General features: G+C 49.2%; 2 protein-coding genes across 4 annotated transcripts; both read right to left on the bottom strand.

Moving 5' to 3' along the window:
- Positions 1–6,959: 6,959 nt before the first annotated feature.
- On the bottom strand, positions 6,960–25,037 carry LOC135263653 (PWWP domain-containing protein 2A-like). Its single transcript, XM_064351943.1, has 2 exons — positions 23,645–25,037; positions 6,960–10,795 (listed from the first exon to the last, which is right to left on the bottom strand). Exons 1-2 carry the CDS (start codon positions 24,775–24,777, stop codon positions 8,929–8,931), a joined length of 3,000 nt encoding a protein of 999 aa, XP_064208013.1. The 5' UTR covers positions 24,778–25,037; the 3' UTR covers positions 6,960–8,928.
- An 8,471-nt stretch (positions 25,038–33,508) lies between these two features.
- Positions 33,509–60,777, bottom strand: LOC135263652 (cyclin-J-like). 3 transcript variants are annotated; one of them, XM_064351941.1, is made up of 6 exons: positions 60,543–60,777; positions 59,494–59,599; positions 54,148–54,358; positions 38,494–38,793; positions 37,293–37,452; positions 33,509–36,817 (listed from the first exon to the last, which is right to left on the bottom strand). In XM_064351941.1, the coding sequence occupies exons 2-6, from the start codon at positions 59,569–59,571 to the stop codon at positions 36,340–36,342; spliced, it is 1,227 nt and encodes a 408-aa protein (XP_064208011.1). In that variant the 5' UTR covers positions 59,572–59,599; positions 60,543–60,777; the 3' UTR covers positions 33,509–36,339. The 3 variants fall into 3 exon arrangements, with proteins under 3 accessions (XP_064208011.1, XP_064208012.1, XP_064208010.1); XM_064351942.1 differs by having other exon boundaries at positions 60,404–60,544; XM_064351940.1 differs by lacking the exon at positions 60,543–60,777 and adding an exon at positions 59,906–60,395.
- Positions 60,778–71,865: the final 11,088 nt, after the last annotated feature.

The following is a 71,865-nucleotide window of genomic DNA, read 5'->3' as shown; positions in this document are numbered from 1 at the left end:
AGTGAGTGAGTGTGTGTGTGTGTGTGTGTGTGAGTGAGTGTGTGTGTGTGTGTAGTGAGTGTGTGAGTGTGCGCAACGGTGCGTGTGAGATGGACGGTATGAGTCACGCTCGGCGGATTTGTTTCGGTCGGGGGGAGTCCCGGCCGGAGCAGCCGTAGGAACACTCGAGAGGCAGAAGCGGAGCCACATTAAGGCCGTGTGAAGCTCAGAGGGCATCCCTCTCCGTCCACAGGGAGCGCACAGGGGCACGGGCGGCATGGCAACCCTCACAACAAAAGCCCCGCCCCTTTTCCCCCTCGCCACTGCACTGTTATAGCATAGCACATGCAATGTTTATTGCATTTTTTTTCTTTTTTTTTTTACATCGAGTATTCCTTTTTTTGTATTTCTTGATATCTTCATTTTTTTTTTTTTTTTTTTTATCTTTGCATTTCAAGATCATAGGAGATAAAACATACATAATTTAAAAAAACACCCTGTAATAACAACGTGTTATCCTCACCACCACCGCCGACGGTCCGGCCTCTCCTGTGCTTTTCAGTATTGCAGGAGCCCCTTGGCATCAGAGTGCCTCAGGTAAGACACCTGTGCAAAACTGACTCAGTTAAATGGTTCTCAGCATGAACAGAGGACGGGAGCTAATCTGCAAGTCTCCATTATAAATATATATATATATATATCTCATTTTCTTCTTCCACATCTTAAATAAAAAAAATGCATTATTTTCACAACTTCGACGCCCTCAGTGGACTGGCCCCTCCCCTTCGGGTGGCTCTCCACCAATGGCAGTGCGGGGGGGAGAAGCGGTGGGCCAATCAGCAGCCCTTCAGGGTTGCAGTGCTGGAAGAGAAACAAAGAAGAGGAGGAGTTAGGTTGTGCTGCGCAATGACAGATTATCAAGGGGCTCTTTTTCAATCACTTGTTTTACCACCTTGCATCCATTCCTCGCGTCCTTTCACCTACTGGAGGACGCAAGGAAAGGACACGAGGATGGAGGAATCGAGGAAACGTTTATTAGGCAAATGGAATGGCCTTGTTCAGTCAAGCGTCAGTTTGAATTACAGACGTGGCAGATGGAAGGAGAGGTGGATCCACAGTTCGATCTTTTACACCTCACGAATTACAAAAAAATACTTTTGCAAAGGATGCGCTCGTGATTCCTTGCTAAAGCATCCTTTGGGAGCCTCCTAGCTCCTCACTCCTAGCTCCTTCAAAGAGCATTTAGCGGATAGGAATGCCCTTGAAGATGGCGGACCTCAATCGATTTCCGGGCCTGGAGAATACCGAGGAGACAAGGACGGATAGAATAAGCAACTGGAATGACCCGAGGTGCTAGAATTCTATTCCCTTGGACACATGACCAAGGTCACAAGTCACATGACCTGAATTTGTTCATACTCCATGCAGAGGGCGTTTGTTCTCCCTTTTGATCAATACCATGCAGATGTGGAAGGAGTTCTTCATCACGCCACTGTGTCAGCCAGACCACAGAATACAAACTAGGGAACCCCAAACCCCTACTGTAGGGCCCCCAAAAAATGAGCCCCCTGTGGCTGAGGACTCCCAGTTCATTAAAATAACTTCTGACGCATTTAAGAGGCATCCGTTACCGTCTGCCATGATGCTTTACTGTATCTGACCAGAATACTGAAATTTATCAAATATTTCTAAAATATTCTTAAAAAGGGAAGTTATTTTCCCCCCATTTTGCTGATGGCCTTCGCTCACAGGACCCCAGGGATCCCCGAACACCAGTCTGAGCACCACAGCCAAAATTTGGGCAGATCTGTGCAGAACTGACCCCACTGTCAGCAAAGCCTCCCCCCCCCCCCGGCCGACATTCCTGCTGAATCCTGGAGCCCTTGATTCTAATCAGCACGGCCACGGGATGTGACATCATCGCACAGGAATATCCGCAGGCTGCTGCCCCCCTCCCCTTTCTCCTGAACCGCGAATCACGGCAACGCAGCTCGGGGCACTGCCCACATGCGCTCAGTAAACCCTCAGACGGGACGGATTTCGGCCGGGGTGTTACTGACCGGCGAGGGCGACCCGTGGCAGATTACACCCCCCCCCCGCTCCACACTCGCTTCAGTTTGGTCAATAATGCTGATGTCACCACACCAGGGCAGAAGCACTGAGGAAAATTCCCTTTCTTCTTTAACACGCAACCTTACATGCTGACCTGTTGGTGGACAGGACGTACTGATCTGACACACTTCAGAGCTACTCCTCCCCTGGCCAAAAAGCACACATCTTTTTTTAATGTTTGTCTGTTTGAGGCACATCTTTACAGCAAGCAGAATTTTGACTGTCATGGTTTGGCTTTCCTGACATTTAACACAGAGTATAGCTCCAGGACCTTATATTTCAAAATAGCGGTAACTTCACATTAACATCATTTGGCAGGCAAGCACAGTGCTCATTGATTACATGCCGTGGTGTTCAGAACAATGGCGGTAACGCGTAAACGCCAAACTGCACTGCGGACAGCACTGTGGGCCCAGGGGGGTCTGTCTGGACCCTTCCCAGGTTTCCAAAAACCAACAGGTCCCATTGCGGAGGGAAGGCAGGAGAAACAGCGTTTCGTAAAAGCCCATGAAGACTCCAGCTTAACTCCAAATTAACACGCATCTCATTCCCAGCACACTCTCTCCCAACACATTACCATTTTATATTAACAGTGCATTTTAAATGCAACCAGTACCAGCTGACTAAGTACCACACTGTCACCAATTAATCTTCAGGAAGATGCACATCTCATTACACTTACATTTTTTTAAACTTAATTTGAGAAATGATTAAAATTCAGTCTTGCCTTGACTAAATTCACACTACATCATACATATTTAACTTCTAAGAGGGTAAATAATCCCAATACACTACAAACATAATACATTTGTAACCTACAAGTAACCTACAAATGTGTATGAAGTGCTGACTTGCAAGTATAAAAAAGTGTATGGTTCAGAACATAACTTCAAAAGCCTAAAGGTAGGCAACACAAAAAAATTCACATCTGTTTGCAGGTAAGAGAATCATCTTAACTTTTTATAGCATGCATGATTAGGTTTTCATTTTGACCTTACTGGTTCTTGGTGGTGGTGGGGGGGCATTTTGGCTAAAAATCGGAGTTTCTAAAACATGACTGGCAGCAGATAGGTTTCGTTACATGAAGGTCTGCAATGAACTCCAGAACAGTCCCATCCTAAAAATCATGTTTTACTTTCCAACAAAAATCTAACCCATATGTCAAATACTAACAACAACTAGCCTATACATTAAACTCAAACTGATCGTTAACTCTAACCTTTAACCATAGAAGTTGTTAGGTCACAAATATGCGAAAAGAATGTTCTTAACTGAACATTTTAATGATGATGTCACAATCACTACTGGTAACTGAAAACAATGGAGTTCTAGAACACTGACTTATAATTTTGGTGAAAAAAAAAACATTCTAAAAATCCTAGCTACTCTTCAAATTTATAAAAATGAGAACTAGTTTAGTTAATTTATGGTAAACCACAAGCCAGTGTCTACAGCTGGATTAAACTTCTAGGGAACATGCACAGTCAGTTAGAGTGGGAGTTAAGGGGAGGCAAATGACGACAACTAGGTCTGATGCTTGCAATTAACATTTTATTTACAATAATGCCAGAAAACATTTACACAAATTACGTCAACTGCTTCTTTTTCAATGTTTTAATTTTCTCTGTGTTTAAATTCCACCACACATCATTCTCTGATCTGCAAACAGATAGTAGAAGTAGAAAAACAAATTCAATAAATGAAAAGAAACAACAAACCCAACCACCATGAAAAAGTCGTTTAGTCACTGCGGGCTGACAGAATGCTTGTTGTGTTCCATCGGGAAACCTGCCGCGTTTGGCCAGTTTTCCTGATACTTTTAAATCAAAAACTGCAAGAGTGCGTGCAAGTGTGTGTGGCTGTGGCTGTGTGTGTGGGTGTGTGTGTCTGTGTGCGTGGGTGTAAGACACAGCCGGTGCGTTTATGCTTTCTAAAGATTTTTATCACACTTGTAAACAAAGATTGATGACAAAAGGCGACAAAAGCACAAACACTAAAATCTGGTGGCGTGGTGCTCCCAACGCCCCAGAAGTGAGGTGGTAAGAGGATAAATAATGAACCTCTGCAGTTCTCCACTGATACTTCCTGCACAGACCTGAGTGAGTTCCTGTCCTTCTATAACCGTCACAGCTGAACTTCTGAACCGAGACGGTACCGTAACACAGGTGGCTGACATGCGGCCTGTGAGAACTGGGACAGAGGATGCTTTAGATGAGTGAGCAAATTTTAAACACATCCTTCTGTGTACGGGCAGAGCAGGGGGTTATGGGATCTGAGAAGGAAATAATAAAAAACCGAATCTAACTGAAGTCCCTTTGAGATGCGATGCCCTGATAGACTAACTGTGAGCAAAGCAGATGTCCGCCATCTTTGGGGGGGGGAGAGAGAGAGAGAAAACACACAAGACCAGTACTGCAGGGAAAGGCCTTGCTCTGACTGACAGACAGACAGCTGGTGTGATATCTCATCTGCCCCTCCTGTCTGACCCCTGTCCACCACACACTCCCAGCAGCATCCTGTGAATGACCCGCCCTGAACGAGCCACATGGGGGCGCCACGCTTTACAACGGAAATACGCACTAAATATTTACGATCAGGAAAGCAGCAGACGCACCCTTACCGCTCAGTGGAAGAACCCCCCCCCCAAACCCACTGTCTGGGCCCTACACACTTCCCCAGCTCAACTTTCAATCAATCATGGCCATCAGGAAACACAGAAATCTGCGCAGTGACCATCGGTATAAACCCCAAAACGGGCCAGGGGCGTCCAGAGGAGAAATCCCGCCATTTAAGGCCGGGGGTCTGAGCTGCAGCCATCCTGGAGTACAGGCTTCTCACGTCAGAGCACGGTAAGTTTGGGAGGGAAAACCCAGCCGCCACCGTCCGTCAGTAACACACACGCTCAGCAGCCGGCTAAGAAACAAAGAAGAGCATAACCGTCACTCGCGAGTGTCAGCAGCCCAAGCATCACCCGGATAACCGCACGGTGAGACTGCCCGGGCTATTCACCCGGATACCCGCACGGTGAGAGTGCCGGGCTATTCACCCGGATACCCGCAGGGTGAGCGTGCTGGGCTATTCACCCGGATAACCGCATGGTGAGAGTGCCGGGCTATTCACCCTGATAACCGCACGGTGAGAGTGCCGGGCTATTCACCCTGATAACCGCACGGTGAGAGTGCGGGCTATTCACCCGGATAACCGCATGGTGAGAGCGCCGGGCTATTCACCCGGATAACCGCATGGTGAGAGTGCGGGCTATTCACCCTGATAACCGCACGGTGAGAGTGCCGGGCTATTCACCCGATAACCGCAGGTGAGAGTGCCGGGCTATTCACCCGGATAACCGCAGGTGAGAGCCGGGCTATTCACCCGGATAACCGCACGGTGAGAGTGCCGGGCTATTCACCTGATAACCGCACGGTGAGAGTGCCGGGCTATTCACCCAGAAAACCGCAGGTGAGAGTGCCGGGCTATTCACCCTGATAACCGCACGGTGAGAGTGCCGGGCTATTCACCCGGATAACCGCACGGTGAGAGTGCCGGCTATTCACCCGATAACCGCACGTGAGGTGCCGGGTTATCACCCGGAAACCGCACGGTGAGAGTGCCGGGCTATTCACCCAGATAACCGCATGGTGAAGCGCCGGCTATCACCCGGTACCGCATGGTGAGAGTGCCGGGCTATTCACCCGATACCGCACGGTGAGAGTGCCGGGCTATTCACCCGGATAACCGCACGGTGAGAGTGCCGGGCTATTCACCCGGATAACCGCACGGTGAGAGTGCCGGACTATTCACCCGGATAACCGCACGGTGAGAGTGCCGGGCTATTCACCCGGATAACCGCACGGTGAGAGTGCCGGGCTATTCACCCGGATAACCGCACGGTGAGAGTGCCGGCTATTCACCCGGATAACCGCACGGTGAGAGTGCCGGCTATTCACCCGGATAACCGCACGGTGAGAGTGCCGGGCTATTCACCCGGATAACCGCACGGTGAGATGCCGGGCTATTCACCCGGATAACCGCACGGTGAGAGTGCCGGGCTATTCACCCGGATAACCGCACGGTGAGGGTGCCGGGCTATTCACCCGGATAACCGCACGGTGAGAGTGCGGGCTATTCACCCGGATAACCGCACGGTGAGAGTGCGGGCTATTCACCCGGATAACCGCACGGTGAGAGTGCCGGGCTATTCACCCGGATAACCGCACGGTGAGAGTGCCGGGCTATTCACCCGGATAACCGCACGGTGAGAGTGCCGGGCTATTCACCCGATAACCGCACGGTGAGAGTGCCGGGCTATTCACCCGGATAACCGCACGGTGAGATGCCGGGCTATTCACCCGGATAACCGCACGGTGAGAGGCCGGGCTATTCACCCGGATAACCGCACGGTGAGAGTGCCGGGCTATTCACCCGGATAACCGCACGGTGAGAGTGCCGGGCTATTCACCCGGATAACCGCACGGTGAGAGTGCCGGGCTATTCACCCGGATAACCGCACGGTGAGAGTGCCGGGCTATTCACCCGGATAACCGCACGGTGAGAGTGCCGGGCTATTCACCCGGATAACCGCACGGTGAGAGTGCCGGGCTATTCACCCTGATAACCGCACGGTGAGAGTGCCGGGCTATTCACCCGGAAAACCGCACGGTGAGAGTGCCGGGCTATTCACCCGGATAACCGCACGGTGAGAGTGCCGGGCTATTCACCCGGATAACCGCACGGTGAGAGCGCCGGGCTATTCACCCGGATAACCGCAGGGTGAGAGTGCCGGGCTATTCACCCGGATAACCGCACGGTGAGAGTGCCGGGCTATTCACCCGGATAACCGCACGGTGAGAGCGCCGGGCTATTCACCCGGATAACCGCACGGTGAGAGTGCCGGGCTATTCACCCGGATAACCGCACGGTGAGAGTGCCGGGTGAGAGTGCTTGCAGAAGACACCTGAAGGCCAATCAAGTCACAGCAGAGTTGCCAGGTGAGGCAGGGAGTGTTAGGGGGAGCGTAGCCACATCGCTACAAAATAAAGATAATCTAGATGGTCGAGGTTGCCTAAGGACATAACTCCATCTGCGCAGAAGCCGTACCGCCATCGTACCGCTCCTGCGTTCAGTGCGTTATATTCCCAACGCTCGCCATGAGAGCCTACACCTGTGAGCCGCTGTACCAAAACCTGACCGCACAAGCCTCACTCTCACACAGTAACAAACGGCTGGCTCCATTTCCCTCTACTGCCATTTCAGCAGACGCTCTTTCACAGAGACACTTACAGAGACGCAAACACAAGCCCAAAGATCAGAGATCACAGAGCAGAACTTCCCCAGAGGGAGAGGAGAACAGCCCCAGGAGGGAGAGGTGGAACTGCAGGTATGCTGATATGCAGCAGGTAATACGGAAGTAATCGTCTCTGTGAAAGGCAGGAACTCACAAGCTTCTGGCCCCAGCGGAAGGTTACGTCGCTAGTTTGAGCTTCAGCGTGTCGTTAAAAACAGGAAGTGGCCTGGTTCTCTGTTGGTTGAGATTTTGAGCTTCGAACTACACCTGCAAGAAAGCAGAACACTAAAACCCGAATATTTTGGTTTTCATCAATTACTTGAATACATTTTCCTCCAGAGAGCGCCAGTTGAATTCTCAGGAGGGGCACTGTGATTGTACCACTGAGTAAGGTACTTGAACTGAATCCAAAATGCTTCAGTAAATATCCAGATGCATAAATGGCCTGCGTGTAAAAATAATGTTTCCAGCATCAGCAAACACCTTCACTTAAATGTAAAATGAATGAAAAACACAGCAGACCTACAAGACAGGCTCTGAGTGGCACAGAGCTTTATTTTTAGCTAAATCAGGGAACAGACGCAACACTGATCCGATTGTCAGTTTGCTTTCCTGTTGGGTAGGGAGGCGGAGGGGGGGGGAGCTTAGGAACTGAGAAGTACGAAGATTATGTGGCAGAAATATTCAGCAGAATTCAATTCAAGCTCATTGTCAACGCCTTGCTGCCAAACCGCCACACTGAATAAAGGGAAGCAGAGGGAGGCCGTGACTGACAGGTGAGGGATCCAATCGAGCTGTGCCCCTGACACCATCCCCGCCCCCTCCCAACGCTCTTAACAGACCACACTGTTATCAAGCATTGCCAAGGCAACCAGACATCAGATCTCTATGTACTGTTCTGGGAGCGGCTGTACTGCATCACCGGACGACCAGGTCAGCCAATCAGAGGCCAGTTCAGCAGAGGACAGACGAGATCAAGGTCAAGGCCGAGGACTGGAGACATCCTGGTCTCTGACAGATGAGGAGAGTGTCAAATAAGGCCATGCCAGCCAAAAGGCCATATAAATGGCTCTCGGACAACACTGCAGCAAGAGATCGGCTGGGAGGGCCATGAGCTCAGCCTGCCCACAGACACCAGCGTCTGACCGCTCGTGTTCAGCTGAACACTGTTTTAAGAGGGCATAAAAAATAACCAAATGAAAAAACCAGCAGACCAAACTGTGATGTGCATCCATCCTATTCCCCCAAAACACATCACCCTTTTCAATCCACTCCCTGACTGTATCCTGGAGACCCCACCACTGAGCTCCCCAACCTGACAAACCCCATCAAGGGGCTCAAGGCCAGAGGTAGTTTAGAAACTGAAGGCGAAAATCAAAGTCCCAAAGGGTTTGCTGTATCGCAATGTCTCCATTGGGCGGGGGGTATCGACCGTCCTGATTAGTCAATGGAGGGCAGTGTGACGAGAGGGAGGGTGGGGGGTTAACCCTTCCCTTACCTTTCTTTCCCCTCCCCGCCCCGCCCCGCCCCGCCCCTCCTCGCCCCGCCCCGCCTCACGTCTGGAGCAGCGCGCGCACCTCGGGGGGGAGCCGTCTGGCGGCTTTGGCGGCCTCGGCGACGGCTCTACGGTACGGGCCCTTCCTCTTCCTGTCGAAGCGCGACAGGAAGTTCTCCAGGAAGTGGGAGAGCTGCGAGAGGGGCAGGCAGGACGTGCTGGGGGGCGACCCGAACCAGGACACCCGCGCCTCCCGCCCCGCCCGGGGCCCACCGACGGCCTGCACGCGAGCGGGCCACCAGGGGAAGCCTCTGATTTTGGCCCAGACGATGTCCCCCACGCGCACGGTCGAGCCGTCCGGGGCTCGGGAGAAGGCCGAGGCCTCCGGGGATTTACCGCCCTTACCGCCCCGCCAGGAGGACGAGGAGGAGGAGGGCGTGGAGGCCGGGGAGGAGGTGCTGGGGAAGGGGGGAGGGGGCAGGGTACCGGGAGGTAGGCAAACAAAGGTCTCGGTGGAGCTACACTCCGAATTTGAGGACTTCACGTCGTCCGCGCTATCGACACTGCACACGGAGGCGGGGCCAACAGGGTCAAGGGTCGCGTAAACCGTCAGGCCGACCGCCCTACCTCCCCGAGTCTCCCGCCTCCCTGGTACCCCTGACTCCGCCTTCAGGCCCCCCTGCACCTCGCCTATTGTAACTTGGGGGCGAGTTTCTGCTTTGGCACAGGGCTGGGGTTGGCTCTGGGGGCTGGGCCGGGTCTCGGGTTCGAGCTCTGCAGCGCAGCCCTGCTTGTCAGCGGCAGTGGCGGGGTTGGGGTTGCCCTGAGAGCAGGAGGAGGAGGAGGAGCAGGGCGGGGCAGGTTCGGGCAGGGACCCACAGCCACCCCCCTGCACCACGGGGAGGCCCGGCGGGTTCTCTCCGGTACGGTACCTTTGGGGCTTGATGCGGATCCGGGACGGGAGGGGGGCGGAGCCGGGCAGACGAGCCACGCCCCCGGCGCTGATCCGGTGCAGCCGGCGCGTGAAGTGGACCTTCTGGTGGGCGTCCTGCAGGGCGGCGGCCCTCGTCCGGGCCTTGGCGTCGGCCACGGCGACCACCACCCCTTCCCGCTGTTGCCGGCGCTGCGCCTTGGCCAGCTTCAGCACCTCGCGGGCCTTGCAGTGGTCCACGTTCTTGCTCTGCAGCACCTTCTTGGCGTTGCCGGGCGGCGGCGGGGGGGGCGCGTTTCCCGGCGCCCCCCTGGGCACTCTGTTCCCTCCGCCTCCGCCCTTCAGCTGCCCCGCCGAGGAGGCAGAGGAGGAAGAGGAGGAGGAGGTGGAGGAGGAGGACGAGGAGTTCCGGACCGCGGGGGCCTGCCGCTTGGGCCCCTCGGCGCCGCGGGCCCTCTCCTCGGAGCGCGGCCGCTTCCCGCCGGCCGCCGCGCCCTCGCCGCCTCGCCGGCGCCGGGCCTCCTCCGCCGCCCCCCGGGCCTCCCGCCGGTCGCCCGCCGTCGCCACGGCGCCCTTGCACTTGTCGCACAGCACCTGGCGCGGGCGCAGCCGGATGGCGCTCATGATGGACGTGGGCTCCTCCCGCAGCAGCCGGCGCTTGGGCCGCTTGATCCGCCGCGGCGGGGGCTGAGGTAGCGCCAGGCTGTACGTGTCCCTGATGAACAAGGGCGGGGGGTACGGGGCGCCCTCCTGGAACAAGGGAGGGGGTTTCGAGGTCCACAAGCTCGGGGTCGGGGTCGGGGCGGGGGGCGGGGCGGGGGCCTCATGGTTCTGGGAGCACTCTTTGGGAGGGCTGTCCGGGGAGTCCCCGCCCCCCGCGCCCTCCTGCCCCACTCCGAGCGGGAACGGCTCCGTCTTCAGCTGCATAGATTCCGGCCGGTCCCGGTCCTGTCTCCGCGGAAACACCGTGACTGGGATCCCGTAGGGTCCAAATCTGCAGAGGGGCACGGACAGGAAAGAAAAACAGGAAGAAAGGCTGTGAAAAAGGAAGAAGAAAAGAAAAGCAAAACCTGAGGCTGAAAATGCAGTTTAGGAAAGTAAAAGTTCTCCCCAGTATTTTGTTCTAATAACACAGATTTGCTAATTAGTACAACTCTTCAGCCAGCAGATACAACTAATTAGAGAAATCTGGGTGGAAAAAACACATGGAAAGATTTTTACTTTCTGACTTTCTACCTCTGAGCCCAACAGACAAAACTTGCAGCACAGACCCCTCAAAATAGTTTTTTTTATATTTTTTGTGTCCCTCTCGAGGAAGAATTGCTCGTCAGAGTGGAGGGCGGTGACTGTTGTGGTTTTAAACAGTCAGAGTGGAGACTGCTGTGGTTTCGATCGCTCTTCTGATGAATGACATGGCTTGATGTGAGCAGCTCTGCTCTCTCACACATGAAAGGCCGCTGTGAAAGGCTCACGCCACAACCACAGCAAAGACTTCAGGGGGCGCAGACGCACAAAACGAACGCTCTCCCAGATCGAAGGCAGTCGCACACCCTAACCTGAACCCACCGCAGGTTACCAAACACGCACTGAAAAATAAAAATGAAAAATATGTATTTTTTTTTTAAGTTAGAACCTCCAAAATTCGGAAGAGAGGCCCCAAGGCCCCGGGATGGAATCTGTTTGCTCCTGCACAAGACCGTCCGCGGAAGAACGGCAGGGAACGGAACATTCCGGAACCCTCTTTGGATCGCCGGCATGAGAGGAGGGGGCGTGCCGCGTGTCTCCAACAGCTGGAGCCAGACGGCACACAACACCCCACCCCCCCCACACCGTGCCCCAACCCAGCCCCCATATATACATACACACACCCCTCCACCCTCCCCCCAGCCCAGCCCCATACACACACACACACACACACACACACACACACAACCCTCCACCCTTCAGAATGTGAATGTTTGTTTAAAAGAGGAATGTGTGGCATTCGTTCAGGTCGAATGCCGACTCCCCGTTTGTTCACGGCAACGGCGACGCCAAGCGCGCGTTAAGTGAGCAGGTCGCTATCCGTATGACCGTAGGTCTGTTCCGGCTGTCACCACCTAGCCTTCCATAATCCAAATTCCACTTTCCTAACGTACGGCTTTTCACTCCAAACTCCTAAGGGTCAGTCAAGGTATCCCAGCCTAAACCACAGCAGGTACAACGATACCTATACCACCAATCAGAGAGACCACACTGTGCCCAAAAATCTGACTGTCCCTTCAGCAGTTTCCACCCTGAACCCCCCAAAGCCCTCTCTGACAGGACAGTAGCACTCCTCTACTGATGCCCAAGAGGACGTCCCGGGTATTCCATGAGCAACAGTCACCCATAAAACCTCACGGTGAGGCAATTTTGCACACCTCCAATCCTCTCCACTCCTGTAAAGTCTGGACTCATTTTATTCTTGAAGACGGCACATTTGAGGCAAAGTAACACGCAGTCCTATATCACCATAGACAAGGTGAAGGCCTACATTTCAAACGAGCGTTAAAGTAAACATTGGCTTTCACTTTCACTGAGCTTTCTTCACACATACAAACATACTGGGGCCCCAGAAATGTAGGGCGGCCAGACCCCCCCCCCCCAGTGGCGCACAGGCCACAGGAATAAGCCGACGTAACGCAGCTGTGGCAGGAAGTTCCTGTGCAGAGAGCTCCGTCAGCGCGATCTGCAGCCACAGGCTGTGAGCTGCTCTCCAGGCCTCGGCCTGACTCTGACCGCATTACAACACGCTTCTGACTCCCCTCCTTCACGCCCCCCGCCACTACCACACGCTTCCAACACCCCTCCCCCCCCCCCCCACTACCACACGCTTTCAACCCCCCCCCAGCATAGCGAAAGCCACGACCACAGCAAGGGAAAGTAGCCAGAGCTCCTTTCTCCAGCACACACTCACCGCCCCCCTGCACAGCGTCCTGCTGATGCATGGGCTGTGTTTGACCCCGGGGGGGGGGCTGGCCGACTGTCTTGGGGGGGCATGTATGACTAATGATGTGTGGCACACAGGACCCCTGGAGAAACCCAGACGAGATCTGTGTCCTTTAATGCAACATTGCAAACACCCCCTCCCCCCCTCCCCCACCCCCCCCTCCCCAGCCCCCAGCCTCTCTCAGGCCCTCGTCGCCGAAGCAACATAAAAAGAGCTGTGAACATTCTACATCAAACCTCACCTTCTTCAGAAACCCAGCTCTGTCCCATTCGCTTCAAAGTCAAACCACTCTATGGCTGCTTTTCTCGGGGTTTTGAAGGCAGTAAAACGGGCCACAGAGCTCTGCTAATTTCTCTTTGCTCTTCCCCGTGACTTCGCTGCGGCACGAGGCTGCAGTCTCGCCCTGAGGTGAACCGGCGAGCGTCAGGCGCGGCTCCAGTCGTTCCCCCGCGCGGCGCGGCGGTGCCGTGAATATTCCTTTCGATTTTCGGGCCTGGAATTCACCGGCATCCCCCGTACCCGTTAGCAGACGCCTGTCAGCCGCGGCACGGCGCCGCGAAGCGCGAAAACGGCACCGCTCGGCGTGAACGCTCGCACATCACACGCTCTCACGCGCTCCGCTTACGCAGACGCGCTCCCCGCTCAAGGGGCACAGCTGCCGGATTCACGCCTGCAACCTCCCGTCTGACAATCTGGCTCCGTGACCTCTGTTCAAACTCGGCCACACAAAAGGCGAAAGGGCTTTAAAACTAGCTGCAGATAACGCGCTGTCAAGGATAAAACAAGGGGTGCAGAGAATGAAATGCCGTGGAACCAGTACACACAGAGAATGGCAGGCATGCAGCCATTGCAGAGAGATGCGGAGCTGAAGGGCACAGTGGTCAGTGAACGTGCTCTTAAAGTCTGTTAAAGGAGCGTATGGGCGTGCTGGATTTGGGGAGTCTGAGAACGAAATGTAGGGTGTTCCAGTCATGAGTTACAGGCAAAAGGCTGTTGACCAGACTGTGTGTCACAGATAACTGTCACAGGACACTACGTAGAGAGATACTCAAGAAGCACAGTCATTTCCAAGGGGTGAAATGTGTTGATCTGTACTTTTCTCTTACGTTAGAAACCTAGAAATGTCACGGTACAAACTGAGGCGGGGAGGGGAGAGTAGCTGGTTGAGAGGGGGGCAGAGGACCGCTACACAAAACAGGATAATCTCTGAAATCACTTGAAGATTTAATTCGGAACAGCAACGGGAAGGAGATCGGCTACTGGTCTATCAGGTAATCTCACAAATGAAAATGTCTCCAATCACGTTCTGGCTGGCTTAATGCAAACAGTTCTGTGGCAGTACCTGTCCCTCTCCCCCACCTGAATTCATCACGGCTTTGAAGACTGACCAATTGCTCAGCAGCCTGACAGACACAAGCTTGAAGAAAAAAGAACAAAAAAAAAATGAATTTCAAGATGACAGGATTCTCGTAGGAAGTGCAGAAGTATGATCTTCGACCTTGATGAGGTGAATTTGAGGTGATACTTTTATAAATGAATATACAAATATCTTACCTGAAAGATGCTGACAAAATGTAAAAGGAAGCCAAAACAGATAAAATGGCTTCACTTCGGTAGCTTATTCTAGCACTTTCCGTGGCACTGGCACTGATTCGGAGGCTGTTACGATGCTTTACCGTACCTGCTGAACGAGGCTTGTGGCCTGTGCCGGGGTACTTAGTGTTTTCTGGATGAGAGCAGCTGCTAAATGTGTTTAATGTACTGTAATGTAATAATGTCTCCTTTAAACGGATCCATTTTCACCTACAGCAAGCCCCAGACCGTCCCTAAGAGTTTAACTCTTTTTTTTAAATGCTCACTTCCTAGCCTGAACCATCAATGATGCACAAACAAGACCGCGCTACGAAAGCTGGGAGAGAAAGGCGTGATGATGGTCAAACGTTCGCTCTGAGTACGTGTGACGTCACAGCCTGTGCTCCAGGGGTTAACCTGTGCTGCTCGTGGTTAACCTGCGCTTTCCATGGTTAACCTGTTCCCTCCACGATTAACCGACACTCTCCACGGTTAACCTGTGCTGCCTGCGGTTAACCTGCGTTCTCCACGGTTAACCTGTGCTGCCTGCAGTTAACCTGCGTTCTCCACGGTTAACCTGTGCTGCCTGCGGTTAACCTGCGCTCTCCGCGGTTAACCTGTGCTGCCTGCAGTTAACCTGCGCTCTCCACGGTTAACCTGTGCTGCCTGCAGTTAACCTGCACTCTCCACGGTTAACCTGTGCTGCCTGCGGTTAACCTGCATTCTCCACGGTTAACCTGTGCTGCCTGCAGTTAACCTGCATTCTCCACGGTTAACCTGTGCTGCCTGCAGTTAACCTGCGTTCTCCACGGTTAACCTGTGCTGCCTGCAGTTAACCTGCACTCTCCACGGTTAACCTGTGCTGTCTGCGGTTAACTTGCATTCTCCACGGTTAACCTGTGCTGCCTGCAGTTAACCTGCATTCTCCACGGTTAACCTGTGCTGCCTGCAGTTAACCTGCGTTCTCCACGGTTAACCTGTGCTGCCTGCGGTTAACCTGCGCTCTCCACGGTTAACCTGTGCTGCCTGCAGTTAACCTGCGTTCTCCACGGTTAACCTGTGCTGCCTGCGGTTAACCTGCGCTCTCCACGGTTAACCTGTGCTGCCTGCAGTTAACCTGCATTCTCCACGGTTAACCTGTGCTGTCTGCGGTTAACCTGCATTCTCCACGGTTAACCTGTGCTGCCTGCAGTTAACCTGCGTTCTCCACGGTTAACCTGTGCTGCCTGCAGTTAACCTGTGCTGCCTGCAGTTAACCTGCACTCTCCACGGTTAACCTGTGCTGCCTGCAGTTAACCTGTGCTGATCTCTGTCAACTAGTGCTCTCCACGGTTCAGTTCAATTGAGTTTTACTTGTATTGGGCCAAAGGGCACGGTCACAAAGCAGCTGTACAGAGATCTGGGCCTGACCCTGCCAAGAGCTCACCTAGGGCTCGTCTGAGAAGCCGTCGGCCCCGGTCAAGCTCCGGTAGAATTCTTTCCCCAAGCTTCCTGTAGCACCTGCTGAGCTTAAGATCAGACAGGGCCTCGGGACTGCAGGTACATTAAATACAATGTGCTATATAACATACAGGTATGTTAAACACAATGTGCTATATAACATACATGTATGTTACCTGCAGCACATCCACGGCTGCAAAACCGATGGCCCCTGTTCTTCTGCACATTCACCGCAGTAGCCTGCTCAGCAGAGTGAAGCCAATCACACACGCACTCAGAATAACTCCTCTCGCTACAGTGAAGAGGTGTTAGCTTCCGTTTTTTCCCAGCCCTCCATAAACCAAAAAAGGGTGAACTAACGATTCTATAGGGATACATCAGTCAGTTTTTAAATGTAAGCCAGCCAATCCGTCCCAGCGTGCAGACGTCAAACTGCAGCCGGTCTGGTGCAGTGCTGCTAATATCCAATCAGGAGATTTTTGCTTCAGGAGCAGAGGGCTCGCAGACTGCCTGCCCGTGGGTGTGAGCAGAGAGAGAAAGAGACGACAGCTGGCTGGAGAGACGGAACAAAGAGAGGAGGGGGGAGGGGGCAAATAAGCCAACAGCTGGAGTTTCTTTTCAAATTCATTTGCAGATTAGCTGGGGGGGGGGGGGAATGCCGTGGCAACAATACCCACCCTACACCTGGCAGCCCACACCCTGCTAACCTCCCCCCCCCCAGCAGCTCTGCCACCAGACTGCTGCTGGACTGGGCGCAGGACGAGCTGACCTTTCAGCACTTCAATTAACACGACAACTGGACCAGCATCCCACTCAGGACTGGACCCTGCAACCTTCCGGTACTGGTCGCCAATCGCAACTCTGCACTGCCTCCCACTATGCAAATGCATACAGGCATATCTGACTCGTGTGCGCTTAAAAAAAGGCCACTAGAGATAGAGTCGCAAATGAGATAAAAAACGTTTAGGATATACACTCCACTGGGTCTTTAACAGTGGGAACGTGGGAGAGTGAAATGGGCCAGGGTTCTTAGGGTTGCAGGTTCGATTCCGCTGTAATGTATAGCCAGCGTACTCCCCAAGCATGTTAGCTAGGGGTGTCTAATCTTGTCCTAAAACGATCAATGTGGGTACAGGTTTTTGTTTTAACCCAGCACTACAACACCTGTTCAACGAATTAACGAATTATAGTCTTCAATCAAGACCTTGACAAGTTGTATTATGTGTCTTTGTGTTGGGCTGAAACAAAAGCTTGCACCCACATTGGCCGTTTTCAGATAAGACTGGACACCTCTAATATTAAGTAACCTTGATTATATCACAATATACAATAATTACTAAATTATTATCTAGAAAAATGAATCAAGTTCATTTTATTCAGACATCCGGGTGCCAGATTTTAATGAGTCCATGTCAGGATTTTGGCGACGCAGAAATAGACCAGACGCTTGTCATTACGACAGCAGGCCTCTCCAGCTCCTGGCTTTTGTAACCTATAATTCAGCTGAAGTCTGTAGAGTGTCCCTTCAGCTGGCTTAGCACATGACAAGGTAACAGGCAGTGACTAAGAGGAGATTCACCTGATGAAGTCAGACCAATCATTATCAGTGTGTGGTCCACGCCAGCCTTAACTAAAACGGGTCAGACTGACGATTATAGATGATTCTGACCATCGACAGAGACCACAGCACCAAAAATCCTTTGGTAATGCCATTAACCAAAAAACTTTGTACAAATAAAATTCTCTCTCTCCACTGTGTACTATAGAACCATGAGCAGAGTACCGAAATTTGGTTCCTCAAGAGTACCGACCAAATCGTGACGAAACAGACCAGAACCAAAAAAAACTACAGATAATTACGCTGCAGTTGATTACGAGAAACTATGAATGACAGAAAAAAGAATGATTACTGTAACCAGAAGAACACCAGAATTATGATTTTCACAGCTGTCTTAGAACATATAGAATAAGTCATTTATAACATCATTCCAACCATGTCCATAGCCTAATCACTGCCATGAATACCACTCACTCTTTCACCCTGACTTGAGAGAGAAAATTACACCAGACATTAAACATACAAAACTAAAAGGGTAGCCTAATTAATGCCCAATCACTCCCATTCACCTGGATCAGGGCTGCCCAGTCCTGTTCCTACAGATGTACAGTCCTGCAGGTTTTCACTCCACCCCTAACAAACCCCACCTCATTCAACAGCTAGAGGTGGCATTGAGCTGCTGATTCATAGAATCAGGTGTGCCAAATTAGGCTCGAAATGAAAATCTCCAGGGCGGTAGATCTCCGGGAACAGGGCTGGGCAGCCCTCCCCGAGCCAGTACAGCCCGTTCTGGACTGGGTGACAAATCACCATGGCGTCCTTCACAGAACCCGCACGTGGCAGCGCGAACGGAGGCACTATGTGCGCTCAAATCTGACCTCGTCTACGCAACGTCCCAATGCTAAACGTGCTACACGCCGTCCAGCCATTTTAGCAAGTAACGCTTAAAAAACTGCAAACTCATACTGACTCGTGAATGCGACTAAACTATAACAGAGACCATTTTGTAGAGAAATGCACGAGATCATGTTTTTCCCCTCTCGTGTTAGAAACCCATAAATGGCACAGCAATGGAGGGGGGGGCAGAGCTAATTCGGAGGATTAATAGAGAATCAATGTCCCACTCTGGGGGGGAACAGCAGTTCTAAAGACAGCGTATTAAGCTATTAAGTCCAAATCTTACAGAGGTACTCTGCAGTTCTCGGGTACACAGTCACCTGTAACAGTCGCATCGAGGGTATGTGAGAGGACCCCTCTATGCACTTCAAACATCCCAATTACTGCGGTGCTGCTTCTCGGTTCCAATGCCAAAAACCCAGCACAGGGTACGAGAGCTCCCACGAGAACCCATCTGAAAAACACTTAACACCGTAAAAATCAGCCGCTCGCTTTTTTCTCCCCTCAAACAGCGACTAAATTCAGTAGCACTCAAAACGAGTGTTCAGACTCTGAAGGCTGTTGAAAAATTCTCATTTGCAGTTACTTTCTCTGCATGTTCCCCCTTAGTTGTTTTCTTTACACTTATTTCATGCATTGCAACTGTTTCCTTTTCTCTGAATCTTGAATGCGAAATAGCCTAACTGTTAAGACAGCCCCACTGACACAACACCATCCTGTGTTTTTACAGGACTAAAGCCTTAGCGTATGCCTTCTCCTCTCTTCTCTCCAGCTCAGCTGCGCAGTCGCGGCACCAGAGCACAGCGTCACCTGCACAGCTGACGCAGTCGGACTGTAAAACGAGAAGAGGGGGAGCCCTGCGGACAGTAACCCCGCCTCCCTGGGGTGTCGCCCTACATCAGCCGCACCACGCCCCGAAAACCCGCCGGGCCACAATGGGCACTGCCCCAGTCAGAGGGCCCGTTTCCCCTGGGTTCTGAGGGCTGTTATCTTCCTACTGTTACAAACAAACCAACCTCTCCGCTACTGTGTAAGCTCCACCCACACCCACCTCTCTAACCGCATTTACATTTTATATGCAGTAGAACCCTCAAGAGATAAGAGAGTTACAGTTACTGACTGACCCGTCCGGTATTCAATGAGGTAATGTCTGTTCTCAGGTATAGAACAATAGTATATCTTACAGATATGAATTTGCCACTAAAAGGCAAGAATTAAACTGAAACAAGCCGCTAACAAAATTGAATAGGACGGAGTGTGGCACAGTGGGTAAGGAACTGGGCTTGTAACCGAAAGGTCGCCGGTTCGATTCCCGGGTAAGGACACTGCCGTTGTACCCTTGAGCAAGGTACTTAATCTGCATTGCTTCAGTATATATATCCAGCTGTATAAATGGATACAATGTAAAATGCTATGTAAAAGTTGTGTAAGTCGCTCTGGATAAGAGCGTCTGCTAAATGCCTGTAATGTAATGAATAGTAGTGCACATTTTAGTACTATTGCTAATGAATACAACATGGACAAAATCCAGTGTTTTATATTAAAAAAGGTTAGGAAAAAAAGCTAAAGCTTAGTCAAGGAGCCAAAAGATTGTAAACAAAGGTCAGTTTTATGCCCACATTTTACTTTCAGAACTGCCCATCTCTTTTTCAGTAACATGTGGCAACAAACATAGCAAAAGAAAATTCTAATAGGGCACTGATTACAGCTAGTATTTTTTTTTTTTTTTTTTTTCAAGTGTATCAGTAAAAAAAGGAATGAGGCGTATTTCTAAAAGCAATACAGCTTTGTGTATCGGCTGTATTCCACCACACCAACGGAAACCCACCTTGTCCTTCTTATACGCAGTAAAAAGAGAGCAGAAACTGAAAGTATTATCTGTAAACCACAGGGCCACAGAGTACTGAACACCTCCAGCCTGTGGCTGCCTGTTCACATATAGAGCCTAATAAAACACCTAATTCAAGAAAGAACACACCGTCCTCGCACGCTTTCTTCCTCGCCACTTAAGCTCGACGGCCTCGCCGTAAACCCGACAGTCTCCTCCAGGAGCCGCCACTCACTTCCCAGGGCAGCGTGACCGCTAAGTGGCCCGCGGCGGAGGTGTTGGCAGGAAATGAGGTCATTTGTCTCGACCCCCTCCTGCTGTGACTTTCTGCCCTCAGTTCCACAGGCTGAGAGAGGAAAAGGCCATGGCTTTATGACCCTGGGCCAGGGAACCAAATCCAGCCGATCCACTGGCCACGGAACCCCTGGCCTTACCCAGAAACGTTCCAGGACTTTAGCGATTTAGGGGGGGGGGGGGGCACATATGATTGACAGCTGGAGTCGTCATTCCGGTTAAGATGCCCCAGCTCCATTTGCCAGCTCTATACATAGTAACATTAATAGAAATGTTCTGTTTGGATAAATCCACAACGTTATCGGATCAAGTAAGCAAACCTTGGCTTGTTTCACCAAGACATCCATCCAGCTATGATGTTTCTTACTACTGAGGTAGAACAGCTGAGGTTCAGGAGAGGGACCACACCTCAACCCCACCCCCCCCTTCCGCTTATTCCCTATAAGAAACCTTCCTGCCCACTGCACCTGTTCTTTCGTTCTTGTTTATGTGCCCCACACATCTGCCCACTCCCTCTCCCACTCTCTATGTATCTCTCCATTTTTCTCCATCTCTCTCTCCCCCTCTCTTTCTACTACAGGGTCCAACGGTTTACCAGGAGCTACGGTGAATCCTTCACCGAAGCCTTCCCCAAACCGCAGACTATTTACTATTACTATATTTACTGTACTGCTTTCAGTTGTGAACACCTGCTCAGTAAACATACTGCGTGCATTTATTTGATGGTATGGTCCTTAGCACATAAACCACAAAAGTAAGAATGCAAATGAAGCACATACTAAATAAATTTAAACTGTCTAACTATTTAAACGGTACACGTGGTCACCATCCCACATCCATGTCATACAGTCATACACAAACGCTTCTCGAGTTCCCATAGGTGTTTGTGTACATTAAAAAGAGGCCAGACGTTACCTGTTTCAACTTTTCTTCTATTGCAAGCTAACATTGGCTAGCTTCTCTGGCTAATTAACAAAGTTAACGAAATCATACCTTGTAGGATTATATGCCATGGTCATGCTCCTGACCTGACCTGACCTGACCTACATCCACAGCTCTTTTCAAGCATTTGACAGCCCCTTGTTCAGACCAACATTACTGCCAGTGGCGTGTGTGAATGCTCTCAACCCGTTAAAAGAACAGACAGGCCTTGGCTGTAACAGGAGAAGCCACAAAGAATACCAGAAACTTCATATTTTAACTTTTCACAATGTTCCACATTCCACATGTGAAGGTGGCTCAGGTTTTCCCAGTAACAAATGGCTATAAAGTCATTCCTGACTACCCCTGATAGAGAGGTCTTGGTTAAGTTCAGGGCAAGCAAGATTGCAGGTGATATCTACAGCTACATTGAAGGGGATCAGCATACCACCGGCTTGCAATGCTGTGCGAGTATGTTCACACAACGCCAGGTCTTTGGAATGTTCGGATGTTACCAATCTTTTCAAGAGCAGCACACAAAGTAGGCTACATTTCTCCTCAAAATATTTCTCGAGAATAAGGGCAGTTCAGCACCATCTCGCTAATACACAAACCATTCTCGGCAAAGGTGACCTGGGTTTCGAAAGCATGAAAACGGAAGCGTCTCAAAATCTGCTTCTTGAAAACCGTATTGACGGTTAGCCTAAGCATCAACTCTAAAAAATTCAAACATGTCTTCAGAGTCCCCAAGGAAACCGGCATGTTCAATCGCATCCCTAAATAGAATGGTGACAGACAGCGCGAGAAAGCCGGAAAGTAAAATAGAAGTGTTGATAAGCGGATGAGAGCACAAACGTTGAGAGACAAATTATTTCGCATTAATGTTACTAGGACGTTATTCACAAAGATTAACCAAACGGACAGCAGTGACACTGTAAATGAATATTCATTCACGCGGCGCTCACACGTCAATTAAGACAAACTAGGCCTACTTCTAAATACAGAAACGGCGTCAAGTCCATATACATGGTACTACCATTAAAACGTTCTTATACTTTCTAATGTGGTTACAAATAACATTTCACCCAGTTAACACAGCTACATACACCGATCAGCCACAACATTAAAACCACCTGCCCAATATTGTGTAGGTCCCCCTCGTGCCGCCAACACAGCTCTGACCCATCAAGAGTTTTTAAAATCATGTGGAAATAATTCACCCTCTACCAATATCTTAGCTTTCTATAGTCCTGTAGCAATAATAATGTAACAAACTACCAATACTGTAATAACTCCCAATAATGTAATCCATTTCAAATTTTTAATGTAATAAAAACCAATAATGTAATAAGTAGTAGTAGTAGTAGTAGTACCCTAGCGTACTTTATTGATCCCCGGTGGGAATTTGCACTGTTGCAGCATCAAAGACAACAAAGTAACACTATCAGATACAAATATACAGTAGATACAAATATATACATAAATCCAAATATACCAAAGGACACTTTCAGAGGTGGAGTCCATGCCTCGACGGGCCAGAGCTGTTTTGACGCACGAGGGGGACCTCCACAATATCAGGTAGGTGGTTTTAATGTTGAGGCTGATCGGTGTGTAACTACAACATGCACACGACCGGAGCTACTGAGTTAACTGCAAAGCGCACCTTATGTTCATAGTAGAGCGCCGTTCCCTGATAACACCTGAAGAGGCTGTTAAAACGGAACTCGTTTTTTTTTTTCATTTTAAATTGCATGTCCCAGATCCAATAACAAGACTAAACGTTACACTTTTGACAGTTCCTGCTTATTTCGGGCGGGGTTCTTACGTTCGGTTTTGACCTGTTCACAAAAAAAATTAAAAACGCATGCTTCGTGCATTGTGCAATTCACCACGTTCAGGTAAACATTACAACTAAAGGTGCGTTTCTGTTCCACGCTACTCGAAGACGCTGAGACGGAGGGCGTTTTAAAATGTAAACAAAACAGCATGCGATGGACCCACACACACATAAAGGGAACTGGCATTGGCAACGCCACTTCCACACAGCCTACATACAAAGCCAATACGCCAAGCTGACTACCTGCAATATACCACTTCCTATCGTTGCATGCCAACGTTACATCATTGTATATGCTTGATGTTCTGTGATTCTTCTTCAGCGCAATTTGTGTGTCTTTCATCATTAGATAGCAAAGCTGTCACGAGGCTCTATGGAAAGAGAGACTTTATTTTATTATTTTTATTCAAACTTCCGAAATCAGGAAAGCTAATCTAGGACAAGTTTTTGTTTGAAACGAGCGACGCGGCTAAGGCTGCGACTCACTCTTACTACTGTTCACAATTTTGCGCTTAGGGTTTTTACCTTTTGGAGAGGTCCATAAGAACCCCTGAGAAGATCTTCTCGCCGAGCTGAAAGGACACCACCAGTGCATCATCGATGATGTGATCCAGCGAGACTCGAACCTCAGAACCGGGACTGAGATGGGCGATTGAGTCGGGCGGTAGCCCGGTGCTCTCTGCGTCCGTCACAGTGGACTTTGATTCGGACAGAGTTTCGCTGGAGTCGTCGCGAAACACTCGCCGAGGTGCGTGCAAGTCCTCCGATTCCAAAACCGGCGGTACCTGGTCCACTGCTGTTGCGGGAGGATCGGAAGAGTTGCAAGGGAAAAGGTCTCTGACGTTACTCATTTCGTCGGTGGTTCCGAGTACTTTCTCCTTTTCTAATACGGGCAGAGGGTCTGTGTCATCAGCGATCTCGCAACATTTCAGGACCGCATCTTTCGTCGAACCGATTTCCAACTCTGGGGAAGCGGCATCATCTGTGGGTTTGGACTGCGGTTCCGTGACCAGCAGTGGTTTGATTAAAGCTCGGACTTCACACACGATCTCGGTTGGCTCCGCTGTTGCATCCGATCCGTGGCTGGTAGCGTACTCGGTCTTAGTTTCTACCGGCTCTACTGAAGAGAGTAACGGCGCAGCAAGTCCAGACTCCATCTCCAGTGCAAGAGGTGTACAGTGCGAATGTAGAAAGACTACCGACGGCTCAGAAGTGGAGATGGGAGTGGGAGAGGGCTGTGAGCGGGTGATGGAGTCGTACGCACTGACCTCGTTTGCAACCTCCAGAAGAACTGGCGAAAACTCCGCTTTAAAGCTCTCGCACTCACCCCGGAGGTCTGCCCGCCCGGGGTCTTTCGGCGTGACCTCAGTCTCCCTTTCTCTACCCATCGGACAACCGGCATCGATTTGTTCTTCCTCGGCAAAAGCGACGTAAGCTTTTCCCGCGGCTTCTTGCTCCGGCCTGTCCCGTGTCTCGGGGTTGACCAGTCGGCATTCTGGACCTGCACCCTGATCCTTGGGTATGTGCATGAGGTCCATCACCGATGCGCACTCACTCGTAGCCTCCGTCTGGAGTTTAGCCTCCGACTCGAACTCGGTTCCGTCCCCTACCGTTGTTGATGCCGCAGCAGCTCCTGGCTCCGCAGCCACGGCCGCCATTTTCTTTCCGCTTTGCAAGCGAAGGTTAGTTCCTCTGGCTGGAAAGACATAGATCCGCCCATCGTTCACTGGCTTTACTTATGATTGGCTAGTAAACTGAAAACTCGCAGTTATGCGGTCAGTATTGTGTCACTCAAATGAGGGCACGAGGAAAGCTTGTTTCAATTGGCTCTTTTTCTTAAAAAACGGTGTTTTCAATTCTGTGGATAGTGAGACAGGGGGCGACAGTGGACAGTACCATCAAATGGATAAAAAGACGAAGTAGTTACCTGCGGTGATAACAGCGAGGTGTCAGGGGAGTTAAAACTATCTCGAACGGGATCCCGCTATTTAAATGCACATACTATTTCTGCGGCTACATAAAGCTCTGACAGCTGTAAGTAGCCTATATATTACTTAAACTTATACTTCTATAATAGATATGAAATAATAATAAAATAATGATTTATCCTCCTAAAATCAAGGTTTTGTCCTTAGTGCACATGAGTCTCTGGTCTTAATTTCAAGAACCATATATTCTACTAATCTGAAACCTACACTAGAAGGGATATTCATTGAAAATAAAATAATATTTTTGAAAATATTTTCACTGCAAAATGTTTTTGTCATCCATTGTATTGACCAACTTCACATGTTGGCCTATTTTAACCTTTGCATGCTAACTGCATTTCCATTCAACACATAGATAACCACAAGCCACAAGTTAACCTGGGGAGGTGATGTCACATATGTTTGTTAATTAACAAGTATTTCCATACTGATAAAGTAATTGTTCTACATGCTCTTGCACCTTTTCCTTGGGAGGATAGTCACACGTTTCTGCTAGGGTGTAAATATCTCAGTTAAGCTTCATTACCGTGGTGTAAACTCTGAAGGAAAAACCACCTCACAGTTTCTAAATGTCATTAAACTAAAAAATAAATAAATAAAAAAACACCCAAAGATTGCAATGTGCTTTTCCTGTGAGCATTCCTTCAGGAGGAGAATGAGAGAAGCCCCCGCCCTTGCTGTCACACATAGCTTTATAATCCCGTTAAGATGGAGAAGTCAAGGTCATACCTAGCATCCCTCAGGGTCAACAATGGCAATATACTGTACAGCAGATGGAGAGAGAAATTCACAGTGGTGTGTGCAATTAGCTGGCTCACACTGTAGTGCACATGTGTACGTAGTACTGAAAATGTGATCTGTTACTGACAAATGTATCCCTACAATTTGCAATAATGAGCAGGGTTAGATGATATGATTGAAATGCTCAGTATAGTTAAGACAACTGAATGTGTACCAAACAGTGCTAACTGGATACTATCAATGTACTGCCACATTGGTCAAAGATGCATACTCGAGGAAAAAGTCACATTGAAACTTCATGTTGCTATGTCATTTATAGATCCTATAAGCTTTTATTGCATACATGTGTCATTCGTGAATATTTTCAATTTAACCTTGACATTCCAAATTTAGGCTCAGTTTAGTATAACCACGATATTCATTGTCTTTTCACACTTAATAGGGAATTCAAGCCAGTTTAAAAAAAATTTCAGCTCCCACTCAATATAGCTATTTTAAATGAATTGCATAACTCCTGTTTTGTATGAGTTAAGAAAAATCAGTGGTTAATTGTAATTTTTCAGAACATAGAGCAATGCACGATAAACTGCAACAGTGAATACGCAAGGACTAAATCATGCATGTACAGTAATGTAGGCTATGTGCAACGCCGCGTCATTCAATGAGAAAAGGAATGCACCGCAATAAAGTGATTATGGTTCGTCCGGTGATCAGTTTTGTTGAGTTGGAGGATAAAGAGTGAGAGAAATCACGCGCCCTCTTGCGCCCCCTAGTACGCTTCTGCTCCGAGCAAGCTCGCCATCCGTTTAATTAGCGAAGGCGCGAGAGGGTCGGTAGCGCAGAAATCTGCGGTGAGACATTAACGAGACGTCCGCCTTTAAAACCCGAGGAAGCACTTTCCCACGGCATAATTCCGTCATAAATCCATCATTTATCTTTCGCAGTGCAGACATATCCTCCAGGCAGGTCCAGCCCAGCGAAGACTAATATAATCAATCATAGTGCTGAGATTAAGTAAGCTGCAGTTTCATCACTCGCTTGAGTCTAATGCCAAGAACAATAGCTTCTAACTGCTTTAACAGGCCTGACTTCATCTCTTTTAACACTGGATGAAAGACACATTCGTCCACAGAATTGCCCTGTCACTGGGGGGGGGGGGGGGGGGGGGGGGGGCACCAAGCATAATGCATTGCAACGGTCCCGTTTTGCCTCACCCGACACTAAAACACCAATTTAAGTTTTTTTTTTTTAAAGATATGTTTTCATTGTAATAATGGCTTCCGATCGTTATTGTCACTGGCATACAGGCCAGTTTTGTTCAGTGAACTTGAGGACATTTTAAGGAAATGTTTCCTATGTTTCACCATCTCAGCCAGTGAACTGCTATTTAACAGGTATAAGTTTAAGAGTTTTCCAGCATTCTACATGAACGAGGAAAGATTAGTTTAGGCATTCCCATTTTAAAATGAGTTTAGATATTCCCATTGTAAAATGAGTTTAGATATTGGTAAATGGACTGCATTTATATAGCGCTTTTATCCAAAGCGCTTTACAATTGATGCCTCTCATTCGCCAGAGCAGTTAGGGGTTAGGTGTCTTGCTCAAGGACACTTCGACACGCCCAGGCCGGGGTTTGAACCAGCAGCCCTCCGACTGCCAGACAATCGCTCTTACCTCCTGAGCCATGTCGCCCCATATTCCCATTGTAAAATAAGTTTAGGCATTCCCATTGTAAAATAAGTTTAGGCATTCCCATTGTGAGATTAGTTTAGGAATTCCCATTGTAAAATGAGTTTAGATATTCCCATTGTAAAATGAGTTTAGTCATTCCCATTGTGAGATTAGTTTAGGCATTCCCATTGTAAAATGAGTTTAGTCATTCCCATTGTGAGATTAGTTGAGGCATTCCCATTGTAAGATGAGTTTAGTTATTCCCATTGTAAAATGAGTTTAGACATTCCCATTGTACGATGAGTTTAGATATTCCCATTTTAAAATGAGTTTAGTCATTCCCATTGTAAAATGAGTTTAGTCATTCCCATTGTAAAATCAGTTTAGATATTCCCATTGTAAGATGAGTTTAGTCATTCTCATAGTAAAATGAGTTTAGTCATTCCCATTGTAAGATCAGTTTAGACATTCCCATTGTAAGATGAGTTCAGGCATTCCCATTGTAACATGAGTTCAGGCATTCCCATTGTAAAATGAGTTTAGATATTCCCATTGCAAGATGAGTTTAGTCATTCCCATTGTAAGACCAGTTTAGACATTTCCATTGTAAGATGAGTTTTGGCATTCCCATTGTAATATGAGTTCAGGTGTGTTGTGAAGAGAGGGAATTTGAGGGTGTTGCGTAGGTCAGAGGTCATGTGTGAGTGTATGATCTTATGCTAAATATGGAGCACATTCCCAGCTTTTTAATGTTGTCTGGTGCTGTTTGAATCTATGCATGCTTTTGCAAAACAGACAGGAAGGCCAAAGCAGCAAACGCCAGCAGGAAGCAAAATTTGGAGGGGAGTTTTAGGAGTGACTGTCTGGGTAGCAATGTAGATAAACTGTATCCAGAAGGTTGCAGGTTTAAATCCTCAGTTGAGACATAGTCTCTGTGAAAGTGCTGATAAAGGTTTTTAACAGGAATTGCTTCAGAAAAAGCACATGTAGTTCTATAAAAAAGATAATAGGTAACCTAGCATGCACATTTGACAATACTAGGGGTAATAATTAGGATCACCAGTTTCTCCAAAGCAGTCTTTTCACTTGTATTTGGTCATCCTTCAGCATGAGGTCAGTAGAGGCTTTTTTAATTGCATCTCCTCTAAAATGATCCCATTACATGTAGTGTGGTTTTTAGAACCGCCAATGCAGCAGAAGTACATTTTGATGGTGTCGTGCAATACTGTTGTTTTTTGTTTTTTTTAATCTGTGGGAAGTTGCCTACACACGTAAAAGGGCAGTTATATCATATTCACAAAAATGATAATTAGAAGGCTTTTCATAATAATTAAATGGTTTGCTGACAGAGTAGACTAATAAATCTCTCTCTCACTCTTTCTCTCTTTGTCTCTCTTTCTCTGTGCTGCATCAGATGTTGCCATGGTCACCAGCAGGCATTGTTGGGGGGGTGGGGGCAAGGTCCAGGTGCCTCTTTGATTTGAATTTGATAAGAAAATTAATATTTGCATTATTATCGCTGCTCTCATTCATTTTGGTAAATATATTCTATAAAATAATTAGATGTTGTAAAACTGTATTCCTAAATTGGAATGCCATTTTTTTTCAAGTTGAGCACCTGCCACTCAAAACGTCTCTGTATGGCGCTGGTCCCCAGGGTCGTGTGAGGCTGAGCGCACCGCCGCCGAAAAGCATTGCAATGAAAGAAAGTTACCACAAGAGGGCACTCCACCCTTAGATATAACTCACTGACGACGGTTTCTCCCATAGCCGTATCTCTCCGCCAACAGTTCATTACTGCATGTATCACTGTCGGAGGAACACATGGCGTTTGTTATCAGTAGTTCCATGGCCTATATTGATTCCAGCCATTTTTATCTTCATTTCCACGTTGCCCATTTTGAACAGGATGTTTGTTACTGGTAAGACATTTAATTAACATCTTATTGGCATGGAAGTGGAATTAATGGACCAGTAGGGGGCAGCCATGTCTCTGTGTAAAGTAGAAAGTAATGTAGGTTAGTTGTTATTTGCTGAGAATTAAATGTCCTGTGACACTTCTTGCAAAAAGAAGAGGGGATTGCCTTTCATCCCAGTCAAATTCTAAATCTAGCTCTCTAAAATCTGACCAACTAGCCAGGGCAGCAGTGTAGCATGGAGGGTAAGGAACTGGGCTTGTAACCGAAAGGTCATAAGTTCAATTCCTGGGTGGGGCACTGCTGTTGTACCCTTGAGCAAGGTACTTAATCTGCATTGCTTCAGTATATATCCGGCTGTATAAATGGATGCAATGTAAGTTGCTCCGGACAAGAGCGTCTGCTAAATGCCTGTAATGTAATAATATGATGTAATTAGCTAATAAATCTGACCCTTCCAGCCTTATCTAACCTTTACAGTATTCATATGAAGGGAAGATGGTCCATATCAAGAATCCAAAATGTCTATATTTGCCAATAATCTGAGTCTGCGTGATGCAGTCCATGTGCCAAGTTTGGACGTGAAAGATCATATGACTCCGCTATGAATGTTTCCAAATTATTAATCATTAATCATTTTACGTGAGGAAAGAAATGAGTCAACGTGGAACCTTTTAAACTCTTAAAGTAATTTACATGCTTCCCAAAATTAAACGCCTGGGGGAATATTCCAAGCAGTTCCAGATTGCGGAAAATAAGCTGGGTTGGGTTTGGTTCGTCTTGGGGAAGTAAAGCTGCTTTTAGAAGATACGCTGGCAGGCCAGTAACTGACCACTCTCCCTGTGACCACTGTGACATATAGACCCAATCCTCCAGAAAAGTGATGGGGACACTGCGCTGGAACAGGTGCCATCTTTCAGACATGATGCAAAACCAAGAGAGTAGGTTTATATTTTTTCAAAATTCTAAGTCAATGTTGGAGAACTCCATTGCTTTCAATTACCAGTAGTGATTGTGACATCAGCAGTAGGATCTTCAGTTGGAGAAAAGAGATTAAAGAAAACTATTTTTTGGCATCATTCTAGTATCAAAGCATTTGTCTCCTCAAGAAAATGTTTTTTTTTTTTTTTTGCAACTTAAATAAAATATAAATTGTTTCCGTACATATAATGTTGTATGATAGAATAAATTCTCATTTAAAATCCTCTCATACATTTGAACATTTACTTGCAATGTCTGAACGATTCCTGTAGGTCTGCCTATGGAATATTCACATGCACAGGCACACGCACAGGCACACGCGCACACACACACACACACAGGAGCTAAGGGTTTGGGTGCGAGCCAAACATGCAGTGTATCGGGTTACACAGAGACGGTCGCAAAACAAAGGGCAAAGCATAATGACCTATCCTGGCTGTGCATGGGGAGATGGGCCAGGATAGAGGTGGCAGTAAATAAGGACCTATGGGGCATTTCATAGTGCATATCTCAGTGGCAGCAAGAGAAGGAACCATTTAACACACAGCAGAATGCCAACTGTGTACGTGTGTTCAACAAGCACCTCGCAGTGAGGTCCATGAAAAATATTGCACAGGGGTTTGCACTTTTGACCCAATACCATATCCCCATTTGAAGCTTTTTTTTCAGTGGTCACAGTACTTGGGTTTTCTGGTTTAAGTACTTGCTGAGGTTTTACCAAGGACCCCCATGTGAATCCACCCTATTTTGAACACAGGAAATTCTACACTTCCTGTGCATTTCGGGGGTCTCCTCCCACAGCCCTGCTGGTCCCCCGGCCCTGCCATCTTACCTTTTTCCTTTCACATTCGATGCTTCGCGTTTATTTTTCAGCTTCCCCGAGCTACAGAAAGCTTACGTTCGGACTGTAAACTCAACACGGCCGACCTCTCCTCATCCCTTTCACCCCACCACCTCCACGGGGGAAAGCCCCGCCTTTCGATGCCCGTCTCCATCCCCTCAGCTTCCGTTTCTGTCAGTGGCACCCGACTGGAATGTTCTTGAACATCTCGTTTGTTTAGACGGAGGAGGAAAACACTCCGGGATAAGAATCTGAGGCATTGTCCTCCGCTTCACTGCTGGGGTGAAGGGAGGGGGGTGAGGGGGGGATAAGGGGGGGGTCATGCAAGGGTAGTTTGCGTGTTAATGTGTTCTATGAGGGGTGGGGGTTGAATGTTTAGATTGAACACCTTCATGTGTGCTTGAAACGTTCCCATTAACGTTCTCAGGTGAAATGTATGTTACGTATGAAATATTCTGACGACTCCACACGTGTTATGGCTGTGAGGGCACATACGTGTACAAACAGCAATAACTATAATTTAGCCCCAGGCAGCGCTATTTCAGTCTACATCCTTCTACTCTGCGTTCATACTATGATCAGGAGCGTGGAAGTACAGATCGTTATCTTTCCTGTAGCAGTGTCTGCAGTGGGCCTTTTAAATATTCACTTGACCTTGAGCGCCCCCCCTTTGAGGGGGATGGGTGCTGATTGGATGAGATGATGGCGGTGTGTGTGTCGTGAGCTTACAATTTGGAGGCTAATTTACTAAGCCGGGGGGGGGGGGGGGGGACTAATACCAGCAACACTCCACAAACAGCCTGTGCTCCTCGGTCACTGGGATGAGCTGATATAGTGCTGAACCAAGGAGGCCTGATCCCAATCACACCCTGACAGGAAAACGCTGATCGTGTAAAGAGGGCTGCACAACCCCGAACCTGGAGCTCCACTGTCCTGTAGGTTTCCATCTCAACCCTACCCTGGCACACCGGACTCTACTAACTAGCAGCTCAAAGAGGTCTCAAACTGTTGAATGAGGTGTGCTTTGTTAGGGTTGGAGTGAAAACCTGCAGGACGGTAGATCTCCAGGAACAGGGTTGGGTAGCCCTGCTCTAGCTGTTGAATGAGGTGTGCTTTGTTAGGGTTGGAGTGAAAACCTGCAGGACGGTAGATCTCCAGGAACAGGGTTGGGCAGCCCTGCTCTAGCTGTTGAATGAGGTGTGCTTTGTTAGGGTTGGAGTGAAAACCTGCAGGACGGTAGAGCTCCAGGAACAGGGTTGGGCAGCCCTGGTATAACTTCACCGCAAACTCCTGGTTACAGCCGTCAGCTGATGTAGTGCCAAGAATGGAGACTGTGGGGTCTGAGCTATCAGGCCCAGCCTATGCTCACAAAAACGCCTTTACAGGCTGAGCTGGTTAATACCTGAATATTATCTAGACTGAAACTTTACAAAATGCAGCTGTCATCTTATCATATCTCAGCGGGTTGATAAATCAAGGCTAAAGACATAAAAGACAATTAAAATTCCTCAAACAGAAACTGAACTTCCTGTTGTGCATGTGGGTATACTCAATTCAAATGCGAACATACTCAAAGATTCAAAATTATGTTTTTTTTTTTTTTTTTTTGAGAGTAATACTGCAGAGGACAGCATCAGGTCTTTATCATGATGAAGCCTCCAGCTCAGCACTGTGTGCAGACCTGTGTCCAGACAGTCTAGAAAAGCTCCACCCTTAAGAAGCACGTGTATGCTCAAGATAATAGCTCTGAATAATCCGTTCTGTACACATGTAAGGAGAGTATAATAGATAAAGAACTGGCCTTGTAACCTAAAGGTTGCAAGATTGATTCTCAGGTAGGACACTGCTGTTGTACCCTTGAGCAAGGTACTTAAACCGTATTGCTTCTGTATATATCCAGCTGCATGGATACTAGGTAAAACAAAACAATGCAAAAGCTGTGTAAGTCACTCTGGATCAGAGCTTTTGGGTGGCAGTGTAGCACAGTGGGTAAGGAACTGGGCTTGTAACCAAAAGGTCATAGGTTCGATTCCTGGGTAGGACACTGCCGCTGTACCCTTGAGCAAGGTACTTAACCTGAATTGCTTCAGTATATATCCAGCTGTATAAATGGATACAATGTAAAATGCTATATAAAAGTTGTGTAAGTCGCTCTGGATAAGATCGTCTGCTAAATGCCTGTAATGTAATGTGAGCACTGCATATGAATAAATCACAGCACACATAAATAAAGCAGGTGTTTATGGCAGAGTTAAATTGTGGTTTCTTGTGTCACTTTATTTAAATCTCTCTTATCTAAAGGGACCCTCATCTTTGGTCACAACCCCTAAAATACAATGAAAACTCATTCAGATACATGCTCTAAGTTCGTCCCATCAGTCCAAGAGACAGCGGCAGCTCTTCAAGATGGTTGCAATATGCAACAATTACATCGCATTTAAAAAACTATCACTGCCCTCCAGCAGCAAAAACATTTTAAAAACGGGGTTTCCTGTATCAAAGATCCTACTGTTGACCAAAAAAATAAGTTATAAAAGAGGAAGTAGTGGTTATAGATGAGTATAAAAGGTTCAGGTGGGTTTCCAGACATTTTAAATCGATGACACATTGCTCCCTGAGACTTCCTGCTAAGGGGTGGGGCTTGTAACAGTTTCTGTGATCGAATAAGGCGGTGTGTTGTCTTTGAGCACCAAATTCATTCACCTCTACAAACGTTACAAGAGAAGTCAACTGGGAACACGCTAAAATTTTAAAAAAATATATACACACAGTGAGACGGAACGTAAGCCTGAACAAAAAAATCTAAATATAAAAAGTGGAGACTTGCTAAAACTCAGTGAATTACTAAATACTTACAGACTCAGGGCAGTGTTTCTTTAAAATAAGCTAAAATAAGAACATGGGCAAACTAAGCTGGCATTTAAAAAGGTTTCAGTGTGAGAGATCACAGCCCAGTGGGTAATTTGAGGTAGTTGAAACGCTGGGTGCGAGAGGGTGAAGTCTCCTCCCTGCCTGAAGCCTGGACTCTGCTCTCCACACCGGCGGGTCATCTCTGCCCCGCTCCAGAAATAGACACGATCGCATGCCATTACAGTGAATCGCACCCCTGAACCGGCCCTGCTTTCGCCACCAGACTTTTTGTTTTTACCCTGGTGAGTGTCTCGGTGCAATTTTCACCCTGCACTTTGTACCCTAAGAGGGCAGGTAGGAAACCCCAAAACGATGGAAACAATCACGTTTACGGCCCGATTTTTTAATAACGGGGAGTACAGTATGACAGCGACAGCTGGTGTAAAGGAACCGACGGGGGAGGGGGGGGGGGACTTTGCTTTTGGGAGGTAGCAAAGAGCGCCGGGGCGCAAAGTGGGGCGACTGCCGCTGGTCTCACTCTCACCTTTGCACCCCGAAAACCCGCCAAATGCTTATCTGTGCTCCATGAAACCGCGGTCAATGGAGGCAGTCAGCCAACCACGAGAGCACCGGCCACCCTTCATAGGATTCACGGCTCTCCTGGATGCAAAGGTTATCTGTGGGCTGTCCATGGACGCGTTGTAACCATAGAGGAAGTGTACGAGGCCAGGGCTATGACTTCCTGATCAGCGACCGCGGAGAGCTCAAACCCCGGCACACAAACGTTCGGTCACCAGCGACATCCAAGAGCGGTTCACGGTCCGGTGAACCGCAGGCATGGAGCTCCAGAGGTGACATGGCCGGTGATGTCACAGAGGAGACGCCCTTGGGTTCTGACTGGAAGAGGAAGCTCGGGCAGTCCAGTGGGGGGTGGAGTGGGGTGGGAGGGGGAGGGGGGCAGGATATGAGGGCTAACGCTTGCCGCTGACAGTTTGGAGCTTCCTCTGAAAGCGGACGGTTTTGAACGCGCTCAGCACGGCCCGTTCACCAGGTTCCCCAAGTTTTTCCGTCTTCCTTTTGCTCTTGCTTTTCAGGTTTCAGCAGAACAAACCCCATTAGACTAGAACCAGAGTCACAACACACCCCCCCCCCTCCCGACCTCTACAGTGTTCGCAAATCAGACACCAATTCCAAAGCAAACAGGATACAAGATATAACAAAGAAAACAAATGCCCAATCATAAATAACATCCACTGCACTAGTGACACTGGATTCAAGTAATCTGACTTCAAGTCCCTGATTCAACGTGGCTTGTGTAAACAATACTTCTGGTACGAGGATGAGCGAGTCTCACGGTCACACAGCGCATGAGTCTGTATAAGGCAGCAGCATCGGAGAATTCAAAACAAAAAAGATTCAGCCAACGGCAAGAAAGCCGAGACCTTCAGCCACACTCTCAGGCCTCTTCCAGCGAAGGCTCCAAGAAACGGACTTTGAAGCGTTTCTGGAGGTTTCTTCCCACAGTTCTTCAGGCCCCTGCTTCCACAGGAGGGCCTTCCGAACCTTCCCAGGGGAGCGGGAGATTCGTTTGAGACGGCAGGATCTCAGAATTTCAAACGCGAGAAAAAAGGGAGCAGAGGGACTTGCAGGCAATGTCAGAGGGGGGAGGGAGGGGCCCAGCGATACCAGCTCTCACAGCTGGCCAATCAGAGCTCCCCACAGCATGTGGAGCTGCCCAATCACAGGGCAAGCAGAGGGAACGGAACTCTTCTGGATTTTCGCCCTCCTGATTGGTGAACATAAATATGTCCGCCGCAGTTTAAATAACTCCAGTGTCACTCCTCGAAAATTGAACAAAGATTCCAGAATGTGCTACAAAAAAAATCTGTATTTTAAAAAATACAACCATATTATCAAAAATATAGCTCTAGTTTTCAGTTGTTTTTTTGTTTCGTCTTTTTTTTCAGAAGGTGGTGGCAGTTACGAGGTCCACTTTATCGGCGTTAAAGCGGTGTAGCGGAGACGGCTTCTCGCGCGCGTCTACGTCAGCACGATGACCTGAGAGGGGTCCACCGTCACCCTCTCAGATTTCCTCTTCCGCTTCTGCCGCCTCTGCTGGAGGGAGGGGGGCGCGGGCCTGAGGCGAGAGGGCAGGGGGGCGCTGTCGGAGTGAGGGACAGAGCGGGAGGGGGGCGGCGGCCCCAGCCTGAGTCCGTCGTCCCTTTCCTGGCGTCACCTGTCGAAGCAGCCGGCGGCGAAGCCCGGGACCGAGCCCAGGTAGCCGCCGCCGCCGTAGGCCACACCCAGGCAGTGGCGCGGCTCGGCCGCGATGGACACCTGCATGGCGATGGGCCCCTGGAGGGGCAGCGAGCACAGCCCCGACGCCAGGCTCGGGTACGAGTGGAAGGCCCCCCCGGAGGCGGAGCCCGAGAGCGGCCCCGCCCCGTGGGGCTGGAGGTAGTCCTGGGAGGCCGCGCTAGGCCCCAGAGCCTGGGGCTCGCCTAGCGACTGCAGCCGGGCCGCGGGCACCGAGCGCTGGGAGAGGTGAGGGTGGGACCCGGCCTGAAAAAGCAGCTGCTGGGAGGGGGATGCCGAGGAGGAGGAGGAAGCTGAAGAGGGAGGGGGCGTGGCCTGAGAATGCAGCAGAGCCTGGCTGGAAAGAGGGCTGGATTTTGACTTGTTGGCCTCCTTCACGTCATTATCATGGGCCCTTCAGGAGAGAAATAAAAAATATAAAAACATCATGAACTCTACCAGGTCAGTTTATAGCATAAGGCACAATAACTGTGGACCACACAGCTTAAAAAAACCCAATTATATTTTGCAGGAGATGGGGCAGGACAGGGACAGGGGGCGGGGCAGGGAGAGTGGGCAGGGCTGGTAGAGTGGGCGGAGGGGCAGGGGAGAGCTGGGGGCAAGGGAGGCTGGTAGAGTGGGAGAGTGGCGGCAGGGGACAGGGAGGGCGGGACAGGGAGAGTGGGCAGGGCGGGAAGAGTGGGCAGCTGGGAGTGGGGGCAGGGAGAGTGGGCAGGGCTGGTAGAGTGGGCGGGGCAGGGAGAGTGGGCAGGGCTGGTAGAGTGGGCAGGGCTGGGAGAGTGGGCGGGGCAGGGAGAGTGGGCAGGGCTGGTAGAGTGGGCGGGGCAGGGAGAGTGGGCGGGGCAGTGATAGGCATGCAGGCTCCTTACAGCAGCATGAGCTCGATGCAGCGGGTCAGGTGATCCCAGGTGTAGCCCGTCAGCAGCTGCAGCACCGAGTTCCAGCTGGGGGTGATCTGGAGGCAGATCCGCGAGGCCGCGATGCAGGCCGCTGCCACCTGGGACGGCCGGAAGCTCAGGAAGGCGTGGTCTGGAACACGGAAAGCACGCACACGCAGACAAAGACACACGCAGACGAAGACACACGCACACGCAGACAGAGAAACACACACACACAGACAGAGAAACACACACACACACACACACACACACAGACAGAGAAACACACACACACAGACAGAGAAACACGCGTGAGTGACTGTGACAGACCGGCTACACGGAGCCGTGTCAGCGTGTTATCACTCAACACCCAGATTAACTCATCACCAACCTGAACACCAATGTGTTCACAGTTTACAGTGCACAGTCTGTGCTCACTTTTAACCTTTCACACACAGCCCATCCTGCAGTCTATGTATCTTCATTCAGACAGGGGGACAGCAGGGAAGGTTACAGGTAGAGACTGGGCCCCAGTGTAGAATGTGCCATGACTAGGAATCGAACCGGCAGCCATGGGCAGGGTATATGGGGTGAGACACAGCTGCCCTATGGACTGTACCACATGACTTCCCTGAATTTGTGCTCAATTTAAACTGAGCTAGAAAAAGCAGCATTGACTGTTCTTTCTCCTTTCTCTCTTCCACTAACCCCCCATCATTTACCACTCCTCTCTGACCTGCCTTCTTCTCATCCTCTCCCCCACCTCCCAGCTCCTGTCTTCCCACCCTCGCTTCCATACCCTCCCTCTTCCACTCCCTCTCTACTCTCACAGCACAATCAAGCCAGAAAGCATCCACATAACAGAGAAACTACTACGCATTAGAAAATAAAAAATGTCAGAACAAAGAAATGAACATTTTGTCAGAAACTTTTAAATTTCTAGAGGTGTCTTCATTGCTTCAGCGCCCGGTGAACATTTGAAGATAAGGCAACATTGCTTCTTTTTATCCGACCGAATATCTTCCAGCACCTCAATCCCTCCTCTTCCTCCTTCCACTTCCTCCTTTTCTTTCTGTTCTTTCATCTCCTCCTCTCTCCTGCTTTTCTCCCTGCACAGCACCCCCTCCCCCTTCACTCCCCCCTTCCCTCCTCCTCTTCTCCCCCCCCTCCTCCTCCTCCTCCTCAGACTCACCCTGCAGGGAGACCTCCAGGAAGTAGTGCGTGTACTTGTCCATGAAGGCTTTGGTCTTGGAGAGGGAGGAGAGGGGCCAGCCGTTGTGCAGGTCGGCCTGCTGCACGGAGGCCTGGAGGTAGTAGTCGATGAAGTGGGCGGGCGTGGGCATGCACAGGTTCCAGCCGAAGGTCTCCAGGAGGAGCAGCTCGGTGCGCGTCAGGTCCCGCTTGCTCAGCGCCAGGTTCAGGCTGCACATGAAGCCCAGCGCGTTCAGCTGCTCCAGCTTCGGGACCCGGTCCTCCTTCTCCTCAAACTTACCTGGGAAGGGGGGGGGGGGGGGCAAGAGAGGGGAGAGGGAAAGAAAAGAAAGAGAGGGAGAGAGGGGGAGAAAGGGGGAAAGAGGGATGGGGTGAGAGGAAAAGAGGAAGCGAGGAGGGAGAAGGGAGAAAGAGGGAACGAGGGGGGAGAGAGCAGGAAAGGAGAGAAAGTGACAGGGAGAAAGAGAGGGAGAGGGAAGATTAAATAAATTACGTACACATCATGTCATATTTATCTACATCAGTCATACAGCCATACTTGCAGTGGCATACAGAGAGGGGACGCATCACACGCTAACATCAACACAAACGGCTTATAGGCACCAAGGAACATGTGGGAGGGGTAATTCGAGTTCACGCACAGTACAAGGTTCCTGGCCAAACGTACAGTCCTCAAAATCCACCTCAATCCGGCTACCTACATGCCCTCTCCACCTCAGCATTCCCTCTCCACCTCAGCTGCCGCGCAGCGACCGCGCGGGCACAAAATGGCCGCCATGTATCGCCCAGGTGGGAGCCTCACCCCCACACTGCAACAAACTTTGAGTTTGTGTAGGGTGCTACATCAATGAAACCCAACACAAAAGCTGAGGGAAGAGCTAGCATATGAGCTAGCGCACAAGCAATCGTATGAGTTAGTGCATGTGCTAGTGTATGAGCTAGCACACAAGCAATCGTATGAGCTAGCGCAGAAGATAGTGTATGAGCTAGAGCACAAGTTAGTGCATGAGCTAGAGCACAAGATAGCATATGAGCATGAGTTAGTGCATGCGCTAGTGTGAGCTGCACACAAGCTTCGTATGAGCAGGCGAAGTAGGTAAGCACGCACGTATGAGTAGGCAGTGCTATGTGAGCTAGCACACAGCAACGTATGAGCTAGCGAGAGATAGTGTAGACTAGCGCACACAGACTAAGCAAGATAGCGCATGACCTAGCGATAACATACGAACTACGACAGTAGTGAATGACCTAGGCACAGCTAGCGTTGAGCTGGCAGCCAGCATATCAGCGCCTGGCGCAGGCTACAGCGGCAGTAAATTCTGCAGCCGCCACCTCGAGCTTCTCTCAAGCGTCAACGTCATTGGGAGGCGCGAGCGGGACTCCCTCAGGAGCCCGGCCTCCTGGTTTCTCCGCGGCTGCAGCGCAGGGAGGTGTGAGGAGAGAGGATCGACCGCGGCAGCATCACAGCTGAGGCGGAACACTGGCTGGGACAGGAGCTACTCCAGGGAGGCCGGGAATAACCAGGACGTGCCGAAAACGCCCAAAACCAAATCTGCACACATCCGCCGGCCTTCTCCACAGACAGACAGGCCAACAGGGACACACGCCAAACCACAGGCCATAACAGCAGCCCAGGAACACAGGAGAAGACAGCAAGAAATGAAATTATTGCGCCATGCAGATCAGCTGATCCCGCGCCATGCAGATGAGCTGATCCCGCGCCATGCAGATCGGCTGATCCCGCCCCATGCAGATCGGCTGATCCCGCCCCATGCAGATCAGCTGATCCTGCTGGCGCTCACTGAACAGGAGCTGCAGCGGAATCTCGACTCACAGCAGTTCTGTGAGACCTGGGTCCTTGCAGTAAACCAGAGGTGCCCAATCGTACCCAGAAAGAGCCGATGTGGGTACAGATTTTAGTCTTATCCCAAGACAGGCTATTTTTACACAATACGTTCAGCTGCTCCCGGTGTTTCTTAGTTTTCTTAGTCCATCACACAGCACCAGGGCAGGAATTTCACAGGGGCCATGAGGGCCATGCCCCGTCAGTTTGGCCTTATGCCCTTCAAAAAATTACATGCCCTGCGGCCACAGTGGCCTTGATGCCCCGCCCGCACTGTCCCACCTGATTTCGCCGTTTTCTCCTCTGCCTTTCCTACCAATACGGTTTTTAGACACCAAAGTCTTCTGTTGAGATTCTGAATTCTTATTCACATCAGTGAAACCTGCCGCATATACCAGTGGTGGGTTATTTCGAGGTCGTGGAAAACGGGCTTTATAAGATCGTATGTGGTACAAGGTCACACACATGAACACAATCTGTTACTTCGCATTCATGACACACAGATCAAGCAACACAATTCAATAGCCATTAGTTTGCACAAAATTTAGAACCAGCCACCAGGAGACTTAATCAAACATCTATCTAGTTGCCAATGACTGAGTGAACTTCTGAGAAGTGGAGGTCAACTGAGATGAGGTAAGGAAGTTTGATAAATTAGTGAACGAATAAGACAAGAAACTCAGACATATAACGTTACGCACTGCTCGTATATCGCTACAACAACGTTGACTTAGCTGACCCAGTGGCCCAAGAAGTGTTATGTGCCTAATGAGTATTATTGCCTAATGTTTGTAACATTAATGTTAACAAACGTAACGTTAGCTAACGCTTGCTAGCTAGCTGTCAAATCAATGTTACTTTTTATGTTAGCTAGGCTAACACCGGTAGCTGGCTTCATTACAACACTAACGTTGCTTTCATTCATTTTCTCCCCAGCAACGGAGCAACCGTAATGCCAAACAAGCAGCGGAGGGAGAAGATTCTGAAATACAAATATTATTAAATTACATAAATTATTTTGTGAAACAAACAGCTTTTTTATTTATTTATTTCGCTGATAGTTGTACTATGTATTAAAAATAAAATCATCCTTAACCCTTAAGTTAAATTCATTATTTCCGTGGACTTAAAATCATTGTTTTATTTGATGGCCTTGCTGCCCTGGCATTTGACCTTTTTGCCCTCAGAAAATTGACTACACCAAAGGCCAAGTGGCCTTGCCCCTAAAATTATGAAATTCCAGGCCTGCGTAGCACTATAAATATCACTTGCACAATAAAATTCAAATTCTACCAAAACACTGATGTAAAAAATTCCTGGAATCAAATAAGGAATTGGTTAGATTTAGTGTAGTGGATGACTGTACCTGCCTGTGTCTCCCAGTTTCTTCTCACAAACTCAGAACAGAGGAGGCTGATCTTTAAGCTGACAGTATACTCAGTAGGAAGAAAGAACTTCAGGATTGAGAACCACCAGCGAACATGTCCACGAACACTGTTGTCGGTATACTCAGTGAGAACACCGCACCGTTTAAAGTCACTCCACGCCGCTGGGGCGTGAATAATTACAAGGCAGCTATTAACCGGGGCTAGAATCTCGCCCAGACCTCCGTCTCGCGGCTACGCCATGGATGTATAAAGAGAAGGGCTACGCGAGATCACAACACAAAACAAAAAGTTTAAAGTGTTTAAAGTGGCTTTAGTTTATCTAGCTACGCAAAAGAAGAAAAAAAGGCGAAGGGGATGGTACATTCGCCCTCTAAATCAGAGCAGGACGGAGAATGGAGAGTTTTGTCTGTACATTCGGCAAATGCGGAGTTTAGACGAGGGGGTCCACTTACTCTTATTTCCGAATGTGTGCTAGGTGTTTTGATGACTTGCTGAAATGAGTAGCACCATTCATCAAACATGCAGGAACTCACAGAATTCCCATCTCTACAGAAGAGAGATTGGCGTTGACTCTTCGTACATTAGCATGTGAAGTCTGCCCTCTGAACACTCAACCGTGACGTAACCAACCGTGTGATATTTGGACCAATAGCTGAGAGGGGGAGGTCGGAGAACAAGAAAGAAGTTTTTCAAAAGTTCTCCCTGGAGGCCGTTGCACACTGCACCGTACAAACACACAACACCGCGTCTTTTTGTTCTTCAGTTGTTCTCATTGCTTCGTTTTGCTCAAAAAGTTCTACTTCTTACGACGTATACTGCCTGCTTTAACCATTAGACAAATAAGTTCCCCTCAGTTTCACAGTCAAGGTTGACAGCAGGAAGCTATCTGATACTGAAAAACAGTGACAGCTCGCTCTTCATCTACACACCACAGGTAGAGAGATGGAAAGTAAGGGAGAATTAGGAAAGGAGGGAGGGGAGAGAGAGGAAAGGAGGGAGGGGAAAGAGAGAGGGAGGGAGGGGAGAGAGGAAGAGAGGGAGGGGAGAAACCCAAAAAAAGGCTAGAGGGCAGGTAGAAGGAACAATGGGAACCCTTTCATTTCTGAGAGCTTTGACTAATGTCACCTCCTTCCTCTACCATCTCCAGCAGTCCAAAGACAGAGGAATGTGCTTGTGTGTGTGTGTGTGTGTGTGTGATGCTATGCTAAATACTCAGATTGTACTGAACAACCTTAATCCTCCACTCTTTTTAAATAACATGCACAAATCATTTTAGTTTTTCAGTAGCCTAAACTTCTCAAGAACATTCCAGATCTTTCCCCCCAGTGTTCAAGTTTACCCCACAATGCAATGCACTGCCCACATGCATTTCTGAGAAAAACCCCTCAGACATTCCATTCCTTTCTGCGCATCTTGCTGGCGGGGTGTGTGTGTGTGTGTGTGTGAGTGAGAGAGAGAGTGTGAGAGTGTGTGTATGTGTCTGTATGTATGTGTATGTGTGTGTGTGTGTGTGTGAGAGAGAGTGTACGTGTATGTGTGTGGTGTGTGTGTGGTGTGTACGTGTGTGAGAGCGAGTGTATGTGTATGTGTGTGGTGTGTGTGTGTGTGTGTACGTGTGTGAGAGCGAGTGTATGTGTATGTGTGTGGTGTGTGTGTGGTGTGTGTGTGGGGGGGGGTCATCCTGGGATCAGAGAGCAGGTTGGGGCTAAGAGGTCACGGGGGTGTAAAGAGGAGGACACACACCTTCCAGGTGTGCAGCGGGGCCTCCTATACAGCCCAGAGAAACCTGAGAGGAGCCCGTCAGCCAGCTGGAAGACTGCCGTTACCACCCCTCTCTTTCCACCCCCTCTCTTCCCATCCTGTCTCTGGAGACCTACCTGCACACGCCCTATCATCCTATCCCTCGGACTCCAATTCAAACCGACATGCTGGCGTAACATTGCGTAATCACACACAGCAATACAAACAAACACATACTCCACTACGATCTCACACTCAGGCTCTCTCATGCGCGTACCTCCATGAAGCACATGAAGTTTATTCTTTTTAAATCCGCTGTTTTATCCGCATCTATTTATGTTCCACACCCGCTGGCGAACAGCACGGGCCCCGGAAGTGCTCGACGCTATCATTTTTCCCTTTTTCCCCCAAAAATGGAGGTAAAACATGAAGATATGCAACAGGAGCCCTGGGGGGGGGAATTTCCTCTTCCTTCCTAAATTCCTTTCATTTTCTTGCTCTCCTTTCACTGGAGGTGTTAAATTGGTCACAGCTAAATCCTCGACTCCTTCGCAGTACCCCTCCCCCCCTCCTTGCCCCACACCCCCCCCCTCCTGGAAGCAGAATGTCCGGCCGCACCGGAATGCCCCCACAATGCTGGCCCCCTGACCTTTGACCTTTCCGGTTCATGCTTGGGTGCTCAGAGAGGCCCCCTCTTCAGGGGACCCCCAGATCAGAAACCTGGGGGGTGTGTGGGGGTTGGGGTCCCCAGGGGGGGACACTTCACTATGGGCCAGGCAGGGAATAATAATCACCCCCCCCACCCACCTAAAAATCTCCGACTATGGCCTTCCACCACCAAAATCACAGCTTTACAGAAAACTGTTTTGCTTCCTATCGTTTAAGAACGTTAACAATTGCTCACACTAAATATTTTATATCTAAAATAATCATTGTTAGCAATTGCTTCAGAAAACAATAGCTTTGTTTTTTAACAAAATAAACTTTGTTGGTGTTGTGGTTTTCGGTTTTCAGTGTACTAATTACATAAAGTGGCAGTAAGGACAAACCGATTTCCCTTTGGAGATGAATGAAGTATCTATCTGTTAATCTTCTTTGGTTTAAATTCTTCAGTTATTAACCAGAGTGAAAAAGAAGGTAGAAATATGCCAGTGAAACCCAGGTTGCCTGCAGCATATTTTTACTTGTCTGAAGTCAGTTAAGGGCTTTCAGTCCACCTAATCTACATATCAGGGTGACCTGCGGAGCATTTCTGCTTAAATACGCCACCCCCCCCCCCCCAAACACATGCCAAGGCATCAGCGACCGACCCGACTCTGAAGCTCCGATTTCCCCAAACTCCGGCGTGAAGAGCTACAGGCTAATGGGATTACCTTTGCCTCAGGGTCGCTTGTTTAAATGTGGCAAACGCATAAATGTGGAAGGTGAAATGTGTAAATAAAAAAGAAAACTGATTAACCCTTTGAAGAGGAGGTTTTTTGGAATGTTCTTTATTTTCAAAATTCTACGTCAGTGTTCTAGAATTTATTTCATGGTATTTACACGCATGTATTTTTCAGCTGTGGGTGGGGGGCACTGTATAAACTATAACACCCCCCCCCCCCCAATGTGCCTGGGGGGTGTGATCGCCAGTCACACCACTTTCTGTACTGTACCATCTCTATCTGCTCCCCTCTCTGCCTCCCCCGTCTGAATAAAGTGCAAAAATACACAAGGTGGGGGGGGCTAGACAGTCCACTCTCCTTCAAAAAAAAAAAAACGTAATAAAAACGCACACTTTGTGGGGCCTCTAGTGGCACGGCCCGTGGGGGGCGCTATGCTCAATGCGAGCTGCGACATTGGCGATTCGAACCCGACCGCTGACCTTTGTCGCACGTCTCTCCCTCTCTCCATCTAATTCTTCTGTCTCTCTACACTTTTCTATCAAATAAAGCTGAAAAAGCCCAAAATAATATATAAAAAATACAAAAAATGCACACTTTGTTGAAAATGGTTTGGTCTATGCCTCTAGTCATTTGCATGTTACCGAAACATGACAGAGAGACAGCTGGAATATCTGTGTATGCGTTCTTAATTAGGCACAATATGTACTCCACACATCAGCTAGAAACCCACACTGGTATCCTAATATCAGCACTGTGAAAGCACCACAGAGTTCATGAAAAGCACGAAGCATGGCGCATTTGTTAGCGATATGTCACACACTGGGAGTGAACGGGGAATTCAGGAAGCAGTCTCATATGCGCTGACCGCTGGAAAACGTGAAAGCCCGCAGGCTGGTGGCAAAAAAAATAAAATAAAATCAACACAACTGCAGCCTGAACATCCAGGAAAATGTATGTGCAGATCTGAGTCATTATCTCTGCAGCCAGAGGGAATCTGAGAGATTAATGCAAGATGAGTCAGTTCAGCTCTGATACTGCTGTGCCCCATTCCAAAACACACAGCACTGCTGTGTGTGTGTGTGTGTGTGCTTGTGTGTGAGTGTGCGTGTGTGAGAGAGAGAGGAGAGAGTGTGTGTGTGTGTGTGTGTGTGCGCGCGCGAGAGTGTGTGTGTGTGTGTGTGTGTGTGTGTGAGAGAGAGAGAGGAGAGAGTGTGTGCGTGTGCGTGTGTGGCCGCGCGAGAGTGTGTGTGTGTGTGTGTGTGTGAGAGAGAGAGAGAGAGAGTATTTTAGAGTGTGTGAGAAGGGGGGGGGGCTTTTGTTTGGCTCTGGGAGCATATGGCAGAAGCCTGAGATCACACAGCCATGCAGCTGGTCTAGCACAGTGAGAAAGACTCTCTTTACAAGCCTTTCACACACACACACACACACACACGTACACACATATGTACTCACACACATGCGTGTGCACACAGCTGTTGGTCCAACACAAAAATATACACACACAGAGCCCTCCATGTTGAGACCTTAGCATTTGTGCTGGTACTACCTGCTGCATCACATGACAAACTGTGTAACTGACACTAAAACAAAAGTCAAAAACAACACTCAGAGAAGGGGGTGGTATGAGCGAGGAACAACTGACAAGGCGTGAGCCATCCCAACATGCACTTCAGCTCTGAGGTCAGTCTATTCCTGTGCCCATAAACTCTAGCCACCCACTTCCTGCCCCCAGAATGCTGTGAGCAGAATGCGTTTCTACCCACCTTCTCCCAGCTCCTCTCCCTGCTCCTCAGGACTGAGATAATTATGCCCCCACAAGCATTGGGTGTCTCACCCTGCTCGGGCAAGGCATAGTCACCCACTACGAGCCAATCATGGTCCAGAGAGAAGTCATTATGCACTCGGGCTGACCAATCAGAAGCAGTGGGTGTTTCCATGGCTCAATCTGGGCACACTGACCCAGCAGGTGCCAATCATGGTCCTGATTGAGATAATTATGCACCCAGGCTGACCAATCAGAAACAGCTGGTCTTCCCCCCATTCTATCAGGGCACAATGTCTCCCCCCCCCCCCCTTATAAAACAGGTTATAGGGGAGTCTCCCCCAATGTATGGCTTACGGCCAACGCACCCCCAACACCAGGACTCTGCAGCCCCTCAGCGTAAAGCCACACATCCTCTGACGAAAAGCGACTTTGTAATCGCCTCCATTTATTTCAATGGGAGCCGATTTTTCACGCCCGCAAGGAATGCTGGGATAGTTGGTGATGCGAGGCAAGCTGGTGGAGCGACTCGGAAGGACAAGGAACATGGGACGATAACCAATCATATTAAAGATCTGATGTGCGAACTGTCTCTAATTTCAAATTCTATTTCCCCATTCCACATAGTTCTGTTAAGGAGGACTCGTTAATAATTGCGGTGTGGGGATTTCCAAAATATACGATCAATACACATTTAAGGAACACTGCTTTAAAAATAGAAAATGCCCACAAGCAACCAACTCTGGGAGGCGATAACGATGCCAGGCGATCTCGTCAAAGGATGTGTGGTTTCACCCTCAGACCCCCACAGCAACCTAATCACAGAACCCCCACTCCCCTCTCCCTCCCCTTCCTCCTAGTCACAGTAAATTAGCCCTTGAAGCCCGAGCCGCTTTAACAAGGTCAGGGTGTGTAAGGCGAAAACACAAGAAGCCAACCGTCATCAATTTGCATTTTTGCACTGTAAGCAACTCTGGATAACTGCATCGAATAAATTAATGTAATTTAATGTGCTACAAGGTAGATCATCACAAATCAGTGGCTGTGCATATAACGACCACTACACAAATATAGGCTAAATACAGCAGACTACACAAATATAGGCTAATACAGTTAGCGCCCTCTGTACCACATGGTCACAGAGGTCAATGGTCACTGTATAATGTAGGCTAATACAGTGGTAGCCTCTGTATCAGTCATGGAGATCACTGGTCACTGTATAATGCAGCATAGACATGTACATTTGTACTCTACACTCTAAGGATCTGTGGTCTCTGTCGCAGACGGTATGGAGACCAACCAGCAGTTCCTGCTCAGTACAGACGGCTAGTCTCTACCAGCAGCCATTAGCGTAGAGCTCTGCCCGCGCTGTACGGAGATCAGCGGTTTCCACACGGTACCGTTCAGGGATCAGTGCTCTCGCTGAGCTGTAGTTCAGGGGTGGGGGGTGGGAGACAGAAGTCTCGGTACGATTCGGTACGGGGGGGGGTTCAGCCGGCTGCGGAGCGCGCGCGGAAAACGCCGAGCTCAGCTCGCTCCGCTGGAAAAGCCCGTTCCCGGAGCACATAGCGACAAACCGCAAGCCGCCAGAAATCTCACATTCCATCACCCGTTAGTTCCGCACACCGACCGCCTCACACGGGGGGAGTAAGAGCAGGAGAGTAACACAGCTGTCTCTACATCATCTCTCTTCTCATACACGTATATTTATAGATATATAGATATACACAGTGAGCTGCGTGATTTTTGGGACAAAGACTTTTGTTTTTCTTGATTTGGCTCTGTATAGAAAGTGCTGTAATTCTCACAAGGTGAAACCAAAGTGCACAAAGTACTCTTGAACAAAAGCTGAGACTGCACTTTAACCACATGTTTAACTACATGTGAATTGTTTTGATTACAATTCTAAAATGGTGGAATATGGAGCAAACTCAAGAAAAAAATGTGTCTTTGTCCCAAAACATTAGAGCTCAATACATATTATATATTCAAATATATCCTATTAACACAACCCCTACCTTTACCCTCTCTCCAAAACAGCTCCTTAAACTCCAATCATCTGACCCCCTCCCGCACACAAAGGCATCCCCCTCCCCCCTGTCTGAAGTCTTTATGTAGGTCTCTCCGTCTAACGGCTTCATTAGATTAATTACCCGCTCTTCAGCCCAGCGCAGACGGGGAAACCGGCAGCCATTTAGTCAGCCGGCAGGGCCAGACGACAGGAGTCACATGACCAGCAAGCGACTTTCAGCTGCGCGGATACAGAAAAAATAATAAACTCCCCGACTTCCATCCGCGCCGAAGAACAAACTGCCATACTTACATCTGCGCTTTAAAAAAAAAAAAAAAAAAAAACACTCTTCATCCGCGTTTACAAACTCCGCGACTTTCATTTGCGCTCACAAACTCCGCGACTTTTATCCGCGTGGATAAACAAACTCCCCCACTTTGCAATCTACGCTTGCTCCGTGCCTCTTGGACCGCTCCCGAGCGCGTTCATGAACCGGTCTGAGGCCATCGCCATAACCGCGCGGTCCTGAACCAGAGAGAGGCTGCGAGGTTTCACTGTAGTTTGGCACGTGTCAGATTAATACGTACATTCACTAAAGAGAGGCCCCCCATTCCAGGAGAAATACATAACTAAGATTTTTATCCACTTGCACAGCTCGATATTTATATATCTACACAATTTAGGATAAGTGCTTTCCTCAACTGCACACCAGACACTACCCCAGAGGGTATCACAACCTGGACGCAATGTATGTATGCCCAAGTACAAATGCATGCAACACTCAGAAACACAAATACATAAATAATACAAAATCAAAACAGAAACAGTGGTAAACCATCACTATTTTACATTTCCATGGATTCCCCACAATACAATAACGCATATGTCCCCCATTACCGCTATCCACACAAATATCTTTCATGCAGCAAAAGGCTGGCTTTCACTGATTAACCTAGCAACTGCTTTCAAATCAGTCCCACTGTACTATACGAGTGCTGAAACTAATGTAAATTAGGAAGTAGGCTGAAATATGAGCCAACAACCAACATAATTCTGTACGTCCGATTCTTCAAAACACAGATTCTCTTTCACGGGAAATAATCCGCCCAGTGTACAAGCACGGAACAGTGAAAACCGCTAAATTACACGCTCGTTCTGCAATGTTTTCCTGACAATCTTCCCATTCTCTCTGTAGCATAACTGCAATTTCATTCACATTGATGCGGTTCGCCTGAGCCCACACTTGCCCCCTCCCCACCGTGCTGTTATCCTCAAGCAGGACTGTGGGAAATCCACCCCCACCCCCCCCCCCCCCCCGAGAGTGTACATGTCATAATGTCCCTCTGTGACTCGGAGGTCTAGGGGCGGGCGGAGGGCAGGGTTCTCCTATGTGCACAGCTGTCGGGCGGCACAAAGGGGCGAGCCGACAGCGTGCATTGTGGGCCGTGTGCGCGACCTTTTCAGACGCGCACGCAAACGCTGGCGAAGCCACACGCTGAGCAATGAGAGCTCGCTGGCAGCACCCGAGCTGGCCAAGACATTTTTAATTTATTATTATTTATTAGCCTTTATTTAAGCAGGTAGTCTCATTAACATCTCATTAACAAACCCTTTGAGGGAGACCAGGCCAAGACAGCAGCCAAGGCAGTGTCAGTACAAAACAGTAGGATACATATGACATATAAAAACCTACAGTTTTAAACAGCTTTGAGAAATAGAAAGAAAAAAAATGGTTTGCCTCCCAGCACATCACCAACGAACATGCAAGACCCTTTAAACTGGGGGGGGGGATTCAATGCATAAGCCCTCTGATTCAGAGATAACTGAAGGACAAACCAAGGGCACAGATCTCATTCCAACTTTCAGGGGGGACAACAAACAGGAAATTTTCTTTCTTTTTGGGGGGGGGTTAACAGAACCACCCAATAGAACATTTAAAATTGGGGGGGGGCTGGTGTCCTCGGTGCCCCCCCCCTCCCAGATCTACATCAGTGGGGCAAAGGCTTCCACAGCACTGACAGAAACACACCGGTCTCAGTGTTACATGCCAGTGCGTCAGCACAGGGGAACAGCCCCAGAAGATACGCAGGTAAGCGGGGACACACGGGGAAAACAGACCAGGTCTGATGCAGCCCTATATCCACTCCAAAAAGCAGCTGTAAAACCAGGAGTCCAGATTAGCAGAACGGCCTGTTCCCTCTTTCAGCCTCTCTCTCATATTAGAAAAACTGTGGTTTCTACGGTTACCTACAAGAGTGCGGTTGTGCACGAGCCTAATATACCAGCAGCGCTGAACATTCTAGAACAGGCGATTTCAATCGGTTTTGATCTGGGGACCCCCACCCAGGCTCAAAGGCATCCCAAGGACCCCCATCATAAGATAAAACGGGTTATATTTAACAAAAAGGTTTTTAAAAGATCACAAACCAGGGGACACTGCCTCAGTGCACAGTGCAGTCGCTAACAGGACTAAGAGCAGGTAGGAACACTGCCTCACACACAGTGCAGTCGCTAACAGGACTAAGAGCAAGTAGGAACACTGACTCACACACAGTGCAGTCACTAACAGAACTAAGAGCAAGTAGGAACACTGACTCACACACAGTGCAGTCGCTAACAGAACTAAGAGCAAGTAGGAACACTGACTCACACACAGTGCAGTCGCTAACAGGACTAAGAGCAGGTAGGAACACTGCCTCACACACAGTGTAGTCGCTAACAGGACTAAGAGCAGGTAGGAACACTGCCTCACACACAGTGTAGTCGCTAACAGGACTAAGAGCAGGTAGGAACACTGCCTCACACACAGTGCAGTCACTAACAGGATTAAGAGCAGGTAGGAACACTGCCTCACACACGGTGTAGTCGCTAACAAGACTAAGAGCAGGTAGGAACGCTGCCTCACACACAGTTCAGTCACTAACAGAACTAAGAGCAGGTAGGAACACTGCCTCACACACAGTGCAGTCACTAACAGGACTAAGAGCAGGTAGGAACACTGCCTCACACACGGTGTAGTCGCTAACAAGACTAAGAGCAGGTAGGAACGCTGCCTCACACACAGTTCAGTCACTAACAGAACTAAGAGCAGGTAGGAACACTGTCTCACACACAGTGCAGTCGCTAACCGGACTAAGAGCAGGTAGGAACACTGCCTCACACACGGTGTAGTCACTAACAGGACTAAGAGCAGGTAGGAACACTGCCTCACACACAGTGCAGTCACTAACAGGACTAAGAGCAGGTAGGAACACTGCCTCACACACAGTGCAGTCGCTAACAGAACTAAGAGCAGGTAGGAACACTGTCCCACACACAGTGCAGTCACTAACAGGACTAAGAGCAGGTAGGAACACTGCCTCACGCACAGTGAAGTCGCTAACCGGACTAAGAGCAGGTAGGAACACTGCCTCACACACAGTGTAGTCACTAACAGGACTAAGAGCAGGTAGGAACACTGCCTCACACACAGTGAAGTCGCTAACAGGACTAAGAGCAGGTAGGAACACTGCCTCACACACAGTGCAGTCGCTAACCGGACTAAGAGCAGGTAGGAACACTGCCTCACACAGTGTAGTCACTAACAGGACTAAGAGCAGGTAGAAACACTGCCTCACACACAGTGAAGTCGCTAACAGGACTAAGAGCAGGTAGGAACACTGCCTCACACACAGTGTAGTCACTAACAGGACTAAGAGCAGGTAGAAACACTGCCTCACACACAGTGCAGTCGCTAACCGGACTAAGAGCAGGTAGGAACACTGCCTCACACACAGTGTAGTCACTAACAGGACTAAGAGCAGGTAGAAACACTGCCTCACACACAGTGAAGTCGCTAACAGGACTAAGAGCAGGTAGAAACACTGCCTCACACACAGTGAAGTCGCTAACCGGACTAAGAGCAGGTAGGAACACTGCCTCACACACAGTGTAGTCACTAACAGGACTAAGAGCAGGTAGAAACACTGCCTCACACACAGTGTAGTCGCTAACAGGACTAAGAGCAGGTAGGAACACTGCCTCACACACAGTGCAGTCGCTAACAGGACTAAGAGCAGGTAGGAACACTGCCTCACACACAGTGCAGTCGCTAACAGGACTAAGAGCAGGTAGGAACACTGCCTCACACACAGTGCAGTCGCTAACAGAACTAAGAGGAGGTAGGAACACTGACTCACACACAGTGCAGTCGCTAACAGGACTAAGAGCAGGTAGGAACACTGCCTCACACACAGTGCAGTCACTAACAGGATTAAGAGCAGGTAGGAACACTGCCTCACACACGGTGTAGTCGCTAACAAGACTAAGAGCAGGTAGGAACGCTGCCTCACACACAGTTCAGTCACTAACAGAACTAAGAGCAGGTAGGAACACTGTCTCACACACAGTGCAGTCGCTAACAGGACTAAGAGCAGGTAGGAACACTGCCTCACACACAGTGTAGTCACTAACAGAACTAAGAGCAGGTAGGAACACTGCCTCACACACAGTGCAGTCGCTAACAGAACTAAGAGCAAGTAGGAACACTGACTCACACACAGTGCAGTCACTAACAGGACTAAGAGCAGGTAGGAACACTGCCTCACACACAGTGTAGTCGCTAACAGGACTAAGGGAACACTGCCTCACACACAGTGTAGTCACTAACAGGACTAAGAGCAGGTAGGAACACTGCCTCACACACAGTGAAGTCGCTAACAGGACTAAGAGCAGGTAGGAACACTGCCTCACACACAGTGCAGTCGCTAACCGGACTAAGAGCAGGTAGGAACACTGCCTCACACAGTGTAGTCACTAACAGGACTAAGAGCAGGTAGAAACACTGCCTCACACACAGTGAAGTCGCTAACAGGACTAAGAGCAGGTAGGAACACTGCCTCACACACAGTGTAGTCACTAACAGGACTAAGAGCAGGTAGAAACACTGCCTCACACACAGTGCAGTCGCTAACCGGACTAAGAGCAGGTAGGAACACTGCCTCACACACAGTGTAGTCACTAACAGGACTAAGAGCAGGTAGAAACACTGCCTCACACACAGTGAAGTCGCTAACAGGACTAAGAGCAGGTAGAAACACTGCCTCACACACAGTGAAGTCGCTAACAGGACTAAGAGCAGGTAGGAACACTGCCTCACACACAGTGTAGTCACTAACAGGACTAAGAGCAGGTAGAAACACTGCCTCACACACAGTGTAGTCACTAACAGGACTAAGAGCAGGTAGGAACACTGCCTCACACACAGTGCAGTCGCTAACAGGACTAAGAGCAGGTAGGAACACTGCCTCACACACAGTGCAGTCACTAACAGGACTAAGAGCAGGTAGGAACACTGCCTCACACACAGTGCAGTCGCTAACAGGACTAAGAGCTGGTAGAAGCACTGTCCCACGTACAGTGTAGTTGCTAACCGGACTAAGAGCTGGTAGAAGCACTGTCCCACGTACAGTGCGGTCACCAACCGACCCAAAAGGGAGTGGGACCTCACGCAGCGGGGGCACTCACTGGCCAGGAGCAGGCAGGACAGGGCGATGATGTAGAGCTGCTTGACGGCCACGTCGTAGTGGTCCATGAACAGGTCCAGCAGGTAGACGGCCAGGTGACGCGCCGTGGGGCACAGCTGGTAGCGGTTGCTCAGGATGGCCAGCAGGTCGGCGAAGTAGCGCCGCATCCCGATCTGGGGGGAGTGGGCCCGGTACGCCGGCAGCTTCAGCTCCTGGGAGGGGGGGGGGGGGAAGGGAAGAGGGGAGCAGGGAAGGTAGGGAAGAAGAGAGAGTAACATTAGCGACTGCAGCCAGATGCGAAACACTGGTCACTGTATCACTCATCCGTATGAGAATTCATATACTTGTGTGTACGTAATGAATGGTGTGTGTGCCCTGCCATAGATTTGTGACCTGTCCAGGGTGTATTCCTGCCTCTCGCCCCATGCACCCTGGGATAGGCTCCAGTACCGATGACCCCGCGCAGGATAAGCGGGTATAGGTAATGGATGGATGGATGGCTCACAGGAGCACAGCATGAATACAACAAACCAAAAACACAAAATACACCAGTCAGACGTGAGCGCCAGACCCCGGCGGACGTGAACGTTTCTGCTCTGACTGTGATTGTGCTCCAATGACTGCTTCTGATGAAGAGGCTGTGGATGAAGAGGCTGTATTTCCACTCTCACAAGACATTCAAGGCTTTTTTCCATCACCAATGTGCCACATCCAGGACAATCAAAAGGCACAACCCCTATTCCGCACTCCAGTGCGACTCAACAATTCAGTTACAAGCCACACGCATTTGAACAGGCCTGCCTGAAAATTCCAATGTACGGATTTATTAGGAGGTGATTTTTTAAACCATGAGCTGCCTGGCGATGAAGAAAGAGTGAATGTCCAGAGGTGCGGTGGGTACACTATCCGCGCTGATGGTGTGGAGCAGGGAAGCCTTTCTTCTGTGCGTTCAAGAAACTCACTGTTCCATCACATTTATTTCAAATCAGCGCAAATTATCAGATTCAACAATTTGAACTAATTACAGTCTTTAGCTCGTAGGATTGGTTTAAACGAGCCACCAAATAACATCAATCGCTATCTCTACCCACTATTAATTCTCATTATTATACAGCAGCTTTGCAACACATTTCCTATTTCATTACCGTTTTAAAATATGAATAGAGACCAAACAACATAAAACAATTAAATGATTACATTTATCTGGCAAACTCCATCAATAAAACCAAGTAATGGACATTTCCCTGGCCTTCATCCCAGCTAGGATCTCTGCTCTCTACAGTCCATCTGCTGTTATGAGGAGGGGGGAGGGGTTTAGAGGAGAGGGGGTGGGGCGGAGCTAGGCAGGACCCATGGAGGGAAGCCCATTATGGTGTTACTCTGTAACCGGGCATCCCTAAATGTGTGCCCTGATTCAAACAGTGGGACGTCCGCAGAACATTACCAAACTCATCACCGGCACAGCTTGGCCACCCTCAAATATGATTACAGGGGAATGCGTTGGTTGGGGAGGGGAGGGGGAGGGGGAGCTGGGCGATGGGGGCAGTGTCGGTGACGTAATGAGCAAGCGGCTAATAAAAGAGAGAAGATTAATCTATGATCACGCCATAAAACCAACTGATTTTATCTGCTTTGAAATGAACCAATTATAGAAATTAATCACTGTTTTAACACCTTAAGTTTCTAAAACTTGAAAAAAAAACATTTAAATATGAAGCAGCAGTCAGTTTTGAATTTCAGTTTGACATACATCACCACCACACCCTGCTCGGCTGCCTGAAAGTACATCTCCCGCTATCACGAGTTGCATCTTTGGCGGGCGGGGGGAAAACTTTAGCGGCCGGTCGTTAAACCGTGTGCAAGGCCCCATGGGCCTGGGAGAGTGGCCCATCGCTCTTACTGGGAACACTCCCAGATGTAGCCGGACAAAGACGCAAGTCAATTTGCCATTGTGAAGGAGGGGGGCATTCCTAATGACAAGAATGACCTTTTTCTGCAGGAGACAGCTGCCGCAACTCTATACACCCCCCCACTCCGACCCCACCCCGCCCTCGCCATGCGAATCCCCAATGGACAATCCCTGTCAAACAGCAGATATTTGCCTTTCAATGAACGAGAGGAAATTTAAATCAATCCGGAGGAGTAAACCCAGTTTCTCTCAGCTGATCTGAACCTCTGTTTCACGCAGCGTGAAAATGACAAAGCACGCATCAGATTAAAACGGAGCACAAAAACCCAGCTCTCAAACGCTCGAGCGTACGTATGACCGTGCATGACCACCCCGCAAGCCTGCCAACAGACTTCTATTCATCCACAGCGGAAAATCAGAATACAAATTATGTGGAATTAATGCATGAGAACCACCAGTTTTGGTATTATTTTGCATGTCCAGATGCAAACATCAAAAATTAAAAATCTGCCATGAAGGAAAGGAACCAAAAGGGGAGTGCCGTACCGGACTACCGCCTGTTCCTCTGACTGACCCTAAAACACAAAAAGATTTGTGATGTTTGATTTGCACACATGTAAATGTGTCTTTACCAGATGAAACGGGGGCACAGGCCTCATTTAGGAGGCACAGCCTAATCCAGAAGCCCCTAATTCCCGCCAGGGATCCCAAAACGCCCGACAAGCCGCTAGGCTAGCATCCGCCTGTTTGAGCGCCTCAATCTGGAGAATGGTGCAGAGAGACGCCATTTTGTGTTTCACAAGACCAGGTTATAACCTAGTATATGGCTGGACCTAACAGTGTTTCTGCTAGGATTTTTTTCAGCAGCGGGGGGAAAGGGTTTTGTTGTACCTGGGTGGTGCGTGCGTGCCACCGGCTTTGCAGTGAATATCAATAGGTATATATAAAATAAGATAACACTTGACTGCAAAACAAACTTTAGAACGTATTTATTGACATCTCCAATCACAGCATTATTCTGCTGTCCGTCCAGTAGAGTGCAGGCAAGCCTATGTTCACATCCAAAGAGAGCTGCTCACCAGCCACTGATATTCATTCAGCAGTCCACCTGTCACTTCATCAGAAAAGTAGATCTTTGGCTGCCGAGAGGCTCATCCTGTTAAGGCACTGCTATAATGAACGGATGGGGCCCCACAGTCTGGTGTCTGTTAAAGCACTGATCTAATGTTTGGATGGGCCCTACAGTCTGGTGTCTGTTAAAGCACTGTTCTAGTGTGTGGATGGGGCCCCACAGCCTGGTGTCTGTTAAAGCACTGATCTAATGTTTGGATGGGCCCTACATTCTGGTGTCTGTTAAAGCACTGTTCTAGTGTGTGGATGGGGCCCCACAGTCTGGTGTCCGTTAAAGCACTGTTCTAGTGTGTGGATGGGGCCCCAGTCTGGTGTCTGTTAAAGCACTGTTCTAGTGTGTGGATGGGGCCCCACAGTCTGGTACCTGTTCAGAATACAGCTCTACTGCACGGATGGGCCCCACAGTGTGGTATCAGTTAAGGTACTGTTCAATTGAGTGGAAGGGCCCCACGGTCTGGTATCTATTAAGGCACTGTTGTACTACATGGATGGGCCCCGCAGTCTGGTTTTGACATTGAGACCGCGCCAGTGCCGAATGTGGCCAGCCGCCTTGCAGGTTGCCGCATTAGCATTGACAGGGAAGAGAGGGATTCAGTCGGCCATGGCAACAGTGATTCACCACACCCAGCAACCCCAGCTGGTCAATCGGGCACCCGCAGATCCACTCATTAACCTGCATGTGACGTGTTGCCTCCCGACTCCAGTGAACAGTGGTGAAGCCAGGCATGGCATCGCATGCTTCTGAGGAGAGCACATGCTTGTCTGCTCTCTCCTGTATGAACAGTGGAGCTTCCAACAACGAGCACTGATATACAGAAAAACTGGCCATTCCAGACTGCAAATAAAAAGCTGAAAAAACAACAACAAAAAGAGAAGAGTACACCCTAAATACATCTGGCACGGATGCGCTGCAGGCCCCAAACTAAACCAGAAGAGCCACTCGTGCGCAATGAGATGGGCACAACCCTGCCAACCGTGACCCTTTCCCCCTGAGCGACTCCAGAGCTCCAGCTCCAGCCCACTATGAGCTGTCCAATGAGGCTGCAAGTGTAGCTGGCGTTTACCACATACCGAGGCTCGTCCCGACACGAACACCACCGCTTTAGCGGGACAAGCCACCCAACGCCCGCGTGGAGGGCATCATCCAGGGAGATCTTAAAAACCAGCGGCGCCAGGTTACGTGTCACGGAGGTCCGAGAGCATGCAAGTCTTCATTCCAACCAATCACTTCACCCACTGATTTCACTAATTATAACACACCGTCAACCAGAGAGGCAGGAACTAATTACTGAAATCAGCAGGTGAGAGATTGGTTGGTAGGAAACCCTGCGTACCCTTGGCCCTCCATGGCGCATGATTGGGCACCACTGCTCAAAACAGAGAGAGGTGGGAAGGTTCCTCTACAGCTGGGACGGTTCATTGCTTGCCAGTGAGTTTTCAGTTAGAGTAACAAAGATGACAAGTCTCCACAACAGAATAAAAAGTGTAATGAAAATCAATGATTCGTTTGCCATGGGGATCAATTGTGGGGCTACAAAGGTGTTGTGAGACTGCATTGATATCAGAAGAAGATAAAAGGGAGTTCTGTGGTAAAGACCAGCTTTACAGACCATTCAGGTTAGATTGATCCTTTCCGTTCCAGTCCATGAATCCTTTCAATAGCCTATAACATAATTAAACAGTGACCGTGTACCTACACCCTGCTACTGTAAGGCTCTTTTTTTAAGAGACAGTGATAGTATTTTCCCCAAGACTTTTGCCTGTGCCATACCCAAAAACCATACTTGTATGATTACACACAGAAGAAAAGGTACTTGACCAAGATGCAATATTTCCAATATATTGGCGGCAGTGCCTTGAATGGGCTGCGATCAACAAACTGAGATTTCAAAAACACTAATGCCAAGACTGCCAAGAGTCATCAAGCGCATAGAAACGCAGATCCACAAACTGCACCGAGTAGGTTACTCTATTCAGGCGGCTAAAAATCGACACACACGTAAGCAGTTCATTATCAATCAATTCGTCTATGCGTCGCAATCGCGCCCATCTCTGCTCGAGGATGAAGTAGCCTATCTGAATGAGAGAGAGGTTTTCAGAGTGGCCTTGCGACATGTCACACCTCGGTGTCAAAGAACGCTTCCGGTCAGCTAAACTCAAGCAACTTGGCCAACAACATTAGGCAAACACGCGTTTATTGAAAATAAAATCGAATAATGGCACGCTACAATTCGCTTGGATCGGTTGATTTCAGCGCGCGAGATCCTGGAAAAACATGCTGAATCTGCATTCGCAGCGCGGTCTCACCTTGATCCGAAGCGACTGATGGATATCCGCCGCTAGCTGGCTTTTCCACCACTGCCCGTCCGTGTCCATCTTTCCCATCCAGAAGATCCGCGCTGGACGAACTATCCTGCGGGAGGATCGGTGACCGCAGCGGGTGTCAGATTGAAAAATTTCCAATGGAATTAGTCAGTTAAAACGCCCAGCGCGTAATTAATTGATGGATTCAAGTGCATAATTGCTCTCATTAAAACTAATCACGATTTAAAGTGTCGCTGCGGTTGAATGCGCTGGGGGCAAAACCGAGACACCCCAGCCCCCATAGACTTATTTAAGGTGTGGAAGCAATCTGTTTTTAAAATGTATGAAAACAAACTACAGATAAATCACAAATGCAGTTCAAAAACTAACAAACGATTATTTCAACGTGCCCGACCTTGACAGCCAAGAAGCACACCCCAGATATTTTTTTAAAGGGACCTTCCCTAGACCCTCCTTAAGCATAGGCTATTCTCCAACTTTTCTCCACGTTTATCTGTTTGCAAAAGTAACTTCATTCTTGCTGCGGTTATCCACAATTCTTGGTTACCAACTTTGCTTTGGTTTGCAATCGCGTGAAGTATGCAATTTCCCAACACAATCGTGGCTCTACGTTAGCTAGCTAGCGAACACTCTCTCTACGAAACATGCATCGGTCCATTTTATGTCCACGCGTCTGCTGTTGTTCGCTACAAGAATCTTCAAGTCAACGCCACGAGACGGTTATCGTTACGTTATGGCCAGTAAGTGTTATTTTCTCATTCGTCCAAATGGCCCTTTGTTATCGGACTTCATTGCAAGGGAACAAATTAAATTCAACGCTCCCTCCAAATAGAAAAAACAGTTGCACTGCTGATAAAATGAGCAACATTTGTACAGCGCACCCTCGCCTTACCACTGACACAGAAGCGCTCCCGGACCCCTTTGTTTCACACCGACAACATCCTGAAACGATAAATCCCTCGACGGGAGTTTCTTTCCACTATTTACTTAGGAAAATACCCAAGAGGACACGCGTTTCCCTAGACACTCACAGTCCCAGCACTCTGCAACAAAGGTATCCGTCAGTTTTTGAATATTTTCCACATTCCACTCCCTGTAGTCCCCTTTCGATGGAATGGTTGTAGATAACGCTGCCCGTGTGCTGTAGCGGTGAGGAACTCCAGGAGATTTCTGAACCCCCAGCACGGAGAACGACAGGACAGTGACACGGGTCTGGGACTTGTAGTTCCCTAAAAGGACTACAACAATCTCTTTCTGAGAATGCTTTTTGAATCTGTCTACAATTATTTCGTAAGAAATGTTCAATTTTCTTGCGGAGTATGGCAGAATTGTTCTAAATCGTTTCACGTCGTAAAAACGCTTTTCAAAAAAATATTTCTGTTGTCGAACTGGAGAATGAGGCATAGGCTATGTGTGTTTAGTGAAAGCATTCTCTTGTCCATCAGCGTTTACCTAGTGTCTACGAGTGGGAACAATTACAGCATATTTGAAAAGTACACCAATCGTTATATCACATAAAATGCAGGGGAAAAAAACATTTAAAATACTAAATCTTTTCATGAATGTAATTTGTAATTTTGAAGTTCTGACGGTTTTCCCTGCTGAAAATTCCAGCTAAGACCAACTGGTATTCTAAGCAGGTTTAGATGGTTTGAACTGTGTTTTTGATACGTCTTGCTGGTCATAGCTGGTTAAAGCAGGTCTCTATCTGCCCAAACTGGTTAAGCTGGTAAACTGGTGATCAACTGGTAGACTTGCTGACTATATAGGCAGGTCAGCTGGTGAACAACTGGTTGACCATCTAAAAGTGTCAAAAACACAGCCTAAACCAGCTTGACCAGCTGAGGCTGGTTTAAGATGAAATTTCCAGCAGGATTGAAAGCTATTTAAAGCTATTTGAAAATATTGACTTGAGAAAACTTGAGCTCAGTGATTGTTACCTTGCGAAATATATAATAATAACCCAGAAAACCGAATAGGCCATAGCTCAGAACTGACAACATCAAAAACATTTACGGTATAATTTCCCCCCGCGTGGGAGGAGAAGTGCAGATTAGAGAAAAACCGTTTTCTTCGGGTGTCAGGTGCAGAGCAGGCATATCTGGGTACAGTCCAATGAATTGTTATGTAGTTCAGTGGTACAGACAGTAGCTTCAGCTGGTGTCACGGGGGGCTCCCCCCGTGTAGCGTTATAGATTTTTTCCGTTTCACGACCACGTGAAGGAAGCAAAAATAAATTCAGTCTTCGAGTAATCTTGAGCTGAGCCAAATACACACGAGGCTAAAAGCTGTACAACGCGAAAAAAAACCGACAAGCTAAAGTTTAACCCGCAGTTTTCAAAGATCCTGGTTCAAGCCAGGTGTTTGATACTAAGAAGACGTACGCCATCTAGTGTTACAGCCAAGTTTTATTCGTCTAACAGACTGGCGGTAAAAGTAGTTCAATACTTCAACATACTGCGTGTGTAGATATGGTGGGTGGATTTCAAAAACTAACGAACAACTAAAGAGCAAGAAATGTAGAAACGAAAACAAAACCGTGTAGCCCATTCAAACTCATTGTTGGCTCATTAGACACTGGACAACGTAAAGCATCGTCTGAATCTCTATTATAGTTCTTTTCAAATATGGTAATATTTTCCTTTTTCACCTGCTGTACGAAATCATATACATATCTACCATTTAATCCCCATACACTATTTTGCTGCTTAAATTGGTTACTACGTATATTTAAATAAGATCTAGACTAAACGTTTTCGCACATTCTGACTCAGAGGTGGAGAATCCGCTTCAGAAGATTACGCATTGGAGGTGTTGTCAGAGCGCCCCCCAGTGGACACATGCATTTTTTGGTTTGCCCGTGTTTCATCTTCAGTCTAAAAGCTTGTTTGATGCCGTTTCTGGGAACTGTTTGATTATGAACAATTGCCACGACTCTGCCCTTGAATTCCAATTCTGAAAATTATACATGAGAAAATTATGAAGGGATAAAATACTGTACTTCTGGTAATGCTGCAGGTTCACCCCTACTGTTAAAGGGGAGCATTTTCAATTGCGTCCAGCGCTCTTGCCCTCTGACTAAAGTGGACGACCGTGTACATACTGTAGTGAGAAACTACAGTAATGGCAAATATAGTAATAAAACCCACTGAAATACGATAAGACATAAAATCCAGGACAAATCAAGATTTTCTCAGAATAAGTCCATCTGTTTTCTTAAACCGCTTACTCCTGGTCAGGACAGGGACGTGTTGAATCCAATCCCAGCATGCAGTTGGTGAAAGGCGGAAATACACCCTGGACAGGTCACCAATCCATCACAGGGCCCAAACACCATGCACTCACACACTCATACCTTGAGGAAATTTAGACTGTCCAGTTAGGCTAACCTGCATGTCTTTGTTTGGACTGTGGGAGGAAGCCAGAGTACCCAGAGGAAACCCATGCAGACAGGGGGAGAACATGCAAACTCCACACAGAAATTCCCTCAGCTGGAATTTAAACTCAGTACCTTCTTCCTATAAGGCAACAGTGATGTTCACGGCCTCACTGTGCCACCCCAAAATCAGTCGGGACAAGTGAAAAGCTGTTGGAATGTGGGGCTGTCCTAAAATATAAAAACAGGACGTCCGGTCACCCTGCCACCAACTGTCATTGTTGTGGCCATAAACACTGGGAGCTCAGGAAGACACCTGTCTGCACCTTTCCCCACACAGTTCTCCCCACTGCTCATGTGACATGCTGCACTCACAAAGCAAGCTGTTCCCCTGCTCCCTCTTTAGTTATTCATAGAGTCACTTAACACAAGCTAACGCTAGCTGGCCCAACTGTCTATACCATGCCTGACCATATTCATGGAGATCTACTGTCCTGTAGGTTTTAATTTCAACCCTAATTTTGCACAGATGATTTGACCAATTAGCAGCTCAACATGATCTTTGCAGTTGTTGAATGAGGTGTACTTTGTAGATCTCCAAGAAGAGGGTGTTGCAGCTGTGGTCTATATGATTCTATATGAGTGTGGCCACTTATGAAAAACCTTTCCTTTTGCAGAACATGTTCCAAGAGAACCCCAAAACTACAGAAGTAGCATTAACACGGGATGGCGTGATCTGCTGGAAGTTTTCTAGTTTGTTTCCGAGGTTTACCATTACTCTTGTGGTGTTCATTAAAGATACTTAACCTACATTGCTTCAGTAAGCTGCACAGCTTCGTTAAGGGAAGGTTAATATGGAGCATGCTATCTACCGGAGTCATCTGCTAAACAAACAAGTTACAATAACACTGTGGTGGCACAGAGCCAGCTATTCCAGGAAAATGGTTGCACAAGGTCGAATCACATTGTTAACACAGAGGGGACTTTGCAGTGCATGTGATCAATCATTGATTCTAGGATATATATATATGCAGTGCCCTGTATGCAGTGCATTCAGAATACTTGGACACAAGGAGAACATGGTGTGTGTATACAGCACTGTCTGCTCATGGTTTCTGCTCAAATCTGTTACATTGAGTGACTAACACACACAGACATACACACACACACACACACACACACATTATACACACCCACACACACACAGTATACACACACACGCACACACAGACACACACACACACACACACACACCAGCGCTCAATTTACACACCCCACCACGGATTATTACCACGAGCACACACAGACCGACCAGACACCGGCAGCACAGTGCCTGTTTGTCCATGCCTCGCATTCCCCTGGCGGCAGCTGGATAGATTAGCTGGACGTAGATTAGCTGGCCGTGTCAGCGTGCACCCGCTGCGCAGTTGCCTCCCCCCCGCGCACCTCTGCACGTTACTCCCCCTGCTATCGCCTCGCGTACAGAAGGGCTGGGCGGCTTTAGGGGGGGGGGGTCCCCAGTGCCAAAGCATGGGGGCAGTTAAAAAAATTAGGTCAAAATTTCTGATTAGGCTGGGGTGCACTGGAATGGGGGGGCACTGACGGTGGGCTGGGTGGTGGGGGGGCGGGTCACTGTTATGGAAGAGGGAAGAGAGGGGGAGAGGGGGGAGGGTTGTGCCCTCTTTTCTTCTTTTGAAACCCGTTCCCACAGGGTGTCCCCCCTGTGTATTGTAAGATGACTGCCTCTAGCCTTTGCTGGAGCTGCTCTTGTTCAGATGGGGATGCTGTGCCGTGCGAGACTGGGTCTGGCCAAGCCGTCAGACTGGGTGAGGGGTCACAGAACCACTGATGGATCCCAACCACCCCAGGAACTTGTGCTTTGCATGACAATAACTCTATCTCTTACTCTCGCCCTCTCTCTATCGCTCCCTCTATAGCTGCATGGTACCGGCTCAACTCGACTCGACTCTACTCGACTTTTTTGGTTTTCCATTAGGCAAAAGTTGTGGATAGTACCTGGTATCTGGTACTTTTTTTGGTATCACCTCCGTCGAGGTTCCAAGCGAGCTGAGGCGATACCAAAAGGTGACGTGAAAACACTGCAGACCACTGATTGGTCAGAGCAACGCGTTTTATGCGGCGTCGCTAATGACGACCAGTTACATTGACGGGGGTACTATCTGCAGTGGAAAACGAAGTACCTGGTACCAAAAGCGAGTAGAGTCGAGTCAAGTTGGTACCATGCAGTGGAAAACCGGCTAAAGGTCTCTCTCTCTCTCTCTCTCTTTCTCTCTCTCTGTCTCTCTCTCTTTTCAGACAGCAGACATTCCTGCCAAGATCAACCAGGACAAGCCCAAATGTGGCCAAATGTATTTCAGCTGGCCAAATGTATTTTGTTTTCATGCACACAGCTATGCTAGGTATGAACCGTGTGTTGAAGTGAGACTTCACAACAACAACAACAAAATAGGGAAATATCTTTTAAATTTATTATACTTTAGCTACACCAGTTGACCCAGAGTGTATCTTTATTTGAATGAGATCATGAAAAAATTATTTTCACAATAGGTTTTCATGTGGCCAAGACGTTTGTGGTATTATTTGCTAATTATTTGATGCCAGATCCAGGATTTTTAATATTTAATATAAATGCAAAAATATGATTATCATGTTATTGCAATTATAATGCAACATAACATCATATATAGTATGATCACTAATGGTAAATGAAGCATTTCTATTGATTCATTTCTCATTCTTCTTAGCATTCTTATTTTTCTCAGGTTTGCTGTAAGGGTTTGATTCAAGTGTAAATTCATTTGTGCATATTTTTGTGTTGCAACCTTTTCTAGCAACAGATCTTGACTGTCTCGTGGCAGCATTTACACACAAAATCTTGTTATGTTTTGTTCACCCAGTTATCAACAAACTACCTTGAATTTTATGTGGTCATTTTAACAGAAAGACCCTGATAAAGTAAAATCATAAAAGCCCTGTATAAAAATGATCAAAATGACCCATCCTCATAATCTCCAGTTCGATCCTTGGTAAATTTTGTCTACAAAAAGTAATTATTAGGTAATAATGTGGTGACTTGCTCTGCAGACATTAGTGTACTTTGCCATTGGAGGTGATTAATAGAAATTTAGATCTGGTCTCTGTCTAGTGTCCAGTGATCCACTGCCCTCTCAACCCGCTAGTCTGGATCATCCACCCAGATCCTGTGCAGAAGCCATGGAGAGTTTGGTCTGGTAAATGGTAAATGGTAAATGGACTGCATTTATATAGCGCTTTTATCCAAAGCGCTTTACAATTGATGCCTCTCATTCGCCAGAGCAGTTAGGGGTTAGGGGTAAGGTGTCTTGCTCAAGGACACTTCGACACGCCCAGGGCGGGGTTTGAACCGGCAACTCTCCGACTGCCAGACAATCGGTCTTACCTCCTGAGCTATGTCACCCCTGTCTGTCTGAGGAAAAGGAGGCAGATGACCTCTTCAGGTTTTTTGGAATGTTTTTTTCAAAATTCTAACTTGGTGTTCTAAAAAACCCCATTGTTTTCAGTTACCAGTAGTGATTGTTACATCAGCATTAGAATGTTCAGTTCTAGAACATTATAATCACATATGTGTGATCTCACACCTTAAAGCAGGGATCCTCATCCTGTAATCCAGAAAGGGCCGGTGTGGGTGCAGGCTTTCTATCCAACCAAGCAGTAACACACTTGATTCTACTAATCAACCACTAGAGTCTTTGCTAAGGACCTTGATTAGTAGAATCAGGTGTGTTACTGCCTGGCTGGAACAAAAGCCTGCACCCACACTGACTCTTTCTGGATAGGATTGAGGACCCCTACCTTAAAGGGTCAAAGTGGACAAGCTCTGTGTGCCACCTGTAGAGGGCGACCACGAGTCACCAGCACTCCACAGCAGCTTCACCTGCGGGTCTCTCACCTGGACGGAGGGTGAGCGACTAACTGCCACAACACGACCCAGCCAGCGGCTCGTCCAGCTCCTTCCACACGGCCCTGTGCTCCAATCAGCCGAGCGATTACGGCGATACTTTCCAGGATTTGAAATTAAGCCCCTCCCCTGAGCCCCCAGAAATACCCTCTCATTACCCTCAAGGAAAAATGCTCTCTGTTCCAGCACTAGGGCTGTAGCCAATACCTCTGTACACAGCCACTGACTTCTCACCCAAACTCGAAGACAGCTGCATCTCTGCTGAGCCCAAGGATGTAGTTCTGTCACCAAAACCCAACAGAGCAGACCTGTTACTTACCAGAGAGTTGGAGTGACAGCCCATCACCTGTATGTCACTCTGGATAAAGTACAGGTGATGGGCATGTCTGCTACAGACTCTGGAGTGTCTGCTATGTGATCATAATGTAATGTCTTGAAAGGAAGGTCAATGATCTGCCACCTAATCCCAGGGTGATAGACACATCTCCCAAAGGTCATACCATGGGTTACACCCTGTCTCACCAGACCCAAGATACAAACCAGAATATGAACATGGAATTCTCCAGCATTAACAAATCCAGCAGACCCTAGCCACACAGCCCCCTCTCCTGACGGGTACCGGAGCTGGTTGGTGCAAACTCACCAGTGCTCTAGAGCACAGAGTGAGTCCAGGTCCATACCCCCCCACTGCAGCCCTGGTTCACCTCCATGCTGATTGTAATAACACCCGAAAAGGGCGCGATGGGCCAGCAGCCTGGCAACGTTCTGGAAACAGCAGGGGGAAAGCCCCGCTGCCTGGAAGCCTGTCAGCAGGGCGTACGACAGCTGGCCGGGATGGGGGCAGGGGGTGCGGGAGGGGGGTGGGAGGGGGCGGGGCCAGGAGAGCGCAGGAGCGGCCAATGGCAGGAGGGAACGGACGGGGGCTGTCACTCACAGGCCAGGAATAGAAAAGCGAGAGCGAGCCGGAGCGCTGGGCTCAGAGCCGGAGAAAGACGGTGGGGAATGTCGGAGCGCTGTTATTCCGAACGTCTCCCAGCGACCCGGCAGCAGCAGCAGGAGCAGCAGCAGGACCAGCAGCAGGAGCAGCAGCAGGAGCAGCAGAGCCGCCCCGGCGGGGGTCAGGACTCACGGCAGGGGAGCCGACCAGGGGCCAGGAAACCGAATCCGTTACCCCAGAAACCCGCCAACACCGGCCACACGAGCGAGACCTCCAGCATGGGGACGGAGTCGGACGACGCGGTCGCCCAGGTGAAGCAGCTCGCTGACCCGGCCTTCGGGAGCCTCTCCACCCCCCCGCCCCCGCCACTGGACTACCTGGACGTGCGCGACTCCAGCGGCCGGCCCTCCGCCGACGGCTCGCAGGCCTCCGCCGACGAGAACTCCGCCTCCGCCGCCAGCACCTGGTACGCCGAGCTGGACGTCTCCGCCGAGTCGGACAGCGATGAGGATGGCCTCTCGCACCTGCGGTCGGCGGACACGCATGACAACGACAACGACGGGGAGGGCTTCGGGGCCGGCGGGTTCGAATGCGTGGACGTGGCACTGGAGAGCGGGGGGGAGGAGGCAGGCAGGGGGGTGGGGCCTAAGACGGTCCCTAAGAGGCAAATTCATCTGAGGAGGTGCAGCACCGAGGAGTCACTGGCTGCTGCGAGTGGGGGGTTCGGGGCTGGGACCCCCCCACAATGCCAGGGGCATCCCAAAGCCCTGCTCTGCCGCCAGTACAGCACCCCAGCTACAATACAGGGGGGGTCGCACGAAGCTAGTCCCGAATCTCCCCACAGCAACAGGAAACAGAGGCTTCAGAAGTCCCTCTCCCTGGATGAAACCTCCAGTAGGACCAAGATGGCTTCCAGTCTTATCAAAAATGTCCTGTCCAAGAAGATGCAGTTCGAGCTGAAGATTCAACAGCAGAAGCCCGAGGAGGACGCTTTCTCCCAGTCCTGTCCCGTCAGAGAGATCCCCAAAACCGGAGTGGGTAAGTTGCCCCCTGGCACACGCTTGGGCCGCAGCTTGTCCCAGGAGGTTCCTCCTTGCCCAGCGGAGCCGGATCCACAGGGGGGCCCGGTCCACCAGCACGGGAGCTTCAGCACCAAATCCCACCAGGAGCCGCTGGATGAACACAGCCTCGGTGCCCTTCAGGGCTGTGGGGGCAGGCCTGGCGAACCTCACAGCAGGGGTACGGGGAGGTCAAAAACCCAGCTGTCCCGAAGAGAGAATCCCGCTGGGCTGGAGACCCAGCTGGCAGGCAGCAAAGCCGGAGGGAGAGAGCAACGCTCCGGTGACTCGGCAAAAGCCAGCGCTGGGAGCGAAGCCAGCACGTGGGTCGGAGCAGCCGGCAGGGCAGAAGGGAAATGCCAGGCGTCGCCAAGAAACGGCAAACAACTGAGCACTGGGAGCCGCTTGCCACCAGAGCCGCCTCAAACAGCTCTGGCACCCTGGACGCGGGAGGAGAAGAGAGCGAGTGGCGAATGTTTGCCCAAAAATGTCGGGGAAATCGGGGTGGCGGTGGCGGTGGAGGCTGTCAGGCCTCTCTCTGGCGTGGTTCTGGAGGCCAGAGAAATGCCGGGGGGAGGAGGGGAGACGGGGAACAGGGAAGACAGCCGGAGGGGCCAAACGGCCGCGCCCTTGCACAGAGTCAGAGACATGAGGAAGCTGGTGAAGAGCACCTACAGTTCGCCGTTCAGCTTCAGCGGCGCGTCAGGAGAACGGCACCCTGGGAACAACACGGCGGCGCCCCCACGGCTTTCGGCCCAGAAGCCACCGGGCGGAGCCGGGGAAACGGCTCCCGCGACCGCTGCCCCCGCTGTTCCAGAACTGGGCGTGCGCGAAGCGAGAGTGCCGCCCGTCGTACAGAAACCGCTGGCAAAGGGGACATCCGCCAAAAAACCCACGGTGACCGCCGGCTACAGCCAGCGGCTGACGGAAGTGATGACCACGCCCAGCTATCTGACGGCTCCAATGTCCGGCTACAAAGAGCAGCCACAGAGAGTGAGGGGAGGGGCCGCGGTGTCGCCGTACAATCAGCAGCAGGCCCCCGCCGCAGGGGCGGCAGCCCCTACCCGCTCACGCCTTCCTACAGCGACCGCTACGCCCAGTTACAAGATGCCCAGGCACGACCTCACCTGCTGCCCCTCAGAAGGTGCTCCGACCGGGGGCCTGCGAGAGAACTTCGGCCTGCCCGCAACCAGGAGCCAAGACCGTTATCCCCCATCATCCGTGCGTCCGGTGCAGTCTCGCGCACAAACCCCACCCTCTCTCCACCCCCATGGGTCTCTGAGCTACCAAGCAGCCTCATTTAATGGCAAAAACCCCAACCCCATACAGACCTCTGCCCTACGTACCTGCCCCGCCCCACTGCTGCTGCCCCGCCCCAAGGACACCCAGCACCCCCTGCCGAACCAGGGCAGAGATGGCCACGGGACGCTGCAGAACCCCCCTCCCGAGCCCTCTGAGCTGGCATGGGGCAAGCCGGAACGAGGCCGGAGCCGTTCCCCACACAGACCCCCCCCGGACGCCCAGGCGCCGTACCCCTGCGGCCCCGGGGGGCCCCCCGCTCCCTTCGCCCCAGAGCTCGAGGGCCCGGAGGCGGGGACAGGCAAGGTGCCGTACCTGCCGGGGGGTGGCGCCCTGGTGTTTGGGCAGAACCCACGCCGGTTGCTCCTGGACCCGGAGACGGGGACATGCTTCTACGTGGAGATGCCGGCCCAGCCCCGGCGCAAGGTGCTGTTCGACCCCGAAAGTGGCCAGTACATGGAGGTTCTCGTCCCGCCGCAAGCCATGTACCCGCCCTCCATCAACCCCTGTCCGTACCCGTACCTGCCCAGCCCGGGCATTTACCCCCCGCAGTATCTGCCTTACTCCATGCTCTCCATGCCCCAGGGGCCCTGAACCACCCTCCCCCTTTGCCCGCACCAAAACAACTCAGTGACCCCAAGGGTTGGATCCCAAAACCACCTGCCGCTCCAGCAAAGCTTCCTTGAAGAGACGGTCCCACATTCCCTCAGTGGTGACTGCTCATCGGCTGGGTATCTGCTCCAAACTGAACCCCCCTCCCCCCTCTGCTTTCTTAGGGGGCCTAGCATTTTCACGGGGGGGTCTAAAAATGTTCTGAAATAGAGACGGGCTTAGTATGTCGCGTATCTGAAATAGCTGTGTAATCCAATCATTAGTGCGTCTGCCCTGCAAGTCCGCTCTGCCGCTGCCTTTCATCTCCTTCAGCCTTTATTTTTCTTAACTGAGGGTTTGTGTGCCAGATCACGATTTCTATTTTTTTAATCAATCTTTTCACTTTCACCTTCACCAGGGTGAGAACATGCAAGGAATCAGATGTACTGTGGGAAGCTGTGCAGAGAGCAGCTTTTAAAAAATCAACTCTCACCTTCTTAACGGTCAACACAACGGAGGACGGGTTTATCGGGAGACGTCTTTGCACGTCTCTCGGATAAACTGCTCTAATTCAGGAGCTCTGGCTGTCATTACAACAACAACTGCTGCTGAAGTCACATATCATTTTTATTCATATTTTTGTAGATAACAACAATGTCTGGAAAATTTATATACATGTCATGCCATGTATGCTATATATAAACAAACAAACTAAACGGCACCTGAACACGAAAAACGTTTTTTGTGTTCTAGTTTAGGTAAAGCATACACGCTTACTTGATTGCGGTGTGTACTTTGATCATTTGGAGTCTAAATTTGAGCATTGACACGGTTTTGCTTTCCTTATTCACTTTTACCCTCACCATTGCTTGTTGTTGCATTGTTTATAGATGTTAGCTGAAAATGCTTTTGGTTTAAATTTACTTATCATACAAAGTTAATTGCTTGTTTTCCTTTGATTCCAAACTTTTAGAATTTCTGTGACAAATTGAGAATACTCACAGAATCCCAATTTTAACATGTCCAGGTCATTGGAAGTCACTGCATTGTATACAGTAAATGTCATACCTCCCAGCAAATTTTTCTGAAAAATAATTTCTATGTCTTGTATTTTTTTTTAACCTGCTGAAGTCCC

The sequence above is a fragment of the Anguilla rostrata genome, chromosome 9, assembly GCF_018555375.3.
Source record: "Anguilla rostrata isolate EN2019 chromosome 9, ASM1855537v3, whole genome shotgun sequence".
Classification (NCBI taxonomy): Eukaryota; Metazoa; Chordata; class Actinopteri; order Anguilliformes; family Anguillidae; genus Anguilla; species Anguilla rostrata.
This window is presented reverse-complemented; position numbering and strand designations above follow the sequence as displayed.

Coding starts and splice junctions, on each gene's coding strand:
- LOC135263653 (XM_064351943.1), bottom strand. CDS start 24,777: ATGGCGGCCGTGGCTGCGGAGCCAGGAGCTGCTGCGGCATCAACAACG. Junction 10,796..23,644: donor CTTATGGACCTCTCCAAAAG/GTAAAAACCCTA, acceptor GCCCCTCTGCAG/ATTTGGACCCTACGGGATCC.
- LOC135263652 (XM_064351940.1), bottom strand. CDS start 59,973: ATGCTTAAGGAGGGTCTAGGGAAGGTCCCTTTAAAAAAATATCTGGGG. Junction 38,794..54,147: donor GTCCTGCCTGCTCCTGGCCA/GTGAGTGCCCCC, acceptor CCCCCTTCCCAG/GTAAGTTTGAGGAGAAGGAG. Junction 37,453..38,493: donor CCTGGAGGTCTCCCTGCAGG/GTGAGTCTGAGG, acceptor TCCGTGTTCCAG/ACCACGCCTTCCTGAGCTTC.